Source organism: Numida meleagris, chromosome 2, assembly GCF_002078875.1.
Source record: "Numida meleagris isolate 19003 breed g44 Domestic line chromosome 2, NumMel1.0, whole genome shotgun sequence".
NCBI lineage: Eukaryota > Metazoa > Chordata > Aves > Galliformes > Numididae > Numida > Numida meleagris.
In genome coordinates, this window is record NC_034410.1 from 1,709,494 (window position 1) to 1,780,629 (window position 71,136).

The 71,136-nt window shown below is 47.8% G+C and overlaps 1 protein-coding gene across 1 annotated transcript; it reads left to right on the forward strand.

The window, feature by feature from the left end:
- WNT9A (Wnt family member 9A) lies at positions 3,044-56,687 on the forward strand. The gene is made up of 4 exons (XM_021387209.1): positions 3,044-3,199; positions 36,427-36,686; positions 41,271-41,533; positions 53,193-56,687. The coding sequence occupies exons 1-4, from the start codon at positions 3,105-3,107 to the stop codon at positions 53,664-53,666; spliced, it is 1,092 nt and encodes a 363-aa protein (XP_021242884.1). The 5' UTR covers positions 3,044-3,104; the 3' UTR covers positions 53,667-56,687.

A 71,136-nucleotide genomic window follows, 5' to 3' on the forward strand; every position in this document is an offset into this window, starting at 1 on the left:
TCCTTGCCTCTTGCTGTGTGGAGGATGGACAGGGAAAAGCATGCAGAGACATAGGGAGGGGAACACCAAGCCATCAAGGAAGCCAAGTTTCCTTCTAAAATCCTAGCAAGGATGGTGGTAAGGTCTGTTCTGGGGTAGGGAAGCCTCCGGAGCAATGGGCACAGTCTGAGCCACTCAAGAGCTGAGTCATGGAGCAGGAAAACTTGAAGTCACCCTGCAGATGCCCTGTGCTCTGATGTGCCCAGGAAGCCTGGTGGGGAGGCCACGGTTGCCTTGGCTGCCTGAGGAAGTCCTGGTGGCTGTCACAGGGCAGTGTCACCAACAGGATGGGAGGCAGAGATGGCTCCTGTGGTGGGACACCAGGCCCCAGTGTTGGGATCTTAATCCTGCCAGCCAGGTGGAGGGGTTAGGATCATTGAATGGCTTGGGCTGGAAGGGACCTCAAAGATCATCCAGTTCCAGCCCCCTGCCATGGTCTGGTTGACCCCATCAGATCAGGCTGCCCAGCACCCATCCAGCCTGGCCTTGAGCACATCCAAGGATGGAGCAGCCACGCTTCTCTGGGCAGCAGTGCCAGTGCCTCACTGCCCTCTGAGTAAAGAATTTCCCCCCAATATCTAACAGAAATCTCCACTCTTTTAGTTTAAAACTATTCCCCCTTCTGCTACCACTACCAGGTCCTGTAGCAACTCACTCTCCCTCATTTTTATAAACTCTTTTCAAGATGTAGATCTGCTGCTGATACCAACACAAAAACAGCAACAGCGACCACCTCCTTGCCCAGCGTTCTCGTTGTGCCCCGATGTCTTGTTTCAACCCTAAAGAAGACTTTACCACTTCGCCAACAGCACTGTTTTCTGCTGTCCTGTGAAACTGTCACTAAAACCATCAGACTCAGCTGCTTCCCTCCGTCCTGGAAATACAACAGCGAAAACACCAAACGCGTCCTGACTGCGCCGATGTGGCACTGCCCTCTGCTGTCGGTGGCTCCGAGGACACCGGCCAAGGCCACCGTGCTGAGCAGAAGCACCCGGCTTTCCCCCCCCCCCAGGAACCACCGCAGGACCTGGAAAACCACAACACAGTCCTGGAAGGATGCAGCACCCAGCACCGGTGCGTGGTCCCCCAGCACTGCATCCACGGCGACTTCAGCATCCTTAGCCTTCCTCTTTCTGCTGAAAGCAGAAGCGTTGACTATTTTCGGTGCTGTCTCACTTCGGAAAGAGTCACGCACGTCCCGGTGCATCGCCCCGACCTGCTGCAGGCAGAAGGAAATGAGTAAGGCCGAGGGCTGCGCTGCCGTTCCAGGAACCGTCCCTACACCTCTGCCTGGAGGAACTGGAGTTTCCTTCCCCTCTCCCCATGCGGGCACCCCAGCTTCTGAGGGATGTGCACAAAGGGTGACTCTTAGACTTTTCCAGCAGGGAAACACTCAGGCAAAGCCTCCTGATGCTATATATATAACCACGCTCATCCTCCCCTCCTATACTGCTGTTACTATGTCCTATGTATGGACAAGCTATGGTGGGAGCATGGGGACACCCCTTGTGACCCCAGATCTGGTCGCTGTCTCCCTGACTCTCCTTGAGGAAAGGCCTCTAGATGGGGCTTTAATGCAATATTGCTGTCTGCTGAGCTCAAGAGTCGTTCCCCATCCAGAACCCGCACAGGGGCCACTTTGCCTTGAGCATCACAATAAGGGGGCTGAGATATCCCCATGCCCTAGGGCACCATGCAGATCCAACGGAGCAATGCTCCTGCCAGCATGGCTTGCACCCGTTGGGGTGCTGAGCTGCACTGGGACACCTCAAACCCAGCGTACGGATGCGCAGCGTTTGGCGTGGTGCACGACAAGCTGCTGCTCCAGGTTATCCGAGGGTCTGTCCAGCATCCGAGTGTCACCTGCTGGGCACAGCCCTGCTCAGGGTTCCGTGGCTCTGAGCGGAGGACCTGGTGCCAAGCACCTGCGTCCCCCCCCCTGCTTCCATGCCCACCCCTGTGTGGACACGGGGCGGCTCAGCAGTGTGACACACACACACACATGCGCACGCTGGGGAGGGAAACCTTTTTGTTCTCAGCTGGTGGCAGGTGCCGGAGGTGCTCTAAGCGTGAGCTGAGCGTGACGGCGAGAGTGACGTCGAGAGCAGCGCTGCCACCACGCGCGGTTCCAAGAGCTGACATTTAGGGCATTAACTGCTTCCCAACCACGCTGCTCACCCTTGGCATGCCCCTGTCGGCCCTTGTGCACGGACAACTTTGCGGGTTTGCTCAGCCCTTGCGTTTCTAGCCCTTGCACAAGTGTCTTGCAAGGGCATCCTTGCACAGCTGGCCAGCCTTGCACACTGACCCCTTGCACAGCTGCCTGGCTTTTGCAGGACTGCTGCTCAGCCCTTGCACACCTGGCTCTTGCACGGCTGCCTGGCCCTCTCACACCCAGCGCTTGCACACTGTGCCCTTGCACAACCGATGCAGCACACGCAGCTCTTGCACAAGGCTCTGGCACAGAGCCCAGTGTTGGCACACACACCTAACCGGAACTCGCACACCTGCTCTGTCCTGTCCCACCCACCCTTTGCACACGCAACCCTTGCACAGCCGCTCACCTCTTGCACACTTGCCCCTCGCACACCCACCCCTTGCATGTCTCGGCCCTTTGCACACCCGTCACTCACAACACCCCACTCGTGGCACACCCATCCCTCACCCGACTGCTCACTTCTGGCACACCTGCCCAGACGCGACACGCTCACCCCTTGCACACCCATCCCCTTGCACTACCCCGCACCCGCAGCACACCCAACCTCGCACAACCCAGCAAAACCCAGCCCGTCCCCTCCCAGCCCTCCCCCCGCCCCTAGAAGCGGAGTGGGCGTGTCCTCCCCACCCCTAGGCCACGCCCCCACCCCAGGCCACGCCCCCTCCGCCCCCTTGGCCCGATCCCTCCGCCCCATTGGCCACGCCTCTTCGGTTTGGCCACGCCCCCTCCCCGCCCCGCCGCCGGCCGGCCGCGCTCCTCCGGCCGCGCTATAAGAGGCGGCGCGGGCGGCGGGGCTGCAGCGGGCGCGGCGGGGGAACGAGATGAGCAGCGCCGGCGCCGCTGCAAGATGCTGGATGGACACGTCCTGCTGGGATGGCTCTCCTCCTGCGCGCTTCTAGGGCTGCTCGCCTGCACCCCGCGGCCCTCCGCCGCCTACTTCGGGTAGGTGCCCGGCGGCCGAAGTCTGCGCCCCTCGCTCTTCTTTACGATTTTTTTTTTTTTTTTTTTTTCTTTTGCGTAAGGGGTTATTGCACCTTGCTCGCTCCGAGGATGCTGCTTGCTGCCGGGAAGTGCCCCGCATCCCCTCTGACAGCGTTCCCCGGAGGGTCTCCCGGCTCTAAGCCCCGTCGCCTCATTCCCTCGGCCCCTCTCTCTGCACCCTACCTCGCACCTCGTCCCAACCGGCCCCGGCGGGGTGGGCACGGAGGCAGCACCCGCTCTCCAGCGGGGCAGGAGGCTGTCCCCGGATGCTGCCGTGCTCCCACCACCGAGAGAACCCCCCAAAAAACTTATTTTTCCCCGCTGCTGTAAACTTCTCCTTCTTTCTGCTCTGAGCACAGGTGCTGGCAGACCCATTGGTCCCACCATCGCTCCAATGGGGCTAGTGATATATATATATCTTTTTTTTTTACCGGGGGACGCATGCTGCTATCCTCATCCCGCTGTCCCCGCCCTGCCCCGATGTCTGCTCCCCGAAAAGCTGGGGGGTGGGGGGGGGGCTGCGTCTCCCCGCGCTGGGCACGGAGCCGCCGCATCCCGCTGCCCGCAGCGCTCACCTGTGCGCGGCCCCGCGGCCGGCAGGGGGCGCCATAACTCCGCGCCCGCTGCGCGCTGCGCAGGTGGATCCGCGCCCCGGGCCCGGACTGCGCTGAGCGAGCCCGTAAACCCCCTATAGAACCCCATAAAAACCTTCTAATCCCCTTCTTTTACTGCTTTGCAGAAATTGAACCCCCCTCTTTCCCCATCTTAGCCAAGGGTCTGCTGGCTTTTTAGCGTGCTGTCTGCGCCTCTTTGCTTTTTTGGGGGTGTCTGTAGGGTGTGTCTTAAAGATTCTGCCCCCAGGTGGGTGGTGGTCCCCAAAAATGGTTGGGGAGTGGGGTGTGAGCAGCTCATTAACCCTGCTTTCCCTGGAAGAACGGTGCTGCTTGCTTCTCTTTGGGATGTTGCGTTGTGACCGCTGGTAGGAGCCACTGGACTGGCCCCAGGGAATGACTTGAGGTTTTCCCCCCACTTCTTTCCAGTAAAACAAATCCCGGTGTCGAGGCTTGTCCATTGCCTGTGGTCTGGCAGAGTTTTCCAAGCAGTGCTACTTCACATCTTCTCTTTCCAACTCGAGAACTGCTTAACTTCCTGCCGCTGGGGCTGCTTTCACGAGGAAACCGCCTGTTCTGTGCGTGCAGGTTTTTGGGAAAAGCCCTTTCCCCTGCTGCAGCTCGTGTATCTGCCGGAGACCACCAGCACTGCGCAGTTGTACTGTGCCTCGGGGACAGATGGGGCTCGTAAGGAGCTTGGCTGTAACTTTCCCGTTAATCCGAGCGGTGCTGGTATCTGCTGTAATGCAGCAGGTAACTCCTTCCACTCACTTGGCTTCTAGGATTTTGCTGCTGGCCTCGTGGGGCTGGTGTGGGGTTTGAACTTGAGAGAGCAGCGTGCTGCAGGGTCTGGTGTCCTGATTGCGCTGGGTAATTCCCCGGGCCCCAGGACAGCTGCTGTTTCTGGTTTGAGACTCCCTCGCTGGCAATAAGGTCGGGAGAGGGGATGCTGCCAGATGTGTGCTTGGCCAGATGGGCTCTGAGGCTGCTGCGGTGCAGAGAGGTTTGCTTATGCAAAGCGTGCTGCTCTCAGCTCCACAGAGGAGGAGCAGCATCTGCTGCCGATCTTTGTCCTTCTCAGAGATCCCCCCCTTGTTGAGGATGGGGGGGAATACCCCTAGTGGGGTTCGGTGCTTCTGCAGGTGCCCTGTGGTGGTTGGCATTTGGCCTTCTGGTGATGCTGCTGCTTAGAGAGCAGTAGCCACGTGCATGGAGGATCTGCTCCAGGTGTTTATTCCAATGTGAATCTTCCCCTATTTTTCCCTTTAAAAATTAAAAAAAAAATAAAATTGCATGCACCACCCTTTGTTTGCTCAGGGACTGGAATACTGAAGTGGGCTTAAGGAACACAACCCCCCCCCTTTTCAGGTATGGGAAGGGATGCTCCATCCACGATGTCACTGGAGCCACCACGATGCTTTAGTGACCTGCTGGACCCTCTGCTCTGGGTGTCAGCATCCCTGGCCGTGGGCAGATGTCACAGTGTGGCTGTTCCATCTGCAGTCTGATTGGGGGGGGGGGGGGGGATAGGGACAGCTGTCGGTGATCTCTTCCCCTCCCCATCCCCAATGTCTTATTTCAGGGAAAGAATTCAGTGTCTCCAAATGCGTGGCCTGCCAGGGAGTTAGTGCACGGGGACAGAAATCGGGCACGGCTACGTGATAACGAGATTGTGTCAGCGTGTAGTTATGGATCTGCAATGCTGGGGGGGGCAGATGTGCTGTAGCTGGAGGCTGCCTGGTTGGGATGTGCTGGAGGATGACCCAGGCCTGGACTACAGCAAAGCTGCAGTGCTGCTGATGCTCAGAGAGCAGAGCTGAGTCCCTGTCAGCACCTGCTCAGAAGGGACCCGTGAGCCCAAATTGTGGGAAAGCAGAGGGAGGGGGCTGGCTTCGGGGATGTGATGTAGCATCTCCTAAGCTTTATCTGATGCTGTAGAGGAGAAAGCGTGCCTGGAAAACTATACAGGAGCTGCCTTGTGCAGGTTCAAAGTTGCCTGTCAGGATGCCTGATGGTAGGGGTGCACTTCAGGATAGGAGCATGTATGGGACATGGTGTCTATGCTGATCTTACAGGGGAAGCGCTGCCTGGAGACGAGCACATCTGAGATCTGCTTGTTGCAGTGCACTGCCTGCTTCAGTGCTCAGCCTTCTCCTCTGCAGCTGGGCTGCCTTAAAGCTAATTTCCACCCCAGGCTGGCGGGGATTGCTTGGAGCAGCCCCAGAATGCTGGGATCCCTGGGAAAGCATTGCATTTCACTTTCCTCCCCTTCCTGCTTCTCCTGTGCCTGAAGATCGGGGTGAGGGTCCCTCCCTTGTTGGGCTGGGGGCGGTGGGAATGCCACAGCAGCATCTGGGCTTTAGAGGTGGCAGATGACAAGATCAGCTGTGCTGGGGTGACAGGAGGGTTGATTGACTTCATCCCGGCGTGTGTGCAGGATGGAGAGCTGGAAAGGAGCTCGCTGCCTTCCTGAGCTGTCTGCTCCGTGGCTCTGAGCTCGCAACCTGTTGGGGCCATAAATCAAATCCCTTCTATTTCTTTCTGGGTGTTCTGATTTACAGCTTGGCTCCATTTTGTTACACCCCCCCCCCTTTTTTTTTTTTTTTCTTTTAGCTGCAAGTGTTGTTTTCTGCAGCTCGGGGCTTGCTCTGCTTTCCTCTGGTCCCAGAAGGAGCTGGGCAGCTCTGCCCCCTCTGCAAACACTTGTCAAGACGGGTAGTAATGTTACCAGTGGCTCATGCTTACATAGTGTTTATATTGACAGATTGCAATGTTCTTCATAAATGTAACTGATCCGTACCCTGCACGCAGGCAACAGGAACCCTGAAATGCTTGCGTGGGGGAGAGGGAGGGAGGGGAGCATAGCTTGCCCTAATTTACCAATGCACTGCTACTGAGAGCGGGTTCTATACTGCACGGTGGGGGTTTTGGTGCAGGAAGTGCACAATGCTGTTGTTGCCCATGGTGGGTGCAGGACTGATGCCTGCTGCTGGGGTGGGGGGTTGTCTTCTGAAGAGTGGTTGAGGGAGCTGGAGTTGTTCAGTCTGGAAAAGAGGAGGCTCAGGGGGGTCCTCATTGCTCTCTGCAGCTCCCTGAAAGGTGGCTGTAGTGAGGTGGGGGTTGGCCTCTGCTCCCAGCTAACGGCAGCAGGATGAGAGGTGATGGCCAGAAGTTGCACTGGGGAGGTTCAGGTTGGGTGTTGGGAAAAACTTCTTAGAGTGGTGATGCAGGCTGCCTGGGGAGGTGGTGGGGTCATGGTCCTTGGAGGCGTTGGAAAACCATGGAGATGTCCCCTGTTCATAACCCCCAGCGCCACAATAGTGGTGGTAGGTGGACAGTTGCACTTGGTGATCTTAGTAGCCTTTTCCAACGTTAATGATTTGATGAAGTGGGACGTGCTCTTCAGCTCACAACCAAAACTCATGAGTAGTGAACTACTGTGGATGTCCATGTGCTGGTGACCACCCTTTTGGGGGTCTGAGCTAGCATGAGCTCCTCAGTAGGGTCACTACAAGTGCATGGCATCAGCTGGAATGCCACCTCCAACGAGACCAAGCCTATGGATGCTGCCTCAGCCTGCTGACACAGAATCACAGAATTACAGAGATTGGAAGGGACCTCTGGGGATCCCCATTCCACCCCCCTGCTAAAGCAGCTCACTGCCATAGGTTGCTCAGGAAAGTGTCCAGATGGGCCCTGAATACCTCCAGAGAAAGAGATACTCACATGGCTGTCACACGCCAAGAATTTCTCTACCTGTCACTTGATGGTAGTGTGGGGCCATGCACCCACCCTGCAGCTCTGAACGCTATGAATTCCTGGGAAGCCACCCGGAGCCAGACCGCCGTGCTGTGCTTTCCAGACATGCTGGCTGTCCCTGACGCGGCTGAGACGGAGCAGCTGGTTCACAGCACAGCCCAAAAACAAAACCTGGGCTGGGGCAGGGAGAGAGGAATGCAGCTGTCAGACACAGCTGGAGCACGGGGAGGCTGGAGGGCCATCCCACCCTGTTGTGAGGAGTTAGTCTGCTTTTTTTTTTTCTTTTTTTTTTTTTTTTTTCTTTTTCTTTTTTCTTTCTATTTTTTTTTTTTGAGACGGTGGTGTTGGATTTGAAGTGCTGGATTTCTGGGTTTGCTTGGGATAGAACGGGTGGGCTTGGCTGCTTTCCCCCTTCCTTTAGGGCTGTGTGTGTTGTCATAGAGTCACAAAGGTTGGGAGATTCTCAGTGGTGATTCTACCACTCCCTGGGCAGCCTGTGCCAATGCATCACTGCTCTTTCTGAGGAGAAACTGTTCCAACTATCCAACCCAAAACTTGTTTCTTTGCGGAGGGAAACCTCATCCCCAGAAGAAGCATTTGCTTTGTAGATGCTTGAAAGTGACACTGGAACTACTGGAAAGGGTTGTAAGGGTGATAACAAACCCAGGAGCACGCAGCATGGCTCTACATAGAGGGAACCTGGAAGCTCCCTGCAGTGCCAGCGAAGGATGGAGCAGAACTGCTGCTCCAATTAAGTAGGTCTTGGACTTTGTGTTGGATTCACCCTGTTCAAGATGTGAGGATAACAACCCTGTACCTCAGCTTCCCTTCTCTTGAAGGAGGTATGAGGCCATTGAACTGAGAGTAAAGGTGAGCGCTGTACGTAGCCTCAAATACTGCATGTTTTGGCTGGGACACCACTGCTACAGATGACTCCTGGGGGAGAAGATGGCTTGCTGAGAGATTAAATGCATATTTGGCAAAGCAGGAGGCAACCATTGACTTCCACTAGTGTGTCTGCTGATGCAGAACTGGAGACCAGGGATCTATAGGACTCTGGTCGCTTGGTGAAAGGCCTGGTCAATGATTAACTTGCTTTCTGGTAGCTGCTAACAACAAGAAAAGGGAGTCCAGCCCCACAACCCCAACACAAAAAGCCCATGAGTGTTTAATAATTAAAGGCCTTGTGCTTTATCGCAGGGTAATGAGAATTGCCTTAAGGCTTATTCAGTGGTAGGTAATTGAATTAGGTTGTGGGATTGGCAAAGGGGAGGGTTAAGTGAAGGTGTGGGAGACGGCATGGGGAATCTAATGGGATGCTCCTTGGCTTGACTCTTGGTTTGACTCTTTCTGACTGGGTTGGGCTTTGTCAGGCTTGGCTTTTTTTTTGTTTTGTTTTTGACTGTTTAATCTTATCTGCTTGTTGATATAATTCTCTCTTGGAGAAGATGACCCTGTCCCTGGGATGCTCCTTCCATTTGAGTCGATGCCAATAACGTTTTCATGGTGTTTTTCTTAGTGAAGTGGTGATAATTAATGGCTCCTTGATTTTTTTTTTTTATTTTTCTTTTGGTGGAAGAGCCAAGGCAGAAGACATGTTGAACTAAGGTATCTGTGTGCATGGAGAGGTCTGAGCACCAGAGGTGGTACTGAACTGTGGAGCATCACCAGTGCTGCCACTGCACAAGGTGGTTCCTGGTGCAGAGCTGCAGAGGGCTGGTGGGACCCAGAAAGCTCAGAAGTGAAAGCATCTCCTGACTGTGCTGTCTCCCACTTTCATCCCCGTGAATCCCTCTTAAGAGGAATTTTAGGTTAAAAAGGAGCTTTGTCGCTTGAGGAGAGTTTGAAGAGCATTCTCATTGGGGTAGCCTTATGGGAGGAGCATCTTGAGTGTTGATGAGTAGGTCAGGCTACCAGAGGTGTGAGGACTTCTCCTCCTGTGAGAAGTTCCATGTGGATCCTCTGCTCTGGTTACATGGAGCACCATGGCATCTTCAGCATGTGGGTTAGATTAGGTCACTTGAGGCCTGCAGAGCACTAATGGGACAGCTCCACCCCAATGTTTGGTATATTTGATGGGAGAGGACTCAAAGTACTGAAACATCTTTAATCTGTTGTATGTGAAGGCTCTTCGTGTCCAACCATACATCTGCAGCTATCTCCTGGAGCCAGCACTTTGGGTTGAAGTACATGTTAACCCTTTTTCCCAGCCCCTGACAGGCAGCAACCTGCCAGATTCCCAGTGTTTTCCCAAGGATGTGTGGTGTAGAAGCAAGAGCTCTCGTGTACTTGGCTTCTGGCTGCACAGTGCCAGGCCTCTGGCTCCCCAGTATAAGAAACAGCCTTAATGCCACTGGTTTCTCCATCTGAGCAGCTCTCAAGCAGGAGGAAGCAGCAGCTCATGCTGGGAAATGCTGATGGGGGACTGCTGTCCTTGCTGCAGGACCTGGACCAGCACTGACTGAGCTGGGGAGGAGCTAGAAATGATGGTGCTGGATGGAAAGGGTTAACCCTTTAGGACCTTTTTTTTGACACCCAGTTTCAAGTTTTCCCCTTCTTTCTCCCTGTTTAACAGTGGTTTTTAAGGCTCCCTCACATTGTGGCTGTAAGTGCTAATGAGCCTTATCTCTTAAGATACTGTCATAAAATACGCTCATGGAGTTTATCAGCTCGGTAAGCTTTACATTTTATTGTAATGTGTGTTTGCAGTGTGCTAAGTGGAACAGGGAGTATTTTGTGACTACATGGTCAAACACAGCAGGTACGGGATTTGCTTTAGCTGATAGAGTTCTTTGCAACAGAACAAAATATCAGAATAGGTTTTTTTTCCTGTTTCTAATGGATCAAACAGCTCCTGAGTGTGCTGCATGGTCTTCAGTCTGTGACCTTAAATCTTTCTCCTGTAGGATGGTGGGGGGGGGAAGGGGAGATTTGCAGGTTGAGCTGCTGAAGGATTCCATGCGGGGGGGGGGAAATGATGGGTTAAAAAACCAAAAACTCTTCCTTTGGCAAGAACACAGAGCAAAGCAAAACAGCGCTTTGATACATCCTCTGTAGAACATGCAAGCTCAACGGTATCTGACATTAATGCTGAGTCTGTGCTGGCTGGAAGGTAGCATGGAGTGTGCAGCTCATGTTGATGAGATGTCATGAAGTATGGGAGCTGGCGTGAGTTCTAGGAGCAGATTCGTTTGGCCTAGCTCATTAAAATAGCATTAATTGGATAGGCGGATGCTCATGGAGCTTGGGGAGAGAGAACTAGATTACTCGGACTTCTGCGTTTGCCTTGCACTAGATAGACAAGTTTCACAATGGCAGTGAAAGTTTCCTTTCTTGGAAAAACTGCTCAGAGTGCTCCGGAGACTGAAGTAGCATAACCGGCCATATGATGTGCACAGCAGGAGGTAGTTTCTTGTTGTGTGGCTTCCTCTAGAAGTGAATGATGGACTGAGATGTACATAGGAATCTCTGAGCTTAGCTTATAACCATGTCAAATGGCCCTGCTCTGTGGCTGAGGAGGTGCTGGGAGAAACGAGCAGGAGCTGAGCCAGGGCCTTGGTCTGCTGTTGGGAAACCTCTGAGGCCAAACTGTAGAGCAGCCTCCCAGAGCAGGTAGGGTCAAGAACTGCTGTGTCCTAGACCACGTCCTTCTGGGGAAGGTCAGCTCATGAATTCAAGAACTAGCTTCTATCTCCTCTTTGTCTGCTTAATTCTGCTGGACTGTAAGGATGGGAGGAAAAAAGTTTATTCTGATACAGGTGAGGGTGTTTCTTGAATGTCCTCTGGGTGATGCCTCTACATGTAATGTGTAATTAGGTGAATTGAGTTCCCCAGGTAAATTAAATTACTTTGATGCTTGGTGTCTGTGGTTGACGCTGGGGTGCTCAAGAAACCAAAGCTGGAAACCCAAGTTCTTGTCAAAGAACTGGTCCCAAGTCTTCTCCAAAGCATCAGCATTGGCTTTGGGGGCTCTCCTGTGTCTTCAAAAATATCTGTCCTATCCTCGACTGAGAGCAAATAATTACTCTTTAAACTGCACCTCTACCAAGTGTTCTATGCTCCCTGTTACCATCAGTCAGCTGTAGGTGACAGCTTCTCCAGCCCTGCACATGGGGACACACTGCTAGGGTGTCTGTGGGAGTGCATTGGTGCTCTCTGCCTGACCTTAGACTCTTGACTCTTGTAGACTTGGCTTTGGCCTGGTGTTACAAGAGTGCCTGCTCCGAAGTGATGTGCTCCTGGCATGTTGCTCTCATGACTTGCTTGCTGCCATCTGGTTACTGAGAAATGGCACTGATGGGCTGCCCACAGCTAATTCCCAGTGTAGACCTTGCTCTGTGCACACCCCTGCTGAGTTGGGTGCATTGTGTGTTTTTGTTATGGTCAGCTCAGGCCTTTAAATATTCTCACTGTAATTTTTCTCTCTGCCAGTTGATATTTTCTTAATTGATACGCTTATGCCTGGTATTGCAATAGAAGTCAGGCAGCCCTGGGGAGCATAGCTGCACTGCTCCAAATTGGAGGAGCTGGTTCTGCTGTGGACAACGGTGCAGTGGATCTCTTGTAGAGCTTCCCAGGACTGCCTCCTAGGATTAGTGTTGGTGGGTGCTTGGAACACTTCACCTTGGCAACTTGAGACCAGTCTTCTGTATGTTCAAGTAGTGCACCTTGAGCTGGACTGAGAGGGCTGAGTTTTACCCTGGTGACCAATATAAATGCCTCATTTATGAGTCAGTGCTGAGGCCTCTGCGGGCAGGGTGATTCTGGGGAAAGTGCTCTGCGTGGCCCTTGCCCTGGAGATCCCTGCTCTGCCTGCAGAATGGGTCTTGCCTGCAGGACTGCCCGATCCTTTACCAGATGGCTTTCAGCACCAATGTCAGGTTGGGTATTAGGGAAAACTTCTTCTCAGAAGGAGCCAGCATTGGCACAGGCTGGAGGTGGTGGAGTTACTGTTCCTGGAGGTGTTAAAGAACCGTGGAGATGTGGCACTGAAGGACGTGGTCAGTGGGCATGGTGGGTGGGGGTTGGGGATGGACTTGGGGATCTCAAAGGTCTTTACCAACCTGAATGGTTCTGTGAATTCTTGCTTGAATTTCAGTGTCTCCTGATTGCATGGGCACAAGTCATGCATGGACCCTGAGTGATGGGAAGCTTGGGTGGGGGCATTGTGAAGTACTCAGCAAGCAAACAAAATGTGCTTCCACTTAGCCAAGCTTACATGAGTTAAGCTTGGAGGCCTCTGCTTCAAAATTCTTAGCTCAGTTCTCAGACATAAGCATCTCAAGCCAACCAGATAGGAGGAAGTTTGTGTACCTCTTTCAGTTTCCTCAGTGGAGACTTCTAGCATCCCTCCTAAGATATAGGGGCATCTGCATCACTGCAGCTCTGTATGCCCCTGCCTCTTGCAGCAGCCCAATGTGCTGAGCTGCTCCCTTGTATGTGGCCAGCTGGGAAACAGCTGAGTGTTGTTGCATTTAGGATGCCCCCGACATGGGCAAATCCTTCTTGCACTATCTTAATGGTGTTGGCTACGTGAACCTCTCCCAGAGCCATCGACTGCAGTGGGGTGGCACAGCTCAGAGTTCAGCTTTCAGGCTGCTGTAAGCCTTGCTGCCCCACAGCCCTTGGGGGCTGCCCATCTCCTCCTCCAAGAAACCCAATCCTGAAGCCCAAACCCCTCTGGGGACAGTTCATCAAAACCGATACTTTATTTAACAGAACTGACTTGTTTTGCTTAATCTTGACAAAATTCTTTCCTTGCCCTAATCCTCTCCCAGTGTAAGGTGAGATCCCGAAATACCTGGCAAACTAATAGTGCAGCTCTTTCTGCATCTCGGGGCCTTTCTGTAATCAAAAGTGGGAGGGGGCAGGGGTGTTTTTAGCCCCTGCCAAAGATAAATCTTCTTCTGGGAGCTAGCGGGGAGCTATTTCCCTGTCTGTGGTTAGCAAGCTGATCTGACAGGCCAGAGGTGAAGCATCCACTTGAGCTGAATTACCAAAGGGTCTCATCAAAGATAGAGTGCTTCCTATGGCTTATTAGCATGGCTGTGTTGCATCCCTGGTGACTATATCTATCTTCTGGCTTGTCTCATGTTGACTCTGGAAAATCCAAAGGCTTAGCATGAGTTTGGGGTGGGGGGGGTAGGTGCTGACCCCACCTGCTCCAGAGATGGGTGCTGTGAAGCTGCTGGGCTGCTCTACAGGATGCTGTGCTTCATCTGCTGCTGGACAGACCCCAGCATGGGGCAGATGGTAGCCTTATCCAAACAGGTGCTTGTGTGGATCTGCTTACTCTGCTAGCCTTCTTCCAAGTGACCCAAAAGAAGCATCTCCAACTGGTCTCTGATCCATCTGGACATGTTCAGAGACTTAGGGTGACTTATTACCCCATGGCTGATGTCTGTGCTCCCATCACCTGCATGGTTTTGGGTGTGTGCCTAAAGCTCAGGGTATTCCAGCTTGTGTATCAGGGCTGTTACTGAGGGAAGAGTCTGTAAACAGAGTCAGGGACTCAATGCGTGTCTCTTGGGTAGCTGGGCTCTTCTCTGGACCCCTGAAAGCTGCTGGACTATGGACCATGCCTTTGATAGGACAAGAGGTAATGGCCTTAAGTTGCTCGGGGTGGTGGTTCATACTGGATATTAGGAAAAATTTATTTTCAGACAGAGCTGTCAGGCATTGGATCTGGCTGCCCTGGGAGGTGGTGGGGTCACCGTCCCTGGAGGGGTTCAGGAACCATGCAGATGTAGCACTGAGGGACATGGTCTACAGTGGTCACAGACATGGTTGGATGAGATGACCGTATGGGTCTTTCCAACCTTAATGATTCCATGATAAAGAATGCCAGCGTTTCTCTAAGCACCTGATGAAGCAGAACGTTCAGATGAGACTGAGGCTATTGCAGAATTAAAGGAGGTGCCAAAAAAAAATGCATGGGAAATCCACTGTTTGCTTGGTGATCTCTGAATTTCTAAGGAGCAGGAAAACCCCTAGGTTCAGCCTGAAGGATCTGTCTCTGAAACAAACCTTGTAGCTGAGGCTTCATTTTAGGCATGAGTTACACCCACTGTCTTCTCCCTGCAAGGCTCTGCGGGATGCACGGATGGATTTTGTGCAGCTGCTGCCTTTGCATAGAGCATGGGCAACACATTGCTCTTACTACTGTCAGCTGCCTGAGCGCCTCTGTTTGTGTATCTAAGACTTGAAGGCTGGCAAAGGAAGAAATCTGACCAGTGCAATGGAAACCTTCAATTCCCCGCAGTCCCAGGAGGAGCGGAGCAGCTCCAGGCTGGGGTGAGGAATGAACTCTGTTCGTACACTGCCTCGCCTCTCCAGGAGGAGCAGCAGCCAGGAAAAATATCAACAGTTCCATTAAAAAGTCTGCTGGTTTGCTGAAGTAGTGAAATAAACATACCTGGAGGCATAACAGCTTGAACCACACAGGAAACATTAACTCGAACGAACACACGCAGGCTTGCTCCCTCTCCCCCTGTGTATCTACCCGATAAAAACACCGTGCGTCCATGGCAATGTGTAAATCAAACAGCAGCTGGGGGGATTATTCTTAGCTGGGGGAAGAACGGGTTGGGATCAAGCAGGGGCTCGGTGCTTTCCTAGAAAGGCAAAACCTGCGTGGAGCCTGGGCTCCTGGTGCTTCTGCCTACAGCAGCAAAAGGGGGATGTGGGGGGCAGTTGCTCCTTCTCCCCTTCCCTAGTTCTGCTGGGGGGGCCTGAAGTCGCTTTGCTCCAAGCGGTTGAAAATTTGGGGTAGGAAGCGCATCTCCTCAGGGGAGATCTGCAAGGCAGATGTGATAGCACCAGGTGAGAAGGCAGCAAGCTGTAGTTGTTCATATGGGGCGGGGATGGGTTGTTCAATCCTCCACTGAGCCCATCGAGCATCTTCTGATGGGGCAGGGAGAGGGATGACCACCGTTAGTGAGCTCTGAGCGTGGCCTGAATGAGAGGTGCCAAAACTTCTTGGAGCACCAACCCCGTTCCCTCAGCTGCCCGCAAAAACAGCATCCCCTTGGCCATACCCGGCATATGTGGCACGCAGAGAAAATACACGTGGAAAATGCCTCTGCTTGCAACCAGATGGCACCTGTCAAGCACAAGTAGACATTTCTATTACAGTAGCCTTGTTTGAGTGTCTTGGAGCACTCCCAGCCTTTGCACAGCAAAATAGCGCAGCTCTAGCTGTCCTCCCAGAGGCAGATTGATGTGGTTATTGCATGCTCCAGACAGTCCGTGCTCCCAGGCCTCATCTGCACAGCCACTTAGCACAACTAATCCGAACTGACTTTTAAAGTGGATTAGTTCAATTACTCTTAACTAGCCCCGGTGGAAACGCTCTCCTTGGGGATTAAAGAGCCTTAATTCACTTTAACACACTTGATTTCAGTGCAAATCAGGCTAAACTGAATTAAGAGCACTTCAGAGCCCTGTGCAGAGGCCGTCCTTCAGAGCTGATGTGGTTTAACCACCCCACTTTGCATTCCTGTGCTGAATTCATTCCTGTTAGCCTTGCTGGAGTGTCCCCTTACAGATGGCGAGCATAGGCAGCCTCTCAGATACGGAGCTACACGCACATTGCCAGGCTAATGCACGAACCAGCTCTTGTGCAGAGCTGTGTCAGTGTCTCAAAGTGCCTGGCCAGAGTGTGCTGTAGAGATGTTTGTCCTTTCTTCTGTGTTTTTCCTTTTCCAGGCTTTGCTTTTTGAAATTCAAGTAACCAACCTCTTTGCTTTATCACATAAATGCAGGGCAGTGGGTCACAGCAGTTTTCCTCTGCTGTCCTTCACCCCCCCCTGGATGAAGTGGCAGTGCTTCATCAGTGGCATGTTTCCTCTTGAAGATGAGCTGTGGTGGCAGAAGTGCTCGATCCCTGTTTCCCTGAAACTTGAATGAAAAATTGCCTTTATGGCAATGGAAGGTAATTCTTGCCTTGGAGAGAGTTGAGCAGGACAGGGGCTTTCTCATGGGTTTTACCCATCAGGTGACGTGTGTGCTGGGAGGCAGAGGGGAATCCAATGCTGATCTGGGGATAAGATCCCTGAACAACGCTGGGAAATGCTGTCACAATTTTTCCCTTCCTCCTGACCCTAAATGTCCTAGCTCTGCTTCCTGGAGGGATCCTGCTGCTGCCATCAAAGCACATGCCATTCTGCATGTTGCTGCTTTGATGTTTGTGCTACTATGTCACTGTGCTGCTCCTGCCTTCTTCAAGCTTGGCTGTGAGATGCATGCAACGTTAACGTGGATATTTGCTGATGTAGCCCTGCGTTACGTTTAGTTTCTCTGACTAAATTTCCTGCAGCAGTGGTGTAAAGCTGTAGTCCTCTGTCTGTGTTTTGGTGGTGACATCTAATGAATTCAGCATTGAGCTGTTGAGTCCTAGAATCGTTTGAGTTGGAAGGGAACTTAAGGGCCATCTAGTCCAACTCCAGTGCAGTGTACAAGGACATCTACAGCTCAACCAGGGTGCTTGGAGTTGTAGTTGACCTGCTTTGAGGTACAAGGCCACTAACCTCATCTTTAGCATCTCTTAAGATTTTCTGGAGTCTGTTGCTCTGTGCGGTACTGAAAAGAATAGAACTGCTGGCCATCGAATGCTTTTTGCGTAAGATGTGAACTTCACTTCTGAGAGAATACCAAGGCCTTGCTGAAAGGAGATGTGTCACCAAGGTGCCAGTCTTCACTTGGAGGTGATGCTGCTTCCGTAGAATCATTCAGGTTGGAAAAGACCTCTAAGATCACCAAGTCCAATCCCAACTCATCCCCACCATGTATGTCAGAGCCATATCTACCCTTTTCTTGAATGCCTCCAGGGGCAGTGACTCCACCACTTCTGGGAGCAGCATTGAATGATTTAATAAATAATTCTGCTTGAGATTGCAACTTCTTCCACTGTGCATTATATCTCCATTGGGCAGAATGACAAAGGTACTGCTGGAGCTGGCTCTTTAAGTGGGTTTTCAGTAGGGGGAAGAAATATGGTAATGTTTGAAGTCTGCTTCCTGTGGTCCTGTGATGTGAGAAATGCTGTGCTGTAGTACCCATGGGCTCTGTGGGGTTTCCTTGGTTTGATTGCAGGCTGTGAGGATTGACCATGTCTTTCTGCTCCTACAACTTGTCCAGAGGACTGGGACATATTTGCTTAGAAAACGTTCAGCTTTAGAAATGAGCTAAACAGTATCAAAATTGGGAGCAAGAGTCAAATGGTGAATTATTGCTGAGAGGATTTTATGGCTTTTTGTGATTTCATGTTAAGTGCGAACCTCAGAAGTTGAATTCTTGCTGTAACCAACTGAGGAGGTGGAGGGGCGAATGGAGGATCTGAACAGGACTAAATCTCTGGCTACAAGGATGGGGTTATCCAACAGATTTATTTGCAGACTGAGCTCTTCTCCTGCTAAATGTTCAGCAGGAGCAGCACCTAATCGTGTGAGGTGGAAGGGATCCTTAAGGGTCATCTGGTCCAACTCCCTGCAGTAAACAGGGACGCCCACAGCTCGATAAGGTGCCCAGAGCTCCATCCAGCTTGATCTTGGGTGTCAGGGAATGGGGCACCACCACCTCACTGGGCAACCTGTGCCAGTTGCCATGACTGGCATGGAAGACCTCGCACTTGGTTGAACCTCATGAGGTTCAGCTGTGTCCACTGCTCAGGCTGTCTGGGTTTCTCTGAGTGGCATCCCATCCCTAGGTCATGTTGACTGCACCACGCAGCTTGGTGTCATCTTCAGTCTTCTCAGGCACTTAGAAACATATGTTTAACAGAAAGATGGTGTTCTCTTTATATGTCCTGCTTAGTGGATTCAGACTGGCACGTTCCTGGGCCCTTCCTGCCCTATTTTCAGCCGTCTCTGGGCACCCTGTGGGCCGCTGCACTTAGTTGCCAGCGTAATTTGGTAAGGATTTGTCCATTCTAATGGCTTCTTTCCCACCTCACTTTTTAAAGCTGTTCTAAGTCCAAATTGCCCCAATCGTGATATGCAAATTTTAAAAGAAGAATTGCAGCCGATATATTTTAATATTCTTAAGGGTGAGTGGCCCCCTGCTTAACGTGATAAATTTGGACAGCTTTTCTTACTAAGGAAAATAGAAAGCCTTCCAAATGAAGAAAATTATGTAAGCAAATCCGATGAGTGTGCTCTAAAATTAAACCTGCCTTGCAAGCTCTGGGGCCTTCAGTGTGAAACCGGTGAGGACTATTTTGGGGAGGCTGAAAAGTCCTGCTGGGGCATGTCCAATGATGTCCTGAAATTCTCTCCCTCCATCGATCTATTTGCCCATTTGATGCGACCAGACATCTGTAGGGACAAATAGGGACCATCCTTGTTGTGAGACCAGCTCTCCAACGTTGTAATTGAGCCACATGAACTGTTTAGCCCTAGAAGCACTGACTGACTTGTTCCCTGCTATCCTACCATGCTGCATCCTGCTCAGAGCTGTGAGGTTGGATGCAGTTGTAGGTTGGTGTGGCTACGCTGGGGTGGAGCAAAGCAACCTCTCATCTGTGATGTCTGGTATGAGCTTCCTGTGTGTGGAGTCTGCAAGCTGCAAATGATAAGGAAAAACAGGGAGATTGAGACCGGATATAAGGAGAAAGTATTTTATGAGAAGAGTGGTGAGGCAGTGGGACAGGTTGCCCCGAGAGGTGGTGAATGTCCATCCCTGGAGATGTTCAAGGTCAGGAGGTGGGGTTCTGAGCACGTGATGGAGCTGTAGGTGTCCCTGCTCATTGCAGAGGAGTTGGACTGGATGGCTTTTACTGGTCTCTCCCAACTCAAATGATTCTATGATTCTAGTGCCAGATTCCCTTCCAGTCTGGGGTGGGAGAAGGGGAGACCTCTGTCTCTGTGTGGTCGCTAGCACAGTATCTCCCACCGCAGCAGGGGCTGTCTGACCTCCTTCCTACCGTTTGTGCTGAGGTGGCTTTGAGCTTTTGCTAGGCTGGAGTGATCTCACGGGGTTCACGGCACTCTTGGCTGCAGCCAGATGTAAACACCTGGAAAGTTTTAGCGGGGAGCAACCCTCACGTTGTGCTTAGTTCTTGTTACGCCCCATAGATCTGTCAACTCAGCTGCTAAAGGTATTTCCATCTGGGGAAAATTCTCCCCTAATTCTGTTTTACTCTGTTATTTGCAGACCGATGACAGGTTTCTAGCAAACACAAAGCACTTGTTAGCGTTGCTATCCTTCCCCTTTGCCTGAGTCGTTCGTTCTTTCTTGGCCCCTGGTCCTCCTGAGCTCTTGCAGCCAGGAGACACTGACATCCTAAATGTGCAAAATACAAGACGGATAAACATCTTAATCTTGCGGATGCTTCAATCTAAATGTTTTCTGAGGCCCTCCTTCCAGGAGGATTAGCCGGCAACGACGTCTGAAAGGTCGCAGCCTTCCCTCTGCTTGCGGTGCTGCTCGAGGAGCTGAACGTGTGAGAAAGCTTCAGCAAAGGCCTGGGATGCCATCGCCATTATCTGAGGCTCCAGGGAGCATCTGTGCGTCCTTAGGCTTTGGGCATTCCTCTTGGAGCTCTGCCTGCCTCTATTAGCCATTGTGATAGCGTTGCCTGGAGCGCCCAAATGTGACATGTATCAACTGGCATTTTGGCTGTGCTACGTGTAAGATTTTTCCAGTGTTGGTTTATATCTTCTCCTCCCCACCCCCCCCCGCAAAGTGTGCGCATATTACTGTTATGATTTATTTTCAGGCTGTAACCTGGGTTTTATTGCTTGAAATACTTTGGAAACTTGGAGGGTTTTTTTTAATTAGTTACAAACCCTCTGTAACTTGGAGGAAAATTCCAACGTGAAGAATGCTTTTGATTCACAAAGAAATTATGTTGCAGAGCTCAGGTAGAAAGGCTTCCGCTCATCTTTGTGTTATTTGGGCTTGACTTTCCTTCCTAAGGCTGCCATTTCCATTGATAAAGTTGATTTTGCTTCTTGCCAGCTCCGGAATAGATCAGAGCTCGTTACCAAAACATCAGGACTATCCACATGGATATCCTTTGCTAAAAACTGTGTGGGAAATCATGAGTGTCGGAAACTGTCAATTGCTTAAACTCTCTCAGAGATGAAATGAATAAAGTATAAGCTTCCCCCCCAAAAAGTGTTCTTGAGGATGTGGTAGTGAGTCTTGCTGTGACAGGTTATTCCTGCTGTATGCCTCCTGGTCAGTCTACTCTTGAATTTTAGTTTTGGTATTGCTAGTTGCTCCAGCTGCCTACCCAAGTTCTATGCTGTCGGGGCACTTGCAACCACTGCTATTTTGGGGCTGGAGAGCGGTATGCTAGAGGGATTTCTTTCTGTACCACTGAGAAAATCAGTGTTGCTCTGGGGATCGTGGCGGAGAGAAAGCTGGCGAAGCCAACGAGATCCTACTCCTCTTGCTCCTGTGGTCCAGCCTGCAGGACTGACAGTGGCCATGGTTGGTGGTTTTCAAGAAGGGAGGTGTGAGACATTTGGGCTCGCATCCCTTGGGGAGCAAGTTGGGGAACGCTGGATGTCCCCATAACCTCGCGGAGGGCTTGGCGGAAGACGTGTGCTCTTGCAGGGACGAGGGACGATGGCTGGGAGCGAGATGGTTTTCTTGACCCCAGGCCAATGGGAAAGTCTCAAGTGCAGACGAAGAAAGGGGAAAGGGAACTTGATACTAGCTCCCAGGGAAGGACGTACAATCTGAGAGAAGGACGCAGCCAAGTTTCGTCGCAGTGCTATCGGGTTTCAGCTTGCAATTTAAATAGCAACACTGTTTTTCAGTGATTTGCTTTAATTTGCTGGGAATTTTTACATTTGTAGGAAAAAAAAAAATACCCATAAAGCTTATCTTGGTGCATGCGTCTTTTTAGGTTTCAACTTAAGCTCTCCTAATTATTTCCCTTCAGACATAACTCACACTAAATGGGTGTGCAAGGAAAGTAGAGTTGGTGGTTCAGCTTGCTTTGGAATTTTGTCTTCTACACACTACGTAGTATTGAGCAGACAGCTCATGTCCCACCTTCCCTGTGCTTTAAGAAAGTCTGGTGGGGAGGCTTCTTCATAGGCAAATTCCTTCTTGGCTTGGAATATCAGTCTTTGCTCCTACTTCAACGTCACTATTCAGTTTATGGGATTTGGCTGTATAGCTGAGTGTCTTTATGACACTTCAAAATCACATTCTACCAACCTGATTCTTTTTTTGAACCCACTGACTCCAATTCTGATAGGTTTTGTTTACTTGAGTCCTGTATCATCCTGGGGAGGATGACTCAATCTCTAAACCCACTGTAAGAGGTGGGTTGTGAGAGTGTGAACCCACATGCATTTTAAAGACAGATGGGAGCTCCATTTCAGGCTGGAGCTGTTGCTGTGGTTGAGAGTAGCTCTAATGAGCACCTGTTGATAGAATAGACTGCAGAGGGGGATCTCACTGTTTGGTGCAACAATCATGTTGGGATGTGAAGGGCTAACCTGAAAAGGAAGATACGGGCTGTTCATGAAGCCTTGGAGCAAAACTACATTACTTAAGGTTTCTTAATTTGTCTTTGCCCATTTGTGGTGTTTCCATATCAGACAAATTCCACCAGCACTAAAACGTTGTCACAAATGGCTCAAAATTGATTTTGTGTACATGCCACACATCTCCTGAAGGTATGGGCAGGAGTCCCTGAAGGTGCTTGTCTCTAGTAGTGCTGAACAGAAATTTCTGACAAATGCGTGTGAAAACTGGCTAATCTTGGTCATCTCCTTTGTGCATGCAGACTGCAGCAGAACTTTTTGTGATTGCGTGCTAGTTTTATCCTGTAATGGTTTGGCAATTACTAAGTATTTCATTATTATTCCCATTCACCATGTAGCCCCAAGGCTTGTTGAAAACATGTTGTCCAGATTCTGTACTCAACTGAAAACATATTTGGTTCCTTGTGGGTGTTTTAAAGATGCTGAGACTCAGAGCTCACAAGCTATTGAGAGAACGCTTATCTTGAGCATCCTGTCTGATGCTGAAGTCAGCTTTCTTTCCATTATTTACAAGCACTTCAAAGTATTGTGGCTCATCCCATGTTTAGTTGTCATTACAGAAACCAGAGACTCGGAGCCTGGAAGATGAGGTGTGCTAATGAGTTGTGAAAGGCTGTAAATGCTGTTTGACTGAATTTGCCTTGTACAGTGCCTTGCTTGAATGAATTTTAATTTTCCCAGATGACAGTCATCATAGTTGGCTCTTCCTATGGTCCCCTGCCTTCTTTCTGGAAAGAATCATTCATTCTGGAAGGAATTGGAACAAGGTGGTAGTTTGGAAGAGGATATCTATCTAACACTGGGCTCCTTTACAGAATGTGGTCACACAGCTTTTTTGAGACAAAAACTGATTTATAGAGCATGCACACAATTATGTGGATGTTTCGTGGCCCTTGAGTGGCTGATCTGGAAGTCACTTGTATCACTTTCACTTCCAGTTCTCAAGATAGTTCACAAGGAATAATTTAAATCCAGAACTTTCAAATCTCCATCTCTGTTTCACAGGTGGACTCAAAAGCATTCTGAACTCAAGGCATTTAGGGTTATAGATCGTAATTAATTTAAATGAGATGTTAGCTAAGTGTCTTTGTGAACCTGGGCAAAACTGATGGTCTAGTTCTGGGCTGGGAGATGTATCTTGTATTTTCAGACCACACAAGCGATTCAATGATGAAGTACCAACCTAGGTCATTTTGTAGAGGTGACTGCAAGAAATGCGCTGCTTGGGTTTTGTTCTTCCACACTGGTTAACTGCCAGATGCGTAGATTTAAGGGGCATCTCTCAGAGCTGATGAAATAGGTATGGTTTCTCACAGCCAACAGGAATCTCATGTCATTCATAACGTTTCTCCCTTCAGATGTCTGCAGGCAATGGGAAGGAGTTGGGTCGGAATAACATTGTGTAGCTCTGCATTTGTTGGGACTTCGATGTCGAGCATGCTCAACTTGCAAATCAAAGGACTTCCTCTTCTGGCTTGCTATTTCTGAGGTCCTGCTTCACTGGCAATGCTTGTACCTCAAGGCCTGCTGAGCTTCTGTCCCAATTTCATGAAGCATACATCTCACGGGGCTGGGGAACTATTCTCTGCAAAATAAATATGGATGCAACTGTGGCATCCCATAGTGCTTCATCTTTATGTCCAGTCTTGGCGAGGTTCTGTTCCTCCAAAAAAGAGCTTGAAATCCATCAAAATGCTGTGAAGAACAGCTTTCACACTTGGTGAGGATTGGGCTCGTGAGGTGACATAATATCCAGGAACACAAGAGCCGATTCAATTCTTAATCTTGGTGTAACAAAACCACCTCGTGGTTTCTGTATTTGGGTTGATCTAAATTGGGATGGCAGCAGTTCCTGAATCCAACAGCTTTGGGCTATTTTAGGTGGTGAAAATCTGCCATTGGCACTATGTAAGGCATTTATAAGTAACAAGCTAATTATGTAAAATGCACACTGTCCACTTGTTAAGATCTTCTTAAAGTTTCATAATCTAATCAGAATTTGCTATGTATAACACTTGGCTTGTTGTCCTCCCCCCTGCCTTTTTAATACAACTTAGTTGGACAGATGGATGATCAATACAGGAAGGAAATGCTTTCCTTAATACTGGTTTGTTGAGTGTGACCCACATACCTTTTCTAATACAATGCATAAAGGATTTTTTTTCAATTCATGAGTGCAAATGCATCGCTCTGGAGATGGATGGTATGCTATCTCATCTGCAGAACAGCAGAGAAGAAAACTTTGGGCCTCAGTGGGTTTTAGTATTTTCGTTAATTTGTCTCTTTACTCATATAAACTCTATGTAGTATAATAAAAGGATGTATATGCTGCAGTCTCAAAGTTACGAGGTTGGCACTAGATGATCTCTAAGGCCCATTACAACCCAAGCTGTGATGCCACAATAAGTATCCTGAGGGTATTTACTTGAAGTGCTGGCTGAGGTAGTTCTGGGTGAGGTTCACTTTGATGTTCTGTAGTCCATTTAACTTCTAAAAATTAGGATAAATTTCTTCTCAGGAGGGGTAATGCATTGGCACAGGGTGCCCAGGAAGGTGGTGGAGTCACCATCCCTGGAGGTGTTCAAGAACCGTGGGGATGTGGCACTGAGGGACATGGTCAATGGGCATGGTGGAGTGGATTGTGGTTGGTCTTGATGATCTTAGAGGTCTTCTCCAACCCTCATGATTCTATGAGAAAGCAAGTGAAGATTCTCCAGTAGTACAGGAGTATCTGTTAAAGATATCTTGGCTATCTATGTCAACGTATTCATTGTAGGTGATTAGCAGTGCCCTTGCAGGTGGAGTAGAAGACAAAAAAGGGTTGTGACATCGGTTGGTTTCACTGGAACCCATTCTGTATGTGGGTTACTTCAGCAAGAACACTGTCCCCTGTGCTGGTGATTTATCCCTGTCTGAAAAGCCTGGCACCTTGGCCAGAGCCAATTTGTTTAGCTGGAGACCTGACCCTCGCAGTCTCATGTGGAGCTTGGAAAACCTCAGGGCTGCAAAGCTTCTTCAGGAAGACATTAATGAGTCAACTTTTGTCATGGGATGGCCTTTGTGTGAGAGCCTTTGAGTATCTTGCTGTCTAGTTCTGTAAGGAACTAGGCTCTGTGCTCCCAGTTCATCCCCACAATCCCTGTTGGGGCTCAGAGTGGGGATAAGAGTGTACCATCTCATCAGCACAGTGTGGCTCTCGTGCATCCTGCCCTCTCCAGTGCCCAGAAAGTTTGTTTTTTCACCTGTTTAGTTTTTAAACCTTCCACGAGGATAATGTGACATTAGAGTGGAAAAGCTATCACTGCTGTGCAGGGGAGGAATTGCAGAGCCGTAAACTGCTCCCAAAATAGAGCAGATGATGTGTCAAACCGCCCAACCATCTAAATACTCCATGAGCTGACCTCCATGCGATATAAAATAGGGGTGGGTGAAATGTTTTGAGAGGAGGGAGAGGTGAAAACCCCTTCAGCCTTAACCTGCACTTGTTGCTAGAAGTTGTCGTTTATCCGTAAGTTGTTGAGGAAAATGTCAAGGTTGCAGCTGGGACTTCCAGGTCTTGAGCATGAAAAAACAGGGGCTGGGGAGGGAGGAGAAAGCAAGACAACAGGAACTTGAGCTGTGCCAAGGAGCTCTACGTTCACTGTGCTTTCCTCAAAGGCTTCTTCAGCCTTTCAGCCCCCCCAGCTTTTGAGATTTCGGTGTTTGGTGAATAATCTTTATTTTATTGCTGTGCTGCTGCGTGTGCCTGCACGTAGGGCTATCCTCAGGCAGCGAGGGAAGCTGCTGCGTTGGCTACGAGGAGCTTCTTCCCCTGCTGCCAATCTCTGTGGTCTGGGCAAGGACAGCTCCATAACTGCGGCATCTGCTGAGAACAGAGAGGGCAGTGTTCGGGATGGACAGCACGATTTATATGACAGACGGACCGGGGAGGAGGAGGAGATGGGGGCGGGGTGGGGGGAAGGAAGAAGCCAAGTCCTGTTGCGTGATGTGCACCGGGGAGCTGTTAAATTTGGGAGATAAGGCATAACAAAAGGCTGGCTGAGGTGTTAGGGAGACAAATGGGCAATTCATTACAAAGTCAGATGCGTTCCCTGGCAGGAGTGGGTGGGAGAGACTGACACTAACACATGCTGGCCGTGCTGGCGCTGAGGCCGTGCGAGGCATGCCCGTGTCCCAGAGTGCTGGGGGTGCCCGTGGGTGGAGGGCTGCCTGGGACTGGTGGGGCTGTGGAGGTGGGGTGGGCAAAGTGAGCGTGGCAGCAATAGTGGAGCGAGGGAGGTGGTCGTCCCCCCACTCTGCTCTGCCCTCGTGGTGCCCCCAGAACAAGAAAGATGCTGAGTTGTTGGAGCGAGTCCAGAAGAGGGCCACGGGGATGCTCAGAGGGCTGGAGCACATCTCTTTATGGAGACAGGCTGAGAGAGTTGGGCTTGTTCAGCCTGGAGAAGAGGAGGCTACGGGGAGACCTCGTTATGGCCTTCCAGTACTCAAGGGAAACTTATAATCAAGGGGAGAGCAACTTTCTACGTGGGCAGATAGTGATAGGACAAGGGGGAACGGTTTTAATCTAAAGCTCTCTTTTAGTTTAGATATGGGGAGGACATTCTTTACTCAGAGGGTGGTGAAGCACTGGCACAGCTGCCCACAGTGCTACCCCATCCTTGGAGGAGCTCAGGGCCAGGCTGGATGGGGCCCTGGGCAGCCTGAGCTGGTGGGGTGTTGGAACTGGATGGGCTCTATAGTCCCTTCCAACCCAAACTGTTCTCTGATGCTGTGGGCTGAACTGAAGATTTCTTCATCCAAGTGTGGACATCTGGAGAAGCCAAGGAGAAATGGGACAAGTGATATCTCCTGTGTGGTTCGGGCAGTTAGTGGTGTAAAGGTTTCTGGAATCAGCAGGCTGCGTTTGGGTGCTCATGTTTAATCACCCACCTGGGTGATTAATCCCTTTTGGAATCTATTTCTGTATTTAAATTTTTGGGTTTCACAGCAGTTGGTGATAGAGAGTCTTGAAGTTAAACAATACACTATTGAGGGTCAGGGAGGGGGGATTAGGGTCTGAACATCCTGCACTTACTATTTTATTTTATTTTAATGCTTTTCTGGCCTGAGTCAGCATGTTGGATCCCTATAAGTGTTCCCTAGCCCTGGGCAAGTAAGTCTTCAGGGTGTCAGTAGGCTTCATGCAGAAGACTGAGTGTTGGAGAGCCAGAAGCATGGACAGGAGTTGTTCCAGGCACTGGAGCTGCCCAGGTGAAGGAGTGCCCTTAACCTGTGTGTGATGGTCTTTGATGTTGTCTTTGTAAAGCTGCTGGAATGAACATAAAGGAGCACCAGTGCAAAAAGCGTGATTGGAAAACATCTGTGAGGTTTTCTTTTTGGTCTTCACTCCTTATATTTTGAATACTAAATATCCTTTGCTAAGGGCAGCTCTCCCCAGACAAGGGAAGATACCAAGAAAGTCCATGAACTTTGGATTTCCTTTGCTTAGAACGAGAAAGCAAAACTGCTGCTTCAGTTTTATATCATAAATGAATTTCTGCCTCTTAGGAATTTGATCTCTATGTTAGGAACAGATGAAACAGGGTTTGCTCGTGGCTTAACTCTTTGTTGCAAGAATATTGTGCAACTGCTGTGTTCCTTTACATGATCTGTTATTATCTATTATGCTTTCTGGTCCTCAGCCCTACCAGAACTGATGCAAAAGCGAGGCAAGGGTTGGGATGCTTGTGAATGTTCTTGTGAATGGGATCTGTGTTTTAAGCTATGGAGTGGTGTTAGGCCCAATTTTGGATTCGAATGAACTGCTCTAGTTCGTCTTATCAGGGAGGGAGTGAAGTTTTTTTTATACTGCAGCAAGGACCTGAGATCCTTATTGGGTAAAACAAGCCTTTTATTTTCTTCTCCAGCCTCATTCCTTCATCTTCTTCCATTGCATTGCTCTGCACTCACTGTTTCTCTGTGCTGAAACTCCCAGCTATGGGCTGTGTATGGTCTGATAGGAAGCATGTCAATAAATAAAAAGACGTTAAGCAAGAAGCAAAGCTTAAAGGCATAAAATAAAAGCCATCAGTAGCCAGAATAGCGAGCAGCCGGGGGCAGCGGGTGGGTAATTCCTGGCACCAGCTGGGAAGGGTGAAGCTTAATGCCGTCTTAAATCGGCAGTGAAAGCCCCTGTTGCTGCCTGGCCCATGCATTCCACTGGCACCGCAGTTCACCGGCTGGTTTTAAGTTGGGTTAAAAATCCTCCATAAATCTGGCTGATTGCTGCTTCATTCTTCAGAGGATGAAGGGGAGAGGAAACAACCTTCCCCTCCTCTTCTCCCCCCCGCCTCTGCCTGCTTGCAGGTGAAATAGGTTGTTTGCAGTGGAATTTGGTTGCAGGCAGCTCTTGGCATCGAACTACCTGGGAACTCCCAGCTGATATTGAATTATGAAAAAAACAAGTTCTCCCCCTTAAAAAAAAAAAAAGCAGGGTTTTCTAGAGGTCATTTGAGAACTGTTGGGTCCTTCATGGCGTGAGCTATGTGTATCATAAAGGAATCATGGAATTATAAAGACTGGAAAAGACCTCTAAGATCCTGAAGTCCAACCCATGCCCACTGACCATGTTCCTCAGTGCCACATCTCAATAGCTCTGGAACACCTCCAGGAACGGTGACTCTACCACCTCCCTGGGCCTCTTCAGTGCCTTACTGCTCTTTCTGAGAAGAAATTATTAATATTCAACCTGAACCTCCCCTCATGCCATTTGAGGCCATCACCTCTTGTTCTATCATTGTTAGCTGGGAAAAGAGGCCAACCCTCACCTCGCTACACCCTCTTTTCAGGTCATTGTAGGGAGCAATAAGGTCTCCCCTGAGCCTCCTCTTCTCCAGGCTGAACAACCCCAGCTCCCTCAGCCGCTCCCCATCACACTTATGCTCCAGACCCCTCACAGCTCCATTCCCCTTCTCTAGACACGCTCCAGGGCCTCAGTGTCTTCTTGTAGTGAGGGGCCCAACACTGAACGCAGCACTCGAGGTGCAGCCTCACCAGTGCCAGAACAGAGGGATGATCACCTGTTCCTGCTGGCTGCACTACCGCTGACACAAGCCAGGATGCTGCTGGCCTTCTTGGCCACCTGGGCACGCTGCTGGCTCGTGTTCAGCCGGCTGTCAGCCAACAGCTCCAGATCCTTTTCCTCTGCGCAGCTTCCCAGCCGCTCTGCCCCAAGCCTGCAGCGTTGCGTAGGGCTGTTGTGACCAACATGAAGGACCTGATGCTTGGTCATGTTAAAGCTCATACAATTGGCCTCAGCCTTTCCAGATCCTTCTGAAGGGCCTCCCTACCTCAGGCAGATCAACACTTCCTCCCAGCTGCGTGTCATCTGCAAACTTACTGAGAGTGCACTCAGTTCCCCTGGTCCAGTTCATCAGTAAAGATATTAAAAAGAGCCAGCCCCAAATATTGCAAAGGCTCCTAGAGCTGGTCCTGGTACGAGCCTTCTCCCTGTGTCATCTCTGTCCTGGTGAATCTCAGCCCTGCTACTTGCCAAAAATAAAAGTGCAAGGACTGGAAACTTCCTGAATGAGGTTTGTTGTAGGGAGAGGGAGGAAGGGCTGGGGTATTGCGGCCTTGTGGTTCAGGCACACCACCGTGGGTTGGAAGAGCAGAGCTTGGTTGCTTTCTCTGCTCTTGGGTTTCTCTGTGATTGCTTGTGCCCTCCTTGCTGGGGAAAGGGAGGGAGAAGGGAAGGCAGTGCTTCCTTCCTTTGGGGGAACGCTGTCACTCAGAGCTTGTATGGCTTTTCTGCCTTGCATGGGTGGGAAATGTTGCAGCTGAAGTATTTGCTTGTGGTGTTTCTGGTTGCCAAAGTGCAAAAAATAGCTATTCCTCACGGCACCTTGGTCCCATGGGCCTGGTAAAGGAATGTGCCATAGCATCCACAGCCCTCCACAGCTCCATATCTGAATGGAGTCACGTATTTTCTGCTTGTTCATTGAACTATTTTGCCTTTGGTAGCTAGACCTTCATATGCCATGCACCAAACCTTTTTTTGGGGGGGGATGGAGGGAGGATAATTTGTGCAGGAGAAGCTGCAGGCGTGATTTGGCATGAAGTTATATGAAAAATTATTTATATGCATAGCAAGCATTCTGTGTCTGGGAAGCAGTCATCCCTGTCTTGCCCCATTCACAGAAGAATCCCAAAGAGAATTTAGGGTTAGGGTCCAGCTCTTTCCTCAGCTAGGACATCTACCCTGTTGTGGGGTTTCCTCTTGCTTGGACTGCTGCATTCAGCAGCCTGAGCGAAGTCCTCTGACTTCTGTGTGAACTTCAGCTGAAGGTAAAATGGGAAACTCAGATGTAAATAATTTCTGTGGTAACACCTGGGTCTGAAAAGGGCTTAATGATTTTTGGGATCAAAGAGTGGCTGCTGCAAATGCTAGAAGCATTCAGGAGAGCTGTGCTGGACAGGAAAAGCTAGAGATTTGCAGCAGCAAATGCTTTCTTTGAGAAGCAGCTGTTTGGTCTTTTCCCTGGACGCTGGGAATGACTCTTGATAGGCCCTGAGAGCCTGGCAGGTGTGTGTAGCAGGATCCTTACTGGTCTGCTCCTCCATCCCCTTATCCTGGATGGCAAGAGAGCTCAGGGAGAATGTTCTCACTGTGTAGATCTGTCCAGGCAGTCTGAGTACACTTCATGAGTGATGGAGACTCATACCTCCTTCCATGGGAAGTAGAATCTATTGGTTTGGAAATTCTCTTCGTGCTGTAGTTCGTCTCCTCTTTATCCTCTGAATTCCCATGTTCAGAAGGAGAACCAGGCCCTGGAGATGTTTTCTCTTGTGCTTTATTTGCAAGGACCACAAGCACAGGGGATGGCTGCTTCCATCCCCATACAGTGAGGTTGCAGGGCTCTGATGCTGTGTGTTGGTGGAAGTGTGTGATGTTGGTAATTGTCTGTGTGATGGGATATGTGCTATTTCCCAAGGAGGAGAGCCACGTTTGCGAGGTTACCATGTGTTCCATGTTACTGAGAAAAAGACAAGGATCAAATTAGCAATTGAGACATGCTTGTCGTGAGAATATCTGCGTTCACAACTTGGGTTTCCAAATGCTTGTTTGGTGCTTCTTTAATGGTCTCCAACAGCAAAGCACCATTGTTTGAGGAGAATGGTGTGGAGAGAAAAAAGGAGAGGTGCACACACACAAAGTGGTGAGGAGGTTGGTCATGACCTGGAAGGAAAAGGACCTGCATGTGCATAAAGGGGTGTGACTTGTGGGTGACGAGAAGAAACCCTGCAAAGTGTCAGGATTGGCGAAGCTGATGATCAGGCTGAGCTAAAAGAAGCAAAGATCACTCTACGAGAGTGATCTCTACAAGAGATCACTATGATCTCTATGTGATCTCTATGAGAATGATCTTTGTGATGGAATTTAATTAATTCTGAAGTGTAGCAGATGAAAAATCCTTGGATCCAAGGAGAATACCTTGTGGGTTTTTTTTGTTTTTTGAAGGGATTCCCTGGGATTTGAGATTTCTGTGTGTGTGTACTTCAGCCAGTGTAGGAAATCTTTGGTGTTGTAGCTTGGAGAATTGCAGTGGATTTTGAAACTAATGTGTATGGCTTTGGATTCTGTAATCTAAAGGTGAGATGGCAGTGGATGCGAATGTCTGAACGCAGGTGAGCGCTGTATGTTGCAGCCAAAATGCTTAGTTCTGACTTTGGAGCATAGGAAGAAAGGCAGAACTAATTTTTCACTATGAGAGGGAGGAAAAAGCCTTCTCTGACTTCACATTGTTTGAGGTTCATCTGTGCTTCAGCCAGTTCTGGCAAGAGCAGAACTGAGGTTGGCGGGTGTTCTTTGCATAGTTTTGTCCAAAAAATGTTAAGTTACAGTATGGGCATGATGGTGGCACCTGTACCTGTGGAAGCATAAAAAAAAAAATCCTCATACAGTATAGAATGAGATATTTGACAAAAGAGTTGATTCTTCAGTGGTCAACCATTCCTAGTTTGCCTGGGCTTCTGACCTGTCGCACTTCAGCAGCCATTGGCCTTTGTGGGATGGGGAGGGAGGATGGTAGGCCAACTCAGGAAAGCTTTGTTGTAGTATGGAATCATGGCAGTGGGAGAGAGAGCTGGGGTAGGTAGGCTGATGGGTACAAGAGGCAGTGATATGTGCCTCGAGTCCTGCATCACTCAGTCTGGCTCCTTGAGTTGTAGAGTCATTAATTTTGGTATTGCAGTGAAGAGGGTTAGTGCGTGCTACTTCTCAGCTTCTCAAAAACTACTTCTTTATTATTAGAAAAAAAAAAAAAAAAGAAGAAAGAAATGATGTGTAGAACAAGGATCCGAAGAGGTGCACTACCGCAGGAGAAACATTCAAGGAAGAAGTGAAAATAAAATCAACTGGGGCCTTGTATGGCTAAATGTCCTGGCAGAGAAGGAAGCTGCGGGGTAGGAATGCAATATTTCAGCAGGGCTGTCATTCCGGGTGGGTAAAGCAAAGGCGTTTCCTCACGGCTCACCTTGGCTCGTGTTGCTGGTGGCAATTGCAGAGGAAACTCTTGAGCATGTCAAAAATAAGAGTGCTTTCACAGGTCTGTGCAGGCTCCATGTTTCTGACTTGTACCCCTCAAATTCCCACCAGGAAAGACCTCGTAATATAAGAGAAAATACAGGGATACACATGAAAGAGTGAGCTGGTGCAATGAAAAGCCTTCCAAAATGAACTGAAAATGGGATCTATGTGGAATTGCCCTCTCTGGGAGGGCGGTGAGTCCGGATTACTACATGGAGTGCATGACCAAGGAAGCCGAATGCCACCAGTAGCGTTAGTGCAAACCCAGTAGTTCTTGCTGCTTACAGCTGGGGATAGTAAACTTTTGGTTTCCTGGCTTCAAACCAGTGAGGGATTGAACTGGAAAGGAGTTTGGAAGGAGAACGATACTGGGAAGGTTCCCCTGAGCTGAGTGATGTGGGACTGGGGAATGAGGTCCTTCCTGAGGTATGGATGGATGGTGCAGGCATGCTCAGAGCAGAGGGCAGGTGAGGTGCAGGGAAAAAGAGGACAAAATCTGAAACACAGGCAGAGTCCCTTGGCCCTGCAGCCCTCATAGAGGCCAGAGTTAACTTCCACAGAGTTAAAGCTTCCTGGCTTGTGAGCAATGAGCTGTTTGGTTTCTCTCCAGGTTCCTGGTGGACAAACACACCTTCATCTGATGCTCAGCCTCCTCAATCCAAAATGATGCAGTAGCACGGAGTGCTGGCTATCTTTCTAACAACAAAAGTTGCAGATTGTGTGAGCACTAAAAACCATATTAAATAAATACCTAGCCCCCTTTCCCCCCCATCCTGAAAGATTTTCTTGGAAGGAACAGCTCGGTCTTTGTGAGGAGCTGAGAAAGCATCCAACTCTGACACCGTTGCCTTACGGGACCTCACTCAGCCTAGGTTGCATAAAAGGGCTTTATGGGATTACAAAGGTTCCATGCAGTGGCAGCTCTGTGGCAGTGTTTCAGGTGGGGGCACCAGCTCTGCCTGTGCTTGTTTATTACTGATGCATGGCTTGTTTCTCACCCATTTGGTTTTTGATGCTCCTTTTCTGTGATGGGTGAGGACTGAAGATGGCATGCTCTTCAGTGCAGAGCTGGGTCAGGAAATGGGCTGAAGAGGTGGGAAACGTGGTTTGCTTTTCATCACTTTGGTGTGGTGTTTCTGTGTTGTTTTCCCAGGCAAGGGTGAAGTGGGAGTCTGGAAGTGGAGATGCTGGCCCAGTGTTTGCAGCTTACATGGTGTTACCTGCGTGTTCTGCTTATCAGAGCTCGTGAACTTTTGCCCAAGCCTCTGCACAGGGCAGTGAAAATGGACATGGCTGAAAATATATGTCCACTTAATGTTTCCATTTCCTGTTGTTTCCCATGGCTTTCCATCTGCAAATCAAAAGCAGGAGCCAGAGGCCCATCCTCCTTTCCTGCCTTCTCCTTGTCCCAGGCTCTTCATTTGGTTTTGTTATTTGGCTGACTCTTATTGGGACCCCTGACACTGCTGCCCAGAGAGCTGTGGCTGTCCCATCTTGGAGGTGCCCAAGGCCAGGCTGGCACCTGATCTGGTGAGGGGCAACCCTGCCCATGGCAAGGGATTTGGAGCTCGATGATCTTTCAGGTCCCTTCCAACCCCAGCCACCATGTGATTCTCTGTAAGAAATCTACGTCTTGAAGAATCTCAAAGCCAAACATGGAATGGGAGGGATGTGAAGGGGCTCCAAATAGCTGGTTGCTCTGCGGAAACCTTGCCCGTAGGATCAGCTCCACTATCACTTCTACGTGATACTTGGAGCTTATGTTCTGTAGGATGTTTTGCTGACCAGTACCAGCTCAGTTGGAAAGGTTAACTGGTAGAGAGGTGGTAAACACATTACGCTTTCCTCTCTTCCCTTTGCCAGCTGAGGATATCCCTTGCACCAAATGGGAAAGCTTTCAGGATTGAACCTTTGGGGGGAAAAGTATTGATGAGGGCCAGGAATGAATGTCCTAAAGATTTTGTTACAGGTATTTACTACTGCAAAGCTTGAATTGAGCTACCTCTCCCATAAACATACGTGGTTAATGAGGCCACCAGGGCCAGGTGATGTCCCCAGTCCGTGAGCAGTGGTCAAGCCTGAGTCCACGCAGTGCAGAGCAAAAATGTGAGGATTAGTAATGTCAGTGCTTCAGCTGCAGCTTGCTGCTTGAGTGTCGTTATCTTTCTAGGAGCAGATTTTTTGGGGGGAAATTTACTTTGGTCACACTACTTTTCCATGTTTCCCACAAATCACTTTGACTCTTCATTTTTTATTTTTTTTATCACTGCAGTTTTATTTTCTTGGAAGTCTTGGTACTTTTAAAAGTAACTGAAAGAGAATGTTTCCCTGACCGTGTCTTTGTTCTCCTAAAGAAAAAAACACCACAACCCCAAACCCACCACAACCACAAACTCAACCTATTTTTAATTACTTTTTTTTTTTTTTGCTTCTACCTTGATTTGATGTTAAACCACTGCATTAAATGATCAGGAACTGTTGTCAGCTCTGCTATGTGTTGCTTGGCTGTGGCTCAGGTCAGGATTTTGTGCCAGTTGTGTATGGGAGGTTTGGGAATTAAGGCACCGTAGGAGTGTGCCTCATGGGATCACCTTCTTGGTGGGATGCATCCCGTTAATTACAGATAAATCCTCATTGGAAAAGGAACATCAAGCTGCTGTTCTTGAGGTTTTTCAAGCATTTCCATGGTCACCCAGTGTTTGCTGAAGGCGATGAGCGTGTTCCCCACTCCCACGCCTGCCACCTTGTTTCTCCAGGTGGGTGTTGACCTGTGCTCTCTACACATGCCCATCTGCACAGGGCTGCAACGCATTCCAGCATGTTTTAATCCTGGCTCTAGGCAATTCTTCCTTCCTTTTGGCTGGGGAAACGTGTCTTCAGGTTCTTCAGAAACCTTTCGGAGCAATCCCCATTGACTGCGTGGACTGGCACCTGGCCGGAATAGGGCAGAGCCAGGAGAGTGGGGTGCGGACAGCCTTGCCAGCAACCCACTGCTGAGCCCAGCAGATGTTCCTGCAGCCTCTCTGCTCCCTGGGGCCGATGCCAGCCTGGTCCTTTTCCAGCAGCTCGTCACTTGACACCGGGAACAGTACGCTGGCTTCTTTTGTTGCACATTTGGAGTCAAGGACCTTGGGCAGGGGAGAAGAGAAGGACACGTCTTTCTGAATTTCTTCAGGTTGTTTTGTAGGCATTGAGCTCGTTCTTCGTTGTTAAAACCTTTTGGCATTGTCATCTCTCGAAGTGTATCCTGCTTGCAAGCCTCAGGCTGTGGCTGGGTTTTGTGTAGGGATCCCTCCTGTTCTTCTGCTTAGGGTGGAGTGGCTGTATATGCTCTCTTGGCATGTCTCCGAGGATCTGGTGGCACAAGTCAACTTCCCAAGCTGGTTCTGGCTCTGCTTGATGCCCTAAAATGACTATTTTCTTTTTTAGAGCACAGGAGAGTGGCTGCAGTGTTCTTGCCTTCTTGCTAGTTTCCTGAATTCATGCACTTATGTACCTTCTGTAATTTTTTCCCTATTCCAGTTTTAAATGAACTGTCCTTTGGCAATTTTGAGTTTGACAGAGGTGGCGATTGCCAAGGTCTTCCATCCAAACAAACTCCGCGGAGAAAATAAATCCAAGTATTACTTCTTACCTTCCTGTTGCTCACACACTGCAGAGAGCCTTGCTGTAAAATCCCTTCTCTCCCAGTGCATCCCCGTGGGCGCTCAGCTCATTCTCACCCTCTGCCCTTCTGTTCCTCTGCAGGCTGACAGGCAACGAACCCCTGACCATCCTCCCTCTGACCTCAGAAATGGAGGAAGCCGCCGTCAAAGCCCACTACAAAGTCTGTGACCGCCTGAAGCTGGAGAAGAAGCAGCGCAGGATGTGCCGGCGGGACCCCGGTGTGGCCGAGACCCTGATGGAGGCCATCAGCATGAGCGCACTGGAGTGCCAGTACCAGTTTCGCTTTGAGCGTTGGAATTGCACCCTGGAGGGCCGCTACCGGGCCAGCTTGCTAAAGAGAGGTGAGTGGGATGGGGTTTTCCTTGGGGCTGCTGGCACCTCCTGCACCGGTGGGCTTCCCTACTAGTGGAGGGTGGTCACCTCCTCGGATCTCTAAAAAGAGCTTCATAGAATCATATGATAGCTCGGGTTGGAAGGGACTTGAAAGATCATCCAGTTCCAACCCCTCTGCCATGGGTCAGGTTGCCCCCACCAGCTCAGGCTGCCCAGCGCCTGTCCAAACTTGCCTTGAGTACCTACAGGGATGGGGTACCCATACCCTCTCTGGGCAGCAGTGCCAGGGCCTCACCACCCTCTGAGTAAAGAATTTCTTCCTAACATCTGACCCAAATCTCTCCTCTTTTAGTTTAAGTTCATTCCCCCTTGTCATGTCACTATTAAACCATGTAAAATTTCAGTTCCCCTCCTGCTTATAACCTCCTTTCAAGTTCGGGAAGGCCGCTGTGAGCTCTCCCCAGAGCCTTCTCCACATTAAACAAGTCCAACCTTTGTGGAAGGCAAAGACAAAGGCAGGCTTAGCTCATCTGTGGAGGCTCACAGGATGCACTCTGTGGCTGTGATTTATGTGCTCGTAGCAAAGGAACCTCTGCCTGTGGCCATTCCTGGCCACAGCTCCTCTGTCTGGAGGCTGGAGATGTTTGTCCATATGTCTGCAGACAGAAGCTCTGCTTGCTCCTCACTTCCACTGGAAGTTGAACCGTTGCTTCAGGAGAAGAGGTTGAAGTTCTCGAAGCTGTGTCTTCTTATTTATTTATGTATTTATTTTAAACTATCTTATTTTTCCTATTTATTATGGCAATCGTTCAAGAAAGCAATTGGGAAAATGCCTCGGTAAGGGAATGGAGATGAAATGCTGTTCTGATGGTGGGGTTGTGATGTAAGGCAAAAACTCCCTGTGCTTCCATGCCCTGCTCTGCTCTACCTGGGGAAAAGCTCTCTGTCTGTGAGCGGAGTGATGCCCACACCACTTCCAGCTCAGGTGGAGATGACCAGAAGCTGATGAGGTGTATTAGAGGAGCAGGTGGTGTGTTCTGTCTGTTTCCTTTGTGCTGCCTTGTGTAGTCCAGCTTTCCTGCAGCCTCCCAGTAAAATCATAGAATGGCTTGGGTTGGAAGGAACCTCAAAGATCTTAGAGTTCCAATTCTTCTGCCAAAATCCAGTTCTTATTACTGGACTGAAGCTAACGATGCAGCAGGCCCATCTTGCAGGTGGCTTCCCTGGAACTTGAGGGCTTCAGTGACCCCCAGAAAGTCTCAACCTCGGTGACTGGACCTAGAGACCCAGAGTCTGACATGCTCAAAGATGAGATCGGAGCTCCGCAGTGCTCCCTCGTTCCCTAAGAAATGGGAAGGAGCCATTCACAAGCACTGGAGCTCAACTAATGCACTGTCACCGACTGCGGTGGAAACAAGGAGCGTCCTTATGAAACCCAAGAGGTGCAGCCAGAGCTGCAAGACATTTAAAAATATCTCTGCATGCCAGAGGAGTCCCTGGATTAGTGGCGCCTTGGGAAACTCAAGCACTTTCTCATGCTGACACCTGGAGGCCACAGCTTGCTCCTTCAGACGTGCCCTCAGCGAGGGGAAGGGGTATTCCAGAGCAGCCTGAAGTTTTGCTGCTGGAAAACACTGCTGAGAACCATCCCACCCCCTTGTCAGGATCCCATTTAATAAATAGTAGCGCTGAGGATTGCGGAGCTCTGCCTGCTGTCTCATTCTTCCATGCTTTATGCCCCTGCAGCATCTCAGCCTGCCACCGATGCTGTAAATCCTTCAGGTGTTGTTCCCACTGCACAGCTCGCAGCCCTGTAAATCTTTCTCCTCCTCTCCGGGAGCTGCTGGTTCCTGGTTCAGCATTGCAACGAGCGATGCCCCCAGGGCAAAGGGGTATGGCTATAACCCCCTGTGACACAGCTATTCCAATATATCAGCGGGGGGCTTGTTTTTTTTCCTCCTCCAGAACTGTTGCAGGGAGGAAAATAAAGAAAAAAAAATGACATAACCACAAATGCTTCACTTAAGAAAACTTTCTCCCTCCATTGTTCCACTCGGTCCCCAGCGCAGCCCGGCTGCTGGTTTGCAGTTTGGGCTGATGCGGCCCGTTTCTTAAAATAACAGGAGATTGTTCAAGGGACTCGTTATCCTCTTCGGATACTCGCGAACAATTTTGGAAATGGCTGAAAGGGGATAGCTGCGGATGGCAGGCTGTCGATGCACCAGAATGCCTGCATTGATTTAAAGCTCATTATCTTGTTACAACATATCTCGGTGCAATCAAATAGTGCACGGCGGAGATGGCTTTAAATCTGGCCAGAGCCAAATGTCACATGGACTCGCTTGGGAGCTGCCTGAGCTGCCTGTGGGCGAGATGATACCGGCGCTGATGGGCACTGGGCATCTGTGGGTTTCGGTGATGGAGAAGGGGAGGAGGAGAGCTGAGGCTGATGAGGGGATTGGCAGAGGAAAGCCTGGCTCTGTGTCAAACCCCGTATGCAGTGTGGTGGCAGGTCGCACGGTCAGCTCTCGCAACCAGGAGGCCTTGGTGCGGATTGTGGATCTGTGTTAGCTGCTAACTCAGGCCAACGCCTGGCTCTTTGCTGCTAATTACAGTGGCTCGGGCTCACAGAAGTGAGTTTGCACTGCCCCATCAAGGACTTTCTGTTAGCATGCTGGTACCTCTCCATTTTGCAACACGAGCGGTAGTAATAGTGTCAGTCCTGTTTTATTTCAATCTTCCTCCCAGAGAGGGAAGGGGTTTCTGCTGTTCTTTAGCAGGTGAGCAGTAGAGGGGTTGGACGATTCCTAACAGAATCTGTTTTGAGCCAAAACAGGACCAAACCTCTTTCTCCAGGACTGGATTTTCATCTTTCTTCTGCTGAAGTTCTACCCAGTGCACCCAGCTATGCTATGGGAAGGCAGGCTCTGGGGGTGGGCCAGGATAGTGCCCCATGAGCCCACTTGGACTATCGTGATCCTCCCAAGGACCAGTTCCAAAAATGACCTGGCAGTGTCTCTGCATGTCCTTGGTTGACACACTAGTTTACAGATATATCCACTACTGTCACCATCCACTTGTGTTATTTTTGAGTGGGGGATTTCTTGAGTTGGATCCAAAGCTGTTCTGGAATTGCATCTCAAATATGCAGTCGTTTACTGCTTCCATAGACGGAGAATGAGGAGCTATAAATATTGGCGTGTTTGCTTTCTTATTTCTGTCTTTTATCATTTGTATTGAAATCATGGGTCTCTTTTGGCCTCAGTTTACCCACTGGGGGGAGGCAGATGCTGTTGCAAGTGAGCATGGAGATATAAGAAAAGGGTTGTATGTGAAAAGTTTGAGGTCCAAATGCTTCTTCAGGTCTGTGAGGTGATGCCTTGGGAGACAGGCTGATTACTAAGTGCTTTCCAGCCCTCACGTGCCTTTTGTTAACAATTTTGTTGGACCGAAATAAGTCCTCTTGATTTTTTTTTCTGGAGGGAGAAGGAAGCATTCATGGGTTCTACCCCAGTCATCAGACTGGAAGTTTGTGCTAGGTTCCTTCCATTTGGTGGCCCCTTGGTAGCAGTGTTGCCATACCATGATGATGACACCTCCATGGCCTGTCCAGATCTTGCTCACCTCTCCCTGTATTCAAGCAGAGACTGCAGAGTGACAGCCACATAACTGTATGTTTGGTTTGGTTTAGAATCCTGGTTTGTGCCACCTCAGTTGTCCCCCTCTGCTCTTCCCTTGTGAGGCCCCACCTGGAGTACTGCATCCAGGCATAGGGTTCCCAGTATGGGAAGGAGCTGTTGGAGTGGGTCAAGAGGAGGACCAGGAAGATGCTCAGAGGGCTGGAGCACCTTTGCTATGAGGAAAGATTGAGGCAGTAGGGCTTTAGCTTGGAGAAGATAAGGCTCTGGGGAGACCACATTGTGGCCTTGCAGTACTTGAAGGGAGCTTATAAGCAGGAAGGGGAGTGACTTTTCACGCAGTCTGATAGTGATAGGACAAGGAGAAATGGCTTTAAGCAAAAAGAGGGCACATTCAGTTTAGATGTTAGGAAGAAATTCTTTACTCAAAGGGTGATGAGGCCCTGTCACTGCTGCCCAGATAGGGTGTGGATGCACTATCCCTGGAGATCATAGAATCATAGAATGGCTTGGGTTGAAAAGGACCTCAAAGATCATCGAGTCTCAACCCCCCTGCCAAGTGCAGGGTCGCCCAACCACTAGACCAGGCTGCCCAGAGCCACGTCCAGTCTGGCCTTGAATGCCTCCAGAGATGTTCAAGTCCAGGTTGGATGGGGCTCTGGGCAGCCTGTTCTGGCCGGGGGGAACCAGCCTGTGGTGGGGGGGGGTTGAAATGGACTTGGAGCTGGATGATCTTTCAAGTCCCTTCCAACCTTAGCCATGTATGATCCATCACATTCCCTGTTCTCTACCATGTCTTCCCTACCACCAGTGATACGTGCAGAACATGGTATTGCTCAAACCTTCTCCTTATGATTTTCGCTTGAATTGCCTTAGTTTCTTGGTTCTTTTGTTTACGAAAAAACTCCACCTTTGCTCCAGCCACAATTAAAGCATCCTCGTCTCTCCCTCCAGGTTTCAAGGAGACAGCCTTCCTGTACGCCATTTCCTCTGCAGGGCTGACACACGCCATGGCCAAGGCGTGCAGCGCAGGCCGGATGGAGCGCTGCACCTGCGACGAGGCCCCCGACCTGGAGAACCGCGAGGCCTGGCAGTGGGGCGGCTGCGGTGACAACCTGAAATACAGCAACAAGTTCGTCAAGGAGTTCCTGGGGAGGAAGCCCAACAAGGACCTGCGAGCCAGGGTGGATTTCCACAATAACCTTGTGGGCATGAAGGTGAGTCGTAGGAGTGCACGGCCTGCATCTGCGGATGGGTGTGAGGTTGTCTTAGTGACAGGATTTAGGGTGTTGTGGGGTTTGTGGGGGATGCAAAATGGACGGAGCCTTCCTTCTCTAGGGGGTGTGAAGTCTGATTAGGTCTATGTCCTGTTTTGATCACTGTGCTTCAAGAGTTGCGCCAAACCATTGTGGAGAGATCAGAGGGAAAGGAAAAGAACATTCCAAGTCTGGAAAGCATGAGATGGGGGGAAAGACTGCTGGTTTTCCACAAGGAGAAGAGGGTCTTACAAGGGGATGGCAAGAGGAGTTCTCTAGACTTTGACAAGTTGTGACGGGCAAGAAAGGATTTACTCTGCAGCAAAGCAAGTAGAGGTTGAGAGATGCTTTCCTTGAAGCAGCTCTGCAGATCATAGGTGGTGTAGCATCTCTGTAGCCAAGTTTATTTAAAACTGGCTGGACAAATATTTGCTGGGAAACAAGGCAGAGCTATTCCTCTCTGACTGATTTCAGTCCTAAAAATCCCTTCGGCCTTCCACCCAGAGCTGCTGTGTTTGCAGCTGACGGAACTCAGGTGTGCAATCAGTTTTATTCTGTTTTGTTTCTCTCCTCCCATCCTTATCCTGGAGGGCTTTCTGCTCTTTTAACCCACGCTCATCCCCATGAGGCTTTGCCCTGGGTGATGTAAAGGACAAATTGTGTGCTGGCTTATACCAACAAGAGATGGGAAAGAAAGGGGCTTTCCACCTTCTCCCATCAATTACTTGGACGTACCTAGCCTAGAGCTGCTTGCACATGAAAATCCCTCAGATTGGCCAGCACAGGTGCCTAGGATCAGTGTTTCATTGCACCGACCTCATAGGGGGACATACTGTAAGGCTATAAATAGCCTTCAAGCCTTGTTATTGTCCGTGTGATTGGATGGAGTGGTCGGGGCTGGGATGGGGACCTGGGTCTCCAGTTTCCCAGGCAAATGCTGCCCAGCCAGTTGTGCATTCTAGGAATCACCATCCCAGCTCAGTTGTTCCTGTGTGTATGCATAAAATGCCATTCCTCGCAACAGAGTTGGGGCACTGGAGAATGCCACCAGTGCGTGCTGGCTAGCAAAAAGTCTCCCCCCTGTCCCCACCACCAGATGCTCCCAGACAGCACTGAGATCAGGGTTAGAAATATCCTGGATTTACTTGGTGTCTGGCTTTGGCTGACAGCTTTTCTGCTTCTGGATTAAAAGGCTCAGTGCCTCTGAACTCCTGTTGCAGCTCTTTGGCGTGTGAAACAGGCTCTGCAGAGTGATGAAATCTGTTTTAATCCTTGTGTTTGATTGTTTCTGAGGATATATCCTATAGGACAGGCTCTTTGGAGTTGGCTGTGTAGCAAGTGGAACAGAATATGGGGAAGGTGGTCCGCGAGGGCTGTGATTTCACGCTGTAGAGAGCTGTGAGATGTCTGCTCTACCCCTTTTCCAGATTCACATAATGCAGTCTCATCAGAAACCAGACAACTGTAGCTTTAGGTGCTGTTGGAATGTTTTTGTAAATCCATATACATCTCTCCTCCAGCACCGCTGGGGCTAACATACTCACCCAAGTGCTCTCCATCTCAGTATTGCAGGCAGGATGCCCATATGGAGCTGAGACCCAGTCTTGGATTTTGCTTAGGTGTACCTATTTGTCAGCTCTGCTCTCCACTCTTCATGTGGCGTTAAGCTAAATGAACTCCAAGGATGAGCTGAAGGGAGGGAATCTCCCCATGATGCCTGAGCTTTCTTCCTGATCCCACTGGTAGTTACGTCCTAGAGCAATGGGAGATGTCAGGGACTCTTTCATCCTCTGCCTCCACTTTACTTGGCACAGTCAGGCCCTGGTGTCTGGCAGTGGTTTCTAAGCACTAGTGTAATATCTGCAGCTAAACAGCTGAGTAACAGTTGTGACGGTCCAGACACTGAGAGCCCTCATGGCAATCCAAGTCAAAGACCTTTGCTGCAGGTCAGTGATCCAGCATTCCTATTTTTGTCCACCCACGCCGTGCTCTCGAGCTGGTGTTGCTGTCTGACAGCTTTGCCTTGCCTATTTGCAGTGGCGGTTGAAATGATTTCTGCTTACACTCCTAGGGTAGTTGTACCTTAGTGTGGTTGAGAGGCAAGCCAAGCAGCCCACCAGACTCACAGCAGCACTGCGAAGCCAGGCAGAGAACAAGGGAATTTCACTTCAAGGAAGAAGTTTTTGTGAGGGTGGTGGTTAATGGTCAGGAGAACATATGTCTACGTAGTCAGGATACGTGGATCTAAAGTACTGGCACAACATGGTGTCATTGAGATGACAGTCAGAGATGCGTGAGCTGGAGATGAGGACTCGGGCTGCCTTTGTAGCTGAGAGGTCAAAACCTACAAGAGTTGCTTCAGGTTTCAAAATACGGAAACTGGTTTGAAGCCTGAGCATTGACCTCCTTGGTGTGGGTGACAGATCGTCTCTGACATTGCTTACACTTGGGTCTGTGTTATTACCAGATTTAATCTTCTTGCTTCCTTCCAGCCCTGCTCTTCCCATACACTCCTAGTGCAGCATTGGTGGGAGCTGAGAGTTGTCCAGCACGCAGTACGAGGCTGAGTTATTGACGTTTTCCTTGATGAAGACACTAAGTTAAATATGAAACTCAACATCTGTCCTTAGCTCTTCTTTCTCCAATGAAGCTGCCTATCAGCTAACTGCATTCTTAGACTTTCCAACTCTTGCACTCTTGCATAGCTGGAGATGCTAACCTAGTGTCCATGAGGGTCTAAACTACTTCGAACTACCCTAGTTTGCTTATTTGGGTAGTACATCATGTTCTTTTGATTTGGTGTGAATCCAAAGCCATGCAGAAGAAGTGTCGATAGCTTTGCTTTGTGCCACTTTGGAACAGAGTGCTGGTTAAATAAGAAAGATGGCCTTCCAGCCTCTAGTGTGTTAAGTGTCCCCATGAGCCTTGAAAGAATGATTTCAGTCATTTTGAGCAGGAGCTGAGGCACAGAGTGTCTTTTCCCAGGTTATGTATGAAGCTGATGATGGAACAGGAGATAGAGAGAAGCACTCCTGAATTTCTGCTCAGCACCCACTGTTTTTCCTCAAACCAAACCGTAGATTTTATATCTGTTAGCGAAGCCGTACGGGCATGAACTGAAACCTTAGCTGTGCTACAGACTGTTTGGGGTTCTGCTGGGCATGGACAAGGAGACTTTCTTTTCCAATGCTTTTCTACAGGGCTTGCTGCAGTGCCTGCCCACGCTGGTGTAGGTACAGTGTATGTATGGAGGTATGCGTAGTGTTTGCTGGTGGTGGAGGAATATCTATCAAAGATATAACACAAGCTTGGTGGTCTCTCAGTGATTCGTAGCAACATATAATCCTTCCCATCTAATTACTCCCAACCATGACAAATTGTATAAATAGTCCCTTGAGACCCAGCAAAAAAAAAAGGACTTGTGCTTAATAGACTTATTTGGCAGCAAACACTATTCCCTCCTGGTCGAGACGGCAGTTTCTCCATGGTGTCACACTAGCAAACAATTTGCATCTTTCTAGAAGGGTGACATTATCCTATCCCGCCTAGTTTTAGTGTCTCTTGGTAGAAGTTCTCATTTAATTATTATTTTACTTCTGTTTTTAACAACCTTGATGGGCCAGCCATAATTTTGCCACCGCCAATGAAATAATCACTGAACATGTTGTGCCCATGATGGCTTACAAAGTTATATGATATGACCTCAAGTGCTAATGAAAGGGCGAGCTTGTCTAGCGCAAGGATGAGGTAATTAGACCAAGACTTCTCCAGCCTTCTCTTTATTGAAAAGTAGGAGCTCTGAATAGACCACTTATTAAAAAAGCAATTTCCCTTCCTTTGCAAAATCTACTCTCACTCATTCAGCTATTCTTTCCGAGAGGTCTTGGGTGGAGAGGATGTGTGCTGGGGGGAGCGGAGTGTATGTGTCAAGGGGATGGGGGTGATGGTGGGGAGAGAAGTCAACTGCATTAAAGCTCTGCTGCCAGCAGTGAAGTTTCTTGGTTATATTAAATGAAGCACAGGCAGCCTTGCTGAGGCTCTCTTCTTCTCTATATCCTCCCCCTCTTCTCCCCCTTGTACACACAAGTGCAGCCCTCTTTTGTAACCCATTAATGAAAAGTTGGAATATTAGAGCACTCAATTAGTTCCACTGGGCTCGAGTAAGTGATGTTTTAATTAAATTTGCCCAGTTTCTCAGCAAAGTATCATTAAACATGACTTTCCAACTCCCTCTCTGGAGCGTTGCTAAGTTCCTTAATCCCAGGAGTGCTGACCTCTTCCAGAGGTATGTCTGGTCAAGCATGTCTTGCAGATCCGAGGGGCGCTATTAAAGGCGGCTGCTATTATCCAAGGGAAAAAAAAAATTGTCGTGTTCTCATTCCCTTTTTCCTTTAATACTTTCAGAAGGAGGGACACAAGCAAGCCTTTGCCCTCCGGACCCTGAAGTCAGGGATTTAACCACAGGCTTCTTGGGATCCGAGGGTGTTCAGTGCAAAACTATGTGAGGATGGAAAATGGGAACAAGAAAATTTCCCCCCCTAAAAGTCTCTCACTGGGCAATATCTTCCTTTAAAATTCTTTCCCTTCACGAAGCTTCCTTAATTATTTTCACACAATACTGACCTGCATGTTTCGGTCTGCACATTTCGGAAGCATCCTTGTCGCCCTTGTTGCTGCAGGGCTCCAGACCTGTCCTGAGACTTGTTACGACTGCATCTCTGAAACTATGTGGGATGCTCTGCAGAGGTTGGTGGGAGGTGTGTGGACTTCTCCTTGCTGCTGGCTTGCTTGTTTTGGAAGTCCATGCAAGGAATGGCTTTTCCCCTTAGGCAGTGCTGGCAGGGACCTCAAGGGCTGAGCGTGCCTCTTGCTCTGGAGATAGGCTGTCCATATCAGGTAGATGTTTGCCCTGCTATCATCTGTCTGAGGAACTTCATGAAGTATCACGTAACATGTTATCAGAGAGCACCACCCTCTTCATTGCTGTATCTCCATTTTACAGAGGGGAAATTGAGACTCAGAAAGATTAAGTGACTTGCTAAAGGTCACACACAAGCGTAGCGAAGCAGAGCTTGGCACCCTGGTCTCCTGCTGCAGAGACAGTGTTTGCAAGCACCTCCAACTCCATCTTATATGGTTCCCACTGGAAAACATGATTCCAGTCAACCTCCAGAGTCTGTTGAACAGGTACTTTCAATTCTAATCTTGCAGTTTTCCAGTACCCTCAAAAATAGTGTTATAATTGCTCCTCTTGATGAGGCAAATCCATCTGAACTTACTAACTCAGCTGGTCCATTTTAAAAAAAGACACAAAATGCGTCCTTCATGTAGGTTTTTTTTTTTTCAGGGACGCATTTGTAGCGTGAAATCTAGCATCATGCTTTAAGTGAGGTACAAATCAAAGCTAGCAAATAACTGCTCTGAGACCAACTCCTGGTTTTGTACTGTATGGTGCAATTCACAGGGCCGGCACCAGTATTAATTGCTCCAGGTTCTGACAGGTAGGAACACACAAGCATGCTGTCTGGATTTTCCCCTCCTTGACGGTTGGACTGGATGATCTTGGAGGTGTTTTCCAACCTTGGTGGTTCTGTGATTCTTTCAAGTATAGGTTGGCTCAGCCTGAGTCTTTCTAAGGCCTTGGGATCAACACTCTGGAGGAAAGTGTTTGCTGTGTTCCATAAGCAGTGGCAGTTGGTTGTTTATGCAGAACGTTCTCAGCAGGTGGAATAAGAATACAATAGGGGAAAGAATTAACATACTCAAGTTGAAGTACAGTTATGTTACTGTATGTTTCTTGTGTGTTTGTGTGTTAATTGGTATTTCAGTAGAAGAGTAGTGGTAAGGGACACAGATTCTGAAAAAGCAGTTAGAGAACAGGCTGAGAAGAAGGGCTTTTTTAAAACATGGTAAAAGGAGGAAGGAAGAAAGAAAGGAAAGGAAAAAAAAAAAGCCAGCAATCTGTGAAACTCTTGTATTTCACCCAATGGTAAGACCAGAGCAAAGCGACAAGTCTTTGAGTGGTCTGGGCACTGTGAAGAAATGGGGCTGGTGGCTGTGGTCCAAAACAAACACCAATATTTGAGCCGAGACAATAACTAATCCTATTTAAATTGAAGGAGGATACGTATGTCGAGGATGGAGGCACCTCAAAGCGCTGTCTGAGGGCAGGCTTTTCCCTGGGCGCGCTGTAACCCCATGGAGGTTCATCAGCTCCCTCCTCTCTCCCAAACCATGGCGAATGGGTTGGAGCCCCGGAGCCGCAGCCCAGCCATGACGTGGCTCTAACCCAGGAATTCCCACGGCCGCGTCCCGGCTTCGCGCTGCTGCTGCCCAGACGAGAGTTGTCTGAAAACCACCGCCAGAGCCCCGTGACCCAGCTGGGAATGAATGGCAATCTGTCCTCGGCGTTTCAGCTAAAACACTGAGAAATTGTGTGTTGCAGCATGTCTGAGACCGATCATTACAGGGGCACTTAGTCTGAGCTTCGTAGCAAACCATTGTTGTGAGGAAGGATTACATGTTGCATAGCAATGCTCTGCTGTGATCCCTTTTCCCTATGGCTCTTATAAAGGCATTTGGGCAGGCGGTCCTGCGGTGCTATCTAATTTCCTCAGAGCAACAAGCACCAATAAAGACAGTTCAGTCTTGCTGTATCATAATTGTTTTCCTCATTGTGCTTTTGTCAGTATTTGCTATTCTCACGACGAGATCAATGGGGGTTTTTGTTCCCAAGTCAAACAAACTGATTTGCTTACAGAGCTTTATTTTCCTCCCGAACTGCCATCCTATTTGTGAGACTACCAGAGCAGGTGGTTGCTCAGAGTGGGAGGACGCAATTTCAATGTGTGATGCTGTCCTGTCCCACTGGTTGTACTTATTCAACTTCATTTTCATAGTGGAATATTTCTACAGTATATCACGATAAGGATTTAAATGTCCTAGGGTGTTGTTCCTCCTTTCTGAGCTGCTGTGACTCTGATGATGTGCAGTCGCCGTGGCGTTTAAGACATAGCATGAAATGTTTTACACTTTGGATTTAAGCTAATACATACATGTGACAAGACAGAAGCATGCACACAGCCGCTCAGCACTGTGTAGATGCAACATGATTATTGAATAAGTGGTGGTGCTGTGTGCGTGCAAGAGAGGCTCGTGTCTCTGGAGGATGGAGGCAGATCAGGCTCTGAACTGTGTGACTGCCTCAAACAGAAAAGAGGAACTACCTTGATTCATAGAATTGTTACAGTTGGAAAAGACCACTAAGATCATCTCATCCAACCATCAACCCATCAGCACCATGCCCACTAAGCCATGTCGCTAAGCTTGTGTTAGTCTTTTTCTGCCTTATGCGTCCTCGACTTTTTTTGGTAGGAAAGGTGAAATTATTCCAGCCTAGAAATCCCTCCAGGTTTGAAAGCATGATGTAGACACTTACCCACCTGTCCCAGTGCCCAGATGGGAACAGTTTCTCCAGTGTTGCTCTGAGCGAAGTGATGGCATTTCACAAGGTCGAAGTGTCCCGTAAGTAGGAGCTGGATATAAGCGTCTCTGATAGGACTGTTCAGCAAGAGGAGGAGAGTCTTTGGAAGCTGGGGAATGAGATAGGAAACAGAAGGGCTTTGCCAAGATTCATTTTGGCTGGTGGGTGGCGAGGGGCCCGTAGGCAGCAGTTCTCCATCACATGTCGCCTTGAAGAGCTGCGTTGTGACTGACAGCAGCAGAGGAGGCAGTCTGGGGAAGATATTTTTCTAGGATTTTCACTATAACTGCCTCGTAACATTCTTGAGCCCTTCCCTGCCCTTCGTGGAGAAGCTTTATGGGATGGTTGGGATGCACCATGCTTGCACAGTGGCCATATGAAAATACACATGCTGGATTTTGTGAGCTGGTGCATTCGTGAGAACAGAGACGATGAAAACTTTTTATACTTGGGTCCATCAGTGCATGACACCCAAGCTCTTCCAGCCACTGGTCAACAAGGAGCTAGAAGTGGGCCAGGAAAAACAAAACAATGGACTGATTCATTAGGGGATTTGTTCATCGCTGTTTAAGTCCAAAGAGTTTCCTAAATATATGCACCTAGTAAAATTTGAGATGCCCTGGCAGATATATCTGGACAGGCAGCTGGTGGCAAAGTACAATGTCTTACAGTGCCTAAAGTAACATTAGATGCAAATTTTTAGACACCTGAATTGTACCCCGAGGATGAGATTCTGCTCACACGTTCTCATATCAAAATTTATGTGCTTCCCTGAAAGCAGAGTTCCAAAGCTCCTGTTAGTGAGCAGAGATGTGGTCAGCACAGCCGTCAGAACCTGGAGAGCTGATCAGCTGAGCACATGAAGGTGTCTGTTGCCTTTTAGGCTGCCCTGCCTGCCTTGGCTCCAGTGGTTCAGGTGGGAGTTCGGAGATGTTTCTGAAATGTAGGCTGGATGTCTGCCTTGGTGAGGTTAACCCTGGCTGGATGTTGTGATTCAGGTGCCTAAACCTACATGCCTATTCCTACTTGAAGGTCTCAGGCCATCTACTAGCTGCCGATCCATTGGGATGTGGACTTCCAATATGTATCATGCCATGTGTGCCAGCCCCATGTGGGTGCCTTGGGAACCCATTGGTACTCATGCCTTGAGTGCCAGCTCTACCACTGAGCTTTGGAGAGGTGTCTCCTGACAAGAATAACCCCGTGTTTGAGTTCCCATCCTTCATTTCATGTCTGCGCCTTGTTCAACCAGCCCTAAATCCAGCCAAGGGCTGCGGGTACCAGCTGTGCCAAGTCTTCTTGGTTGCTTGCTTTCCCATCTCTACACAATGGTGTTCGTCTCCTTTCCCAGGTGGAGCAGATGCACATGGGTGCTGGGGGTGGTGAGAGGGTTGAGAAAAGATGAACAGATGAATGACTGCAGTGTGTAGCCCTTCTGCAAGTATCTCAGCAATGCTGCCCAGTTTGCTGATGGCCTGGGCGTGAAATCAGGTATAGGAGCTTTGTTTCACATGAGCTTAGCTCTCACTTCTGGACAACCAGTGCAATGTGACTTTATATGAGGGAAAACATGAGCGAGGATTGCTGTTTTGTTGTTTTTTTTTTTCTTGGTGTTGAAATGTGTTCTGTACGCTCTTGTCTAACATTGTGGGATTTCTTGCAGAGTTGGCTAGACGCTTTGGCACGCAAAGCGTGACAAGTCCCTAACCAAGCCGGCCCAGCTGAGTACTATAAGCAGTAACACATCTCCCTCTGTAACCCATCACTTGTTTGAATGCTACTGTGTATTATTGGATTGCATTTGAAAAGGTCTTGGCTGTCACAGGAATGAAGTGTGACCATTGGCCAGGCTTTGCTGAAGGCCATATTATGCATAGTGTCTTTCTAAAATTGTCTCTGTAATATCAGGATTGGGCCAGACCCCAACTCTGAGTCCATGACCTATTACACATTTGTACATGGTGCTCAGCAGGACTCATGTAGCCAAATAATTAAGAACCGGATGGTCAGGAAATGGATTGGAGCCAGTCCTCTGCTCTCATGAGGCCATAATGTAGGCAGACACCATAATGGGTAGAGGGGAGATTTTTTTTTTGTTTTTTAGAAACCATAGATGCCCCAGTGAAGGGCATTTCTCAGCAGAACCTGGACAGGAAGCAGCTCTATAAAACAGACTCTGTTCTAGCTGGCTATTTTAAGGGGTGGTTATACATCACCCATTTAAAGTCAAAATGTAAACGATTTTGGTGGGAGGGAGATCTATAAATATCTGTTTATAATCAGCGGGCAAAATACAGGTTATCTGTGATAGTCCAAATGTGCCCGCTGTCATGTTGCCCATGGGCTAGTCCCAGGAGTAAACCCTTCTCTGGGGGAGGTGGGGGAGAGCATTCATGGAATAACCCAAGTTGGAAGGGACCCATAAGAATCACTGAGTCCAACACCGTCTGGATGCTATTTAGAAGAAGATGGATATGCTGTTGTGCCAAGAAGTATCTTTATTGCAGTCTGATTTGAAAAGGGTACTATCTTATCATCATTTGGCTTGTGGACATAGGGTCTGCTGTGGCATATAGGGAGCTGGTACCATCTCTCTCTGAGCTGAGTAACGAATGGATAACTCTTTGCATTCATCTCTTTGCTTCCTTATACTGTGCCTACTTCCCATGCTGCTGCTTCTGTTGAAAATAACCTATTTCCCTCCTCTTCCCTTCCACATACCATGCTTCCACAGGTTTTTCCTTTTGTATTTACGCTTTGTGATAGCTCTGTGCAAGGTGTCCCCATGCATGATCTGGACATCTTCCTATATGTAGAATGATTTGCTTATGTTTTGGAAGCAAGTCACACATGTTCAGTTCCTGATATCTTGAACAAATTATTTCCTTCGTTTAGAGATCTGTGAGATAAGCCTTGTTGCTTGCAACATCACCCACAGCGAGTGTTTGAATATTAAAAAAAAGTTAAACCATAAAAATATAGTAAGAAAGAATTTGAAACTAAGCCTTGCCCTTAATAGTTGCAGTCAAGAGGTATGAGCAGACAGAGTTCAGTGCAACAGTACTGATGTGGAGGGTTCACTTCATTTTCTAGAGATTTAAATGCTTTCCTTTTCTTTTCTCCACTGTGAGTTTGAAGACCTTGGTCCCAAGTGATTTTATTCTTTTCTTTTAAAAAAAAAATTATTATTTTATTAATAATTTTTTATGCTTGACGTGTGACAACTCGTCTGTACTCAGGATCAGGTATGTGGTACAACCTTTAGTGCATGAAGTGTGTTCTCATAGCCAGGACTGAAAATTTAACACCCTCTTACCTCTCTGCAGGGTGTCTGCCCCACATTCTTTGCAGAAATTGTGCAGAATTGAAGATTCTATTCCCCCAGCCTCCCTGAGGCCACCAGCCCTGTCATAGTCCCTGCTGGAGCTACATGATAGGGACTCCTCACTGCAACCTAGATTTTACATTTTCCCCTTGAAACTGGCTGTATCAGAAGCCAAACTCCTCTTCCAAGCAACTACATGAAGGCTTTCCTTGGTGACAAAGTGAACTGGGTGGGATGCTATGCGTTGTTGTTATTGCTGGAAACAGCATGGCTTGAGTGTGTTTCCACTGAGCCTGCAATGCTAATTCGGAGGTACATGGGTTCAAGGTGGTAATGTTGTGCACACAACACACTCACGTTCTGGAACATGTGCCTTTGCCTCTCTGTAGAGATTCCAGCAGTGCTCCTGTCCTTCTCTCCATGAAACCAGCTCACTTTTGCTACAGCTTAATTCTTTGTTCTTATTAAAATGTATAAATAGGCATTAAAATATGTATTAATCTCCGACCGTGTAAGGTGAATGCCAGTACTGAACAGTCTTTAAACACTTTACCAGTGTCATTAACTATCCATGTAAGGCAGTATTCTGGCAGGTGTCATTTCTGGAAGCTGAGGCCCTTCTCAAGAGTGTTGAGCGTTTTCTGTCTTCTTCCAGCAGATGGTTTTTGTGTTGTCATCAACTTTGTGTTCCAGAAGTGGTGTTCTACCAGATGTTTGGTTTTGTTGGTGGTGGTGGGTTTTTTTTTTCTCTGTGCTTTGATTTCTTTCTTCCCCCATAACGGATTTTCTTTTGGGGATGTGTGTGTCTGCAGGTCATCAAAGCTGGCGTGGAGACAACCTGTAAGTGCCACGGTGTGTCTGGGTCCTGCACCGTCCGAACGTGCTGGAGGCAGCTCTCTCCATTCCATGAAATAGGGAAGCAGCTGAAGCAGAAGTACGAGACATCGCTCAAAGTGGGCAGCACTACCAACGAGGCCACGGGGGAAGGAGACATTTCCCCACCCAAGAAATCCATCCCTGGTCACAGTGATCAAATCCCAAGGACTACGGATCTTGTCTACATTGACGATTCCCCAAGCTTTTGTATGATGAGCAGATACTCGCCCGGGACTTCAGGAAGGAAATGTTACAAAGACAAGAACTGTGACAGCATCTGCTGTGGGCGAGGGCACAACACGCAGAGCCGGGTGGTCACTCGGCCGTGCCAGTGCCAGGTCCGCTGGTGCTGCTATGTGGAATGCAAGCAATGCACCCAGAGAGAGGAGGTTTACACCTGTAAAGACTGACACATCTTCTGCCTGATGGCAACCCTCAGCGGCGGGCGATCACGATCTATGAGAACTGCATATGGAGACAAACAGGGTTTGATTGACCTTCCGGGATCTGAAAGCTATGTTGAGACATAAGCACTTTGTAGGGTACAGGTGACCCAGCTGTGTTGCTGTTTTGTTTTTGTTTCGTTTTGTTTTTCCTGTAGACTGAATTTTAATGAGGTCCAACCATGTGGAAATAAGTGCCTGTCACACTGGGGCTAGACACCAGTTGACCTTTACCTTCATCGTCCATGCAATTTGACGGATCATTTCTCCTTGGAACATCATGATCGTTTCATGAATCCTCCATGAACTTTTGGGCTGATAGATTCTCTCTGGAATAATTAACCTATATTACTTTATTCCTGAAGCTTACCCAGTGGCTTAGAGAGCTGAACAGATTAAAAAAAAAAAAAAGAAAAGATCTTTCTGCTTTGAGTGCAGTCATATGCGAAGTAACCATTTTCCCCTCTTCTAAAACTGAGGAGTAGTGTGGGGTAAGCAAAAACAGCCCTGGTTGTTCCTCTAGTGACGCTTCTGCACATCCAGCAAACAAGGCTCTGACAAAGAGACCCACTTGGACGGTAAGCTTTTTAATGACAGCTCCGTATCCACGTGCTTTGATCACTAAATACAGCTCCAAAAATGTCGGGTCCACCATGTTGCAGATGGCAATATATCCAAGAAAGAGGTTGGGAAGACATTATAAAACCAGATGTGCCTGTCCCCTTCAGTCGTGTTATTTTTTTTTCATACAGTTTCTTCAAATGCAGTTCCTTCAGCATTATCACTGTCTTAATTGCTATTTAAAAAACAAACAAACCACTAGATAATTTTGTTTTCCCTTTGTGCATGACATTTTCCTCTCCTCTTCCCACCTCTTAATGATTGAATTCACCCTGTGGAAATTGCTTCAGAAATCTAAACTGGAACTTTTTAGTCTTATGTCAGCTGAATTTAGACGTGTTTTTGAGGAGGACAAGAGAAATTCCAGTGCATCTTGGAACGCAGCAATGTCTTGCATTGTATAGCAGCTGTTTTGGACTGGATCGGACCTTTGGAGGATTTGACTTTTCTTTTACTAGGTCATCATTCCATTTACTCTAAACTATGGCAGTGGTACATGACACAAGCTGTATGTAGTAAACCCTATGACCTTAAGATTTTTTTTAACCACTAGATTGAGAACTGTATTTTAAAAATACAGTTGCTAAATAGTAACCAACTGTTGGATTCAGAACATCTTATCGACGCAAAGACAACCTATCAAGTGGCCAGAGAAGCCAGAAGTCAACTGCAGAGGTAGATAGCTCTGATGCTGTGAAATAGATGACAATCTTCAGCATTTCTTCTTCCCTTTGAAGAGGATATTTTCAATCCAGGACTTGATGCGATAATATCCATTAGTCATATAAAAGTGCTTCTGGGATTGGAAGTGGCCGGTGAATGCCTCAACAAAACTTTCTGAGGAAACACTGGAGAGTGGAGGGCATTGTATTTTATTTTTATATCAACTTTTGATTGTCCAGTAGTAGCAATTTCCACCCATTTTGTATTGACTGTTGATCTGGTTCTCAAAAGAGGAAAGCTGGCTGGAGTTTTTCAAGTAGTAGTAGAGGTTAGCCAAGCAAAAAGAGAGCAGGTTTTCAAGATGGACCATTATTTTTCAAGACGTTGTGGTTTTTTTTTTTTTAATTTTATTTTTCTCTCTCTTTTTTTTTTTCTTTCCCCAAACAGTAGCCACTAATATTTAAGCTGTTTATGTGCATCTACTGGGAGGAAAAAAGTAGTTTTTTTTTCTTGGTAACTGATAGCTGCAGCCCAACCTGACTTATTGGCATCAAATCTAGAGGTAGGGGACTCAGGAGGGACAGGAGGTTACTTTTAATAGTGCTATGATCCTGCAAAGTAAAGCATACTGGCTCTTTTTTTGATATTTGTATATTTGCTGTACAAATCTGGAGACTGAGGTAGCGCTGTAGAAGGAGTAATCCACACAAGGAGTAGTGCACACACAGTATTTGTCCCTTCCACCACAACAGCTGCACGGTGGAGCACACGACACAGAGGTTTTGCAGGAAGGTCTCACGGCTTCTGGGAGATGCACCTCTTTGAAAGTCACTCACGAGCAGTTTATCTAATGGTTTAAAAAATAAACTGACTAGGAACCTGTTATTCGGTGTCTGCATGCGAGTATATGTATACACGCATGCAGACACGTAAATATATATATAAATATTGAACGAACATTTATTTATTTTAACGCCCTTCAGAAGGACCTTCTTATGGTTTCAATGTGGTATTATGTTAAATTCTTTCTCCCTCTTTCTCTCTCTCTCACACACACACATGCATATGTGCAAACTCTTTGTTTCATTTTTTTGTGTGTGTGTGTGTGTGCTAGAATAGCTCTTCCCCTCCAAAGTAAGGCTGGATCCAAACCTGCTCAAAACATGAGGGTTTTTGGATCTGAATTACTATTTCTGGCCCAGTTCTTTTTTTAGATATTTGTTCTTCGTTGAAGAATGGGCCACAGTTTATGTGCATTATTATTATTATTATTAATTATTATTATTATTGTTATATTTAAACCGTGGGCCTCATTTTCCTTCTTTTCACTGGTGTCTCTGTCTCCGTTGACCTCGCTGGAGTAACTCCACATTGCACTGGTGTGAGAGGAGAATTGAGTCCCTAGATGCAGAAGAGAGGGCAGAGCTGGCATGGATATCATTGTAGAGCAAATGCCTGTGTCTGGGGGGTAGGGTGTCTTGGTGTGTTTGGGGAGAGAGTGATGGGTGGGCAATGAGCAGGCTGCCAAAGCTAGACTAGAAGAACGAGGCAAAGAGTGAATGAACTACTGAGTGAAAGAGCTCTTCTGTGTATTATAATTCACGCACTGAAGCCTGGATGCTTTCTGTAAGTATTTAAAAAAAAAAAAACTAAAAAAAACTAAAAACAAAGCAAACAACCAACACCACCACCAACAACAAAAAACAAACAAAAAAAAAAACAAACACAAAAAACAAATTGTATTTATGTTAATGTGGATATATTACTTGCCTGTTCTATATTGTAAATAGCAAGGTTTATTCTCCTGTGGTTAAAAAAAAAATTATAAATAACTAAATAGTAGCGAGGCACATGTGTTAAATGTATAGGCAGTGTATAAAATGTACTAACACTCTGAAATCAGGAGAACTCGTCTTCTTGGCCTTTTGACCTAGGGTGGTAAAACATATGTGGGTTACTTCTCTTCTCCCCTCACCTTGTTGTGTGTGTTTCTTGGGTGGCACGGGGAGACGTTTAGCTCCAGCATTTTCCGATGTTTGCCTTATCTTTGAAGAAAGAATCTGGGGGAGAAGCCTCGTTTTGGAAGAATCCAATGGAGCTTGAGTAGTATGGAAGCATGTAGTAGCTGGAAGGAATGTTGGTAAACCGGCTTAAAACTCTCTTGAGACCTAAGCCTGGGTTTTCTGCAGGTCAGGGTTCTGTTGTAGAACTGAATTGGAGCTGTGTAGGAGCATGTGCTTGTGCTGTTCAGTATGCACATTCAGAAAACCCAGTGTAGGAAACCCTAAAGGCCTCTGTCAGACACTGAGTGGTGTCCTTTGGGTTACAGCTGTTTCAAATTGGATTTTTCCAGAGAGGCTAATCCCACCCCTACACCATTGGATCTCCAGTGCAATTCAATGAAATTGCTCATATTTGTAAAACTACTATAGGAGTCGATTTGGGCCCAGAATCTTTCGTGGTGTCACTTCTTAAAAACGAAACAAAACCAAAAAACAAGTGCAAAGCAACTTTTTCTCTTCTTCCCCCCGCTCTGCCCCTGAGAAACAGATTTTTGCAGCAGATATAACTGGAGAAGGATGGATTGGTGTAGGGGAGGTCTGTGGCTTCTGATCTCCTTTCACCTCCTGTCCCCCAAAAGTGTCAAAGCGTTGGTTCTCCTAAGCTGATCCAGCAAGACTTGCAAGATCGGTTTTGGGGTGGGGGGGTGCAACCATTATTTATATAACTTTTTTTATTATTTTTTTTTTAAAAAGAGAAGTTAGCTGATGGAAGAATATTTTTATTGAATAGTGCATTTAGTTATGTCAGAAATATAAAAATATATATATATAATATTTTTGTAAACAAGGCAAACTGAAAATGTTTGCTGTTTTATATTAGAATTTTCTATTAAAAGAAATAAAAAACCCACACAAATAATTGTTGCACCCGTCATCTGTTTTTTTTTTTTTTTTAACAAGCTTCTATTCTGTGTGACTGACTCATATATATCGGATGTGGAGATGTGCAAAACGAATCCTCAGCGTTACATTCTCATTGTCTTCCAGCACCCCAATACTCCAGTTGGTGAAATGAGAAGTGTTTAGTCTAAAGGGGATTTTTCTTTATGGACACTGAAAATGAATTATGGAAATTAACAGAATCAACAGCTTGCAATTAAAATGCAAAAACTACCCTGAAACCTCAAGCTTATGATTTTCAGTTGTGCTTGCTGGTCTTGGCATAGCTTTGGAGGGAGGAAATCCCAAACCTATTTGCAATAACTAAATATTTGCCATTGATCTCAGTTGGCCTGGGGAGAATGAATTCTACGCAGGTAGATAGAAAGAAAGCACCTGAGCTCGTGGGAAGGTTAAAAGGAGAGGACCAAATTCAAGGCTTGATCTAACAGAAGCAATTTGCGTCAATTTGTATATAAAACTGGGGAGCTGGAGCAGTTCAGGAAGCCTATTGTTCAACTTTGGAAGCAAAGGATGAGCTATGGAGCATCTGTTTTCCAGGGAGCTGGTTTGGAGATCCGGGCAGTGAAGAAACAATTTCTGACGATTATTCATGGTTGGCCAGCTCATCCACGTCTGCCTTCCTTCAGCCCAGGTCTTGAATTTCTTTGTTAATCGTTTTTCAGCTGCTCTACTTTAGCCAATGTACGAGGAGAAGTTAGGTTGGTTTGGCCATAGTGGGTTTGGGTGAGAGTCCAGATGAAGGGACAGATTTCCCAAGGGTACTTTCATGGTGTAGATGCTCCTTAAGGTAATTTTCTGGCAGATTATAGTGCCTGTGAAAAATTCCTCAGTTGCTGTCGCAGTAAAATTAGATCTATACTGTACTTGCTAAAACAGGTGCAGCAAAACTCTGCGTTCCCAGTCTTTTTGGTTCTGCATGCACATCTGGTAGGGAGAGTCTGGCTTCCAGGGTCGGCTTGTCCCGACCATCATTTTTAAGGATGCTAACTAGGTGATGACTTTTGGAGAGCAGTGTTTTCCTGCAAAATGAATAATGCATTCTATGACCATTACTGTCTGTATAACTCAAAGGAGGCTCAATATGGCGCAGGATCAGGGCTGTAGAAGCCTGGTCATTGCTAAAGCAGTCTAGCTTAGGGCCATAAATATTATTAATGAGAATCTTTTTGATTGCATTGCTACTAATGAAGCCTGGATTTGACCAAGCTATTTACAGATTCCAGGAAAGAGAATATGTCTGAACAAAGAGCAGCAAATCTCTAGTGTTTGTGGGAGGGGAGGAAAAGGAAATGGATATTGCAAACGTTTTTTAGCCCTGGCATCGTGGTTGGTTTCCTGTAACTATGTTTCTTCACAGCCATTGAGTGAGGAGAGTGTAAGTGAAGACCATAAATGATTCAGACACATGAAAATTCAGCAGGCTAGCAAGGGATGTATCTAAACAAGACAACTTGTCAGTTGCTGGTGAGTGTTTTCAGAAATGGGCAAACCAATGCTCGTCAGCATGTGACAAGGGGACCCAGTGGAGCACCCTCACTGAGTTTTCCTGTTCGTCTTGGGCTTGCTCAGGAAAGTCAGGAGAGGTGCTGACACACTTGGTGTAGTGGGACATTTGCAACCGGCCTGGAATCATCCCCCTTTAGCAAAGGAAAATGTTAAAAGCACGTTTGCCCAGGCTCCATCTGCAGTCAGTGTAGGCAGCTGTAGAGGTGTTTTGGCCAATGTGAAGGTGCCAATTTCTCCCAGCTGACAACAGGATATAAAACGTAGACACCCAGGTACGAGATGTGGAAGTGAACTCACAACTAAGCAAGGTCATGTGTGGAAAACCCTGCCGAGCTTTCCATAGGCATGAACCCATTTGAAAGAGCAGTCACCAAACTGAATGGGAATTTTGCCTTGTTCCACCCCACCCCAGTCTCCAACAGTTGCCTTTGAGACTTGAATGTAAAGTCCAGGATTTGTTTTGCACACTTGGGATGGTATTTCCTTTTAAAGGGAGGTGGGAATACTAACATGAAGGATTAGTATTTTTCTTTTTTTTTTTTTTCCATTGTCTTATGGGAGCCTAAGTTATTTTTCTCTACCTCATATGTACAGCTTGTAGGTATAAATCTGATTCTGAGTGACTGTTAAGAATGTATTTAAGTTATTTAACATCTTTGTATAACAAAAAAGCCAGAACAAATGAAACAATAAATGTATTTTAAATTATACTTGAAGCGTGCTCCTCTTTCTTCACACTTGTTGAAAACGATCTAATTTCTGTGGTTGTGGGAGCACCTGTGCCTCTTTCAGCATTATTCCTAACCTCTTGTCTTGGAGCCAACCCATACCTGTAGCTAATGCAAGCCTTGAAAGGCTGGAAAGCCTAGCAGAGAGGCAAGTGATGCCCTAGGGAGTAGGATGGTGTATTTCCAGCGTGATGTCCCAGTATGCTTTGGAAAAATATTAAATGGTCACTGTTAACTGGTTGGATAGTGAACGTCCTTGCTGATTTGGTCTCATTGTGTTCTGCTGCTCCTCAAAAGCCTTAAGGCTTTCAGGGGAAGGAGTTCTCATGCTCTTCATAGGAGCAAGTGTTCTCCTTTTATCTAAGGAAAACAGGTCCTTACCAAGCCCAGCCTCGGGGACGATCAACCCTTGTCAAGTGAGCTCTGAGATCTGTCCATCTTGGGTCTTTGAGCTTGGCCTCCAATCACAGTCAGCGTAGTACCTCACGTGTTACAATTACATTTATAATTGTCCTCATAATATCACCGTGAGCTGAAGAGGTGCCTCTGTCTTGATTTTGAATGATGATGGAGTGACCTGTAAGCAGCAAGGACAAAATCCTACACTTCCTTCTTTCCCAGCTCAGGTCTTCTACTCTATGTGAATCACTTCACGTAGTATGAGCCGATTCAGGACTGCTACAGACTGGGCCAGGTGTGTTCCAGTGTTTTGAACAATGCATTGTTAAACAAACTCAGGAGATTGGTGATTGCCTTAGTCCCCAAGTTTAGCTGGAGAAGCCATGACAGCTTGGCAGAATATCACGTTCATGTTGTGACTGCAAAGTTGCTCTGATTGAGTGAGTGAGTGATAGGAGCTCAGAATAGGGAGGACACTTTCAAGTCTAGTCTGGCTGAATGACAGCATGCACCAAAAAAAAGACTGTTACTGAAGTCTACATGTTGTATACCCACTCAAATGTCTTTTTCCTCACAAAAGCTTCCTGCAGCTATTTCATAAATAAAATTCATTTCAGTTGAGCAGCTTTAATTATCTAGAGCCTGTTACTGTGCATCTCACAACCTACTAATGACTTCAAAATGGTTGATTTGGGTTTCCAAAGCCTCTGAGAAACAACACTACGCCCAATGTACATGCATGCAATGAGATACTGCTTTCATGTGCCACAGATGTGCAGTGGTCCACAGATGTGATATATTTTCATGAGGCTGAGGAGGAAGATGAGAAGTTAACCAGTAGCCACTTGAGGTCCAATTGATCATGCAAGCTGTCTAAAAACAAACCAAACAAGTAACAACAAAACCAACCCCAAACCAACTCTGGAGTAAACCACAAGTGTGGCTGAGGTCTTGTTGAGGAAGAAGGTGATGGACTATGAAGCAAGAAGCTATTTAGCTTAATGTGCTACAGTTGAGGCAAGCAACCAGGCACAAACACTCCTGTCCTCTCCCTCAGCACTCAAGTAGCCATGTTAACTTAAAGCATCTTCATGGAGTGGGGTAAAAAATAAAAAAGCATGTAACCTGTGATAGCAGTTCAGCTGTTAGGAGGTGACTTCCTGCCCTGCAGCAACGTAATGTGGCCAGGTTCTCATTCTTACAGGTTTGGCACTCTGTTGGGGCAGCTAAATGGGGTCCAGATGATTTAAACGAGCAGAAAGCCAACCCAAGGAGTTCAGCAATTGGGTGAGACTTAAAAAAGGGCTATAGCACTATTGAAGGTGCACTGGAGGACCTTGAAAACTCTAGACTGTGTCTCCAAAGTGCTTCACAAAATCTGAGCTGGTTATTCAGTTCTCTCCTTCCTGTGTGTGCACAAATTCTTGCATTTATTTTACCTATCCTTTTACCAATCTCATTTTCCATAGTGGTGCAGCACTCACATACAGTTCTTTAACCAAAGCTCTACAAAATGTCTCCTCAGTATTTTTTACACTCAGTGTTGTCTGTCCTTAGAGATGATGATTTCTTCAATCCAGTACTGTGCTCATGTTGGCATACAATGCACCTTATTGTACTCTTTCTCACAGCTTACTAGCTACAGCATCCACCCCAGGAGAGGTTTATTAAATCAGTGAGATAACTCTGCATAACCAATGGGCCTTCCATTTTTTGTTTTGTGTTACTTTGCCTGTTTAAAGCTTCAGCTGAAAGCTTTCAGTGCAGTAGCATTTGTAATAACCAAATCCTGTATGCTGCCCAGAGAGCTGTGGGTGCCCCATCACTAGAGATGCTCAAAGCCAGGGTGCATGGGACCCTGGGCATCCTGATCTGGTAGAGGACAACCAGCCCATGGCAGGGGTTTAGAACTGGATGGGCGTTGAGGTTGGTTCCAACCCAACCATTCTATGACTCTATGAAATGGGATGTTCCCCTTGTTGAGAAAGGCACTCTGAAATATGGGTGTTTTTGCATGCACCACCATCCCAGAGCCATTGACATCCCGTAGGATGGTCCGATGGACTGCGGAGACCCTGAACAATGCTTTCTGCTTTAAACCTGATGCCTGATAAGAAGAATGATCTGACTAAATGCAGGTATTTATATGGGCTGGTCACCTTCTGTGCCTTTTTTAGTCAGTGGATTGTGAGCCATTGCAGCCAGTGGAGCACAATTCCTCTTTTCCCAGACACCACTGGCCAACTTGCATTGATGTTTATCGACTCTGTCTCATCGATAGAGAGCTCAAGCATCAACCCTCACACACTCTCTCAGGAGAAATACCTCTACAGAACTTCCATCCATCACAAGGAAATCCATTTTTGTGAGCTCACAGATCATCTGAGATAAGATCATCTGAGCTAACATGGTGCAGGTGATTTCTACACACATCTGCTAGTTCAGGGGAGGCTGCCCAGAGGGAGAGGAGTTGAATGGTGGCAGAATTGAACAGGGCCATATCCATGAAGAATCAGAGGTAGGCAAAGGATAGGCTACATGAGGTAAGGAAAGATGGATACATTTACTCTGGATATGCTTCCATGAAAGAGATAATTTGGTCACAGACAGAAGCAAATGGAGGAGTAGGTGCTAGGGCTCGCTTTCTGCTGGTGCTACAAAAACTGGCATTGTGCGTGCTCCTCAGCTGGCACCGGACCAAATCAGGATGAGAATGACCACCACCAAGCCCTGAGGAACCTGGCAGATATTTGGCCTGATGTTTGGCCCTGGTAATTGTAAGCAGGAAGAGTGGGTGACTGGAAGTAATAGGATTGGAGATGGGAGATCCATGAGTCTACCTTCAGTCTACCACCCATCGAACCCTGCAATAGACCTCCCTGTCTCATTGGGCTTCCTGTCTGACCTTGCATTACACTTCCTGCCAGTTGGGTAGTGAGAAATCTCAGGCTTGAAACCTCACAGCCAGCCTCCGCCAGACCCTTAAAGAGCTGCTAATGTGAGTCGTAAAGCCGCAGTAGCCTAGGATGTAGCAGCGTTTTGACAGCTGTTCCCACAGAGGAAGTGGGTGAAGCTAGAATGCATATTGTAAGAATATGGGATTAAAAAAATTTTTTTTTAAAGTATCAAATGAGAAACTACACCTTCAGAAAAATAAAATGGGTTTCCTTTCCTCTTCTCTCCCATTACTTTCCTTAAGGCCATTGCTAGGTCTTCACAAGAAGGTGGTTTCAGCATCTGTGGATGTGCTGAGCAGCAGGGAAGCATGAGAACTAAGGAAAATCCAGCAAACAGCAGAAATGTCTTCAGCTTAGAAAGAAGTTCTTCACGATGAGGATGGCGAGGCAATGGCACAGGCTGCCCAGAGAAGCTGGAAGTGCTGGAGGTGCTCAAGGCCAGGTTGGACAGGGATTGGGCTGGTGGAAGATGTCCCTTCCAACTCAAAGCATGATGTGATTCTGTGATGATTCTGTAATTCTAGCTGCACCTCTGAGGGATGTGCGCAGAGGATTGTGCTTTCTGTGGAATTCTATGTGCTGTCAAGCTAGGAAACTAATGTGCTGAAGAGAGATGAATATAGGAGAGCATTTGTATTTGTGAGCAAAAAAAAAAACAGTATGGGGAGAAAGAGAATAAAATAAAAATGAGACAAATTTTATACAAAGCTTCCCATAAAACAGCCATGTATGAAGAAAATCTGACTGTTACATGGACAGTAAGAAAATAAATCTAATCACCAAGAGAAGAGATGGCATAATCAGGTCTTAAGTGTTGTCTCACCATCATCACTGATATAATTTAAGGTCCACAGGTGCTTTTGAATCCTAAAGGTACTAATAGAGTTATTTAGAATCATAGAATCATTATGGCTGGAAAAGACCACTGAGATCATCAAGTCCAACATCAGCCCACACCCACCATGCCCACTGACCATGTCCCTCAGTGCCACATCTCCATGGTTCTTGAACACCTGCCAGGACAATGAATTCACCACCTCCCTGGGCAGCCTTTGTGTGATGGGAAGCAGGCAGGGGACAACAGCAAGGTTTGTCAAGCTTTAGATGTCCCTGTTCATCGCAGGGGAGTTGGACTAGATGACCTTTAACGGTCCCTTCCAACTCAAATAATTATATCATTCTGTGTTTACTTATGGATTCACTTCAAGTCTGGCTCATACTAGAAGCTGTCTCCTCCACTCCTGCCAATTGCCAGTCTTGCAGGAGGAATCAAGGCTTGCTGGAGATGATGCTAAACATATGACTCCCTCATGTGCTGCTGGCTACAGTACTGCTGCGCTGCAGCCAGGGTAATGGAGGGGATAGCTGTCAGATGCAAAATAGAGCATCTCCCTTATGACCTGGGTTATAAGGGATCTCAGAAGAGCAGAGGAGCCATTTCACTTTCTATGTCCTCTCCCAGGTCATCTATGCTGCTGTTTCCAGGAGTCACATTGTCAGTATAGTGAGCGGGATGGGCTTTCTGGCTACACCTCCACGAGTTAATTCCACATAGCTCTGAAGCTGATGCCACCTGGCATAAAGCACTCCCCATCTAACCTATTAAATGATCTGGCCTTCCAGAACAAGGTGGCTCTGTTCAAAGTGCCTCTTGGGAACGGTCCTTGGCCTACACTAACATTTGATCCATGCCCATAAATTGCTTGGGTGTGTGCTTTTAACTTAACTAATAGCAGGCTGGGGAATGTCTCATATTTTAACAATATACCCAACCAAGTTCCAACACGCAGGAATGTTTCTTACCATTCTCTTTCTCCAGTGACTCTTCACATCTTCTGTTATCTGTGTGTGTGTGTGTATGTGCATGCATACATATATTTACATTCACGTACCCTCTACATTTCGTGGCTGTCAGCAGTGACTATAAAAATGCCAAACCCAGGGACTTACACAGAACTTTCCCGAGTTAATTGGAAAATCGTGATGAACTCCGAACAGAGTCTGAAATCCCTCATCCACGTAACAGACATTTTGGTGGTGTAGGCAATATCAGAACTGCAGTCTGGAATCTGTATTTTGGAGCATTCTCAATCTTTCCTTTGATAATGAACCACTAATAGAGAATCTTGGATAGAAGCCTCTGTGCTGAGCGGCTCCTGAATAAAGAGCCTGTCCCAGCAACGCTTTCATTTATGGCCTTCTCATCTTCCCCAGGCAGCATTGGATACAAGGTGCTAATTGCAAGGGCACTCATCATAAATTATCGCCCATTTCTCCCCCTCACTTGTATGGAAGTATCCCTCAAGGGATTATGCTCATTAAAGCAGGACCAAGTTCTATGCAAGGAATGCCCCAGGATGACTGGGCAGCCTGCTGGGAGGGGGAATAAAATGGAAACAGAGGTGCTTGGGCACTGAGATGTAAATATGAGGGAGCTCCAACCCTAGGGAATCCTCCAGCATCTGTTAGGAAAATCTGGCAGATAACCCTACTTGATTCACTTGGAAGGCCAGAAGACACTGCATGTCTGAGATTTCTTTTTCTTTTTTTTTTTCTTTTTTAAGGATTAAAGATGAAAAAATGGGCTTAGTAACTTCTAACAAGGAAACACGTGGGAAAAAAGTATAAAGAAGACATTTGAAGCACTAGTGGGAGGTCTTTACCTGGTGCAGTATCTTGGGTCATTTACAGACTGGTAAAATAACCCCAGCCTCAGGCTGGTCTTCTATCGTGGCTTCCATGTTCCAGAGAGTTCTCTTCTTGAAGACCTCCAGGGACAGTGACTCCACCACCTCCCCGGGCAGCCTGTGCCAACGCATCAACACTCGTTTCCAAGCATAATGACTGCTTCTTGAGTTAAGGGAGAGAGCGTGGCTCTTTCACTGAGGCTTTTTGGTTGGAAATGCCATCTATGCCATCCTCTGCCCTATGAGAGGGTGAGATGCGTATTTTGTGTTGCATCCTCGGGACCTCGTTGCTGCTCACATTGCTCCTCTCCCTTCCCGAAGTGATCAAGTGGGTGGAGGACACTGAGCCACAGTGAAAAGCCTGTGGATCCTGCTGGGCGGTGGTTGGATGAGGACATCTGCTTTGCTGGCCTCCATCCGCCTTTAGCTTAATATATACTTGGGCAGCTTATGGAGTAAGTGGGATTCCAGTGGGACGCAGCCTTTTTCAGAAGGGTCGGTAGCATGGCTTTGCCTCCTCCATTTTCCCCCCCTTCTTTGCACTGTGTTTTCTCTATATAGTTTCACCAGAGTGTTTCTGAAGGCAGAGTTAGCCCTCTATAGCTTCTATAATTTCCTATGAAGACGTTGCTTCTCACACCCTCATGTTTCTCATACCAGTGACCTCAGCTCCTGGCATGTATAAGCCAGGCCCGGTACTTGCAAGCTGGAGAAAGATCCCTGAAGGACACAAGGAGCCTTCCACAGAGTGTTTTCAGAAAGTATATTCAACAATATTTGTAATCAGCTTTATGTTAAAAATTAAAGTATTACCTGCTTGGGACTTTTGCCTCTTAATTAGCTCTCAGCCAATCCCTGAGCTTGTTGCCAGCTGACAATTTTTGATGTTTAGAAATCAGATGTTTAATATTTTGAAAAAGCAAATGCCTTTTCCTTTCTATTTATTTTTCTTTGTTTTCTCAGGATTTTTTTTAATACATCTTTAACGATGAAGATTCCAGCATTTGAAGAAGAGCTGTAATTAATTCCTGCACCAAGATGACTAATACTGTGCATTTGATCTGGTGCTACTGAGATTTTCTCTTCTTTCTTCTCACACCCCTTCTTTCTCATTCTCTTTTTCTACCCTTCTCTCAGAAGATAACATAGCTGAACACCAACCCAGTGATACTGCAATTGCTGTTCTGATTGTTGTAGCTGAAGCAGAGAGGGCTCAGAGGACACCTCATTGCAGCCTTCCGATACTGAAAGAGAGCTTATATGCAGGAGGGAAACTGACTTCTACAGTCAAAAAAGGAGAGATTTAGATTAGATGTTAGGGGGACATTTTTCACTGAGAGCATGCTGAGGCACAAGCACAGGCTGCCCAGAGAAACTGTGGGTGCCCCATCCCTGGAAGTGTTCAAGGCTGGGTCGGATGGGGGCACTGGGCAGCCTGGCCTGCTGCCTGATTTACTGGTTGGCAACCCTTCCTCTGGCAGAGGGGTTGATCCTCGAGGTCCCTTCCAACCCAAGCCATCCTATGATTCTGTGAAATTTGTGGACATGAGCTGTATTTTGGGCCAGAAGGTGACCAAATCCTGGAGCTACCTTGATTGAGATTGGCATTCAACTCATTTAATGGCTTTGAAGGGCCTTGGACTACTTCATGCTACCTGGGGATGCCTCTATCAGTATCTTGTCTTTCTATAAGAAAGTATCTACAAGATACTTCTCACTTGGCGAGAGGAGACAAGCCAATGCCATGCAAAACGAGGGCCACTAATGCAAACTGGCAGCCCACAGACTGAGCCCACTGTCCCCTAAGTCCAGCCAGGTGCCCATAGCACCAAGCCCAAGTGTCCTTCTTGCCACCAGGTGGAGCTGGGAGAGAGCTCCTTGGAACAGCCAGCTGAGAACACCCCGTGACGATTGCTCAATCCTTGCGGCTAACCAAAAAACGTGGATTTTTTTGTTTGTTTGGTTGTTTGCATGTTATTCTACCCAACTCCCTGCCCTGGAAACTCATGCCTCTTGAAATTTCCTCCTGAAAATCAAAAAAAACGGAGGGATGGGCTGGCGTTTCATTTTCAAAAAATGAGCTCCCGCTGAGATGGGAAATCTGGCCAGACCTCGTGATGGCTGACCATTGGCTGGAAGGAACAGCTGATGCAACGCGGCTCTTGCTGTTTATATTGTGCACAACCTCTAATTCAGCTCTGTGCTTCTGCCTGTGGTCACCTCGCAGATTAAGAGGTCCCAGTCAGGTTTGCTGGGAGCAAGGCTGGGTCCAGGTTGTCCTTATGAAGCTTCCACCTGCTTCCCTTGTAGCTGCTTGGGTGACGGCTGCAGCGATGCTGGCTAATTCTGTTATTTCTGCCCTGAGCTGCAGTGCATGGAAGTGCTCTGCTGACGCATTTCTCCCATCTACAAGAGGCTCTTAAGTGCAGTAGACACTGAGACAGCTTCTCCCGCTTACCAGCTTATAGGAGCCACTCAAAGTCCCCTGCTGTGCCTCTCCCTTCTTCGGGCTCTCCTTTCCCTGCCACAGTGTTGGGATCTGAGTCGAGACCGGTGGTCAAACACGGACCCCATTTACATGAATAGAATCAGCTGTGCCCATCCTCAGTGCCTCATTTCCTCACTTGCTGTTGTAAACTGCTGCTTTGTGCCTTTCGCCCTGGTGTTGAGGAACCTTAATGAGACTTGTGTTAATTATCAGCATTGGAGATCTGCTGCACCAGGTTTGCCAGGTCTCTGGATGAAGCCAGCTCACATCTGTCTGCCCCAGCAACACGCTGGGGAGGTCAAGTGGTAAAAGGCTGTGAGCTTAAAGCTCTGTGGCCGGATGAACACAACTGTGTGAGTGTCTACTGTCCTGAACAAGGCTCATCAGATAAGCCAGATCTGATGTAGCATGGCAGTTCAGAGCCGAGAAAGGACCTGATTCGCATGCAGCAGGTCAGAGCGTGTGTCCATTGCTTTGTATGTGCCTCTAGGGGTTCACTGGGAGGGTGAAGGCAAGGTTGGAGCACCATTTGCATTCAGGAACGTGATGCTTAGGTCATGGTTCTTCATGGCCAGGAGCTGGAGCAGCTGAGGATGAAACCTAACAAGGGTTCAGGGTAGGAAGATGTCTGTCTTTTTAAACTAAAATTCAAGAAATGAGGGAAAAGAGATAGTAAATGGAAAAACAAAGAAAAAGTGTGGTCCTGGTACAGAGTAGAGGCCAGGAAATACATTACTTGAGGCTGGGACATGGGAATGAAGCAAGCATTTGTGAAACAAAGTCAGGTATTGGAGAACATATAAGGAGCCACTCTTCTGGTATCCATATTCTGCTCATCCACACCTCCACTCCTGTCGGGGTAAAGCTGTGTGCATTCATCAGCTGATGGAGAAATGATGCACAATCAGTTGCTTGGGTGCAAGCTACGCAGGTCCTGGGTCATTCAGTGGTCTGTCTTCAGACAGGGGTTACCTCACTCTGGCCAAACACCATCTATGTCTTCCAGCAGGATCCAGCAGCCCACCTGCTCCTCATTTGCTTCTCCCCTGTTTATTTTGGGCCCAGTATGGGATAACAGCGTAGGTGATTTCTTGGCTGAACTGGTTCCTGTGTGATGTCTGCTCCTTGAGCAGGCAGGCTCTGCTTTTGTAAAGTATGGGATGAGACAAGTGACTTGGTGGCTCAATTTTATTTTATTTTTTTTTTAACTGGACTGACCACAAGTACTCTTGCCTTCACCCTGGAGAGAATGTTTCCCTCCGTGTGCCTTTGTTATTTTTATTCCAGCAGGATTTTCTTTTTTGTGATGTCTTTGAGTGCTATTGAACTTTAGTGCTCAGTTCACAGGCTCATTTGCTTCCTTCCAGCTCACAGATGCTCTCAGTGCAAAGAGCTGGAAAAGGAACCTCAGAGGCAGAGATGTGCTCTTAGGAATGGCTTCTGGGGCTTTGAGGGCTTTGTCTCTGGGCTGCGAACAGTTTTCCTGTTTCATGCATTATGGTCTTATCTCATGGCCACAATCAAGGGTCCCAATTTTGCCATAATAAAAGAGCTCACCTTCGATTCCAACTAAACTTGTTCTGGGGACTCTCTCCTCTGGTTTCACGGAAGGTGGTGCTGCCTTCGCCAGAAATAACCAATGTTATTTCACGTGAGCTGGCAGCAAGACCTCTGCCTCACATTTTCAGAATGGTGGAATGGTCTCACCCCAATTTTTTGTTGTGTTTTTTTTTGTTTCACCCAGCTGTGCCATTCCTTCCTCAGCCTGGTTTATTTCTTTTCCATAAGCTCGGCATCCTTCGCAGTGCTGCTGGAAAGGCTTTGCAAGCTAGCATGGAGGTAGCATAGGTAATAAAACACACGTTACCGAATGCTATGCAAACAAGTGAGGTCACCGTGTTTAGTAAATCTGTTTTTCCCCCAACTGAGGATAAAACCTTGTTCTCTCAGAATGCTGGAAAGTCTAACGCTTGCCTCCCACCCCCTCCTCTTTTACCCGTTTTTATTTCCCTCCTTTGGTTCCCCGTGTGAGTATCCCACCTATTTATCCACTGCTTGTTATTGTTGTTAGGTAACGGGCAAAGATCGACATCTTGGTGAGCAGTCTCACCCACAACGCTGCTTTTTTCTTAGCCCTAGCAAAGAGGACTAGCCCTAGACATTGAGGACTGCTAACATTGCTTTACTTTCATTGGCACTTCCTAGAGCTGGAGCCACCCCATCTTACCTGGTAGAGTCTCTTTGAATCAATAACAAACAACTGATGGTACAAATAGCTTCCCTCTGAAAACTAGATTGGGTTCTAGTTGAGAAGATGTGTACAACATCTAAACGTTTCTTGAACACCTCCAGGGACAGTGACTCCACCGTCACGCTGGGAAGCCCCTTCCAGTGCCTGACCACTCCTTCAGAGAATAAATTT

Coding starts and splice junctions, on each gene's coding strand:
- WNT9A (XM_021387209.1), top strand. CDS start 3,105: ATGCTGGATGGACACGTCCTGCTGGGATGGCTCTCCTCCTGCGCGCTT. Junction 3,200..36,426: donor CCCTCCGCCGCCTACTTCGG/GTAGGTGCCCGG, acceptor GTTCCTCTGCAG/GCTGACAGGCAACGAACCCC. Junction 41,534..53,192: donor ATAACCTTGTGGGCATGAAG/GTGAGTCGTAGG, acceptor GTGTGTCTGCAG/GTCATCAAAGCTGGCGTGGA.